The sequence below is a fragment of the Hemicordylus capensis genome, chromosome 14 (genome assembly GCF_027244095.1).
Source record: "Hemicordylus capensis ecotype Gifberg chromosome 14, rHemCap1.1.pri, whole genome shotgun sequence".
NCBI lineage: Eukaryota > Metazoa > Chordata > Lepidosauria > Squamata > Cordylidae > Hemicordylus > Hemicordylus capensis.
The window spans coordinates 16,209,049-16,277,816 of record NC_069670.1 but is presented as its reverse complement, the minus strand read 5'-3'; the positions used below and the strand labels follow the sequence as shown (position 1 = coordinate 16,277,816).

Below are 68,768 nucleotides of genomic sequence, written 5' to 3'. Positions count from 1 at the left end.
ACACTCCCCCCTGCCAGGAGTCAATACACTGCTGACTGACGGGTTGCCCATGTAGGGCTCAACCCATAATGCCCTGCAGCACCTAAAAGGCTGGCAGGAGTTGTGACTCGGGAGCACCCGCGGCAAACAACTCATCCGCCTTTAAGCCAGCGCCCAGGGCTTGGCTACAACGGGCCAGTGTGGCTGTAGGCCTCTGGCTTCTCCACATGCAGTAGACTCAACCGTGACACAGATACTGGCCAGGAGGCCCCTGCAGCCTCCCTTTCCCATCCCAGACGCTCACCTTGATCCACGGGTGGACGAGGCACCTGGCAGCACTCATTCGGCTCCTGAAACACAGAAAAACATTTCTCCAACTCCGAAGCCCTGATCATGCTTCGGATCGTGCAGACCAAGCCAACATCAGCACAAGGTCAGGGACAGCCCAGCTGCTCCAGACCCTCAAGATCCCACCCCCAAAGCCCGGGTGGGACATTACCCAGGCTCCTTCACCAGAAGCTGCCGGATGAAGTCCTTGGCCAGGTCCGAGGTCTGGCTGAAATACTTCTCCTCAAACTCATAGGTCCCAGAGACGACGTTGGAGAGGGTCTCTGCATCTGTCTCCCCCTGGAATGGGGACATGCCACTCAGCCTGGGTGGGGCGGCAGGGGAAAGAAGGGGGCATGTTCAGTGACACTGAGTCCATTAGCCAGACCCACAAATTCTGGCCAACAGTACCACCTCAGGGGACACATTCTTGTAGTGACCTTACCCCCTGGAAATGGAAAATAGGCGATAGAATTTCCAGCTTTCTACATGTTCTCTCTCTCGATCTCACACTCACACACACACACACACCCTTATCCCCACGGCTATCTGTATGAAGACATGCTTTTTATGTATTTGGTCTGAGAGAAAACGAGACTAATCGAATCTGTAACAGTGTCTATTCCTTTATCTACTTAAATAAACCCATTACTAATCCTTGATTGGGCCATCTTATAAAACCTTGGAACATTTGCGGATTGTTTTAGCACCGAAGTTTCCCTTTTATTTATTCATTTAAGCAAATTTCCACACCGCCCGAAACCTTTGGCTCTGGGCGGTTTACGATAAACACACAATGAAAACAGAAATTTTTAATGTGGAAATGTATTGTTATTATTATTTCTTGTTTACACAGTCAGACAGGTGTTATTGACTGGTTTGTTTTATCCAGACATCGAGTCCTTCCCAAGGACCTGGGATGGCTGAATTTTGTTATCAATTTTGTTGTTGTTATTATAGATATTGCCGCAAAATATAGGCTGTTCCCAGTATTATTATTATTATTATTATTATTTATTTGATTCCTATAACGCCAAATAAAAATGGCTCAGGACTGTTTACACAGAGAAATAACAAATAAATAATTGTGTTTCAATTGTGTCTTTATTGTCAACCAGCCAGAAACATAAGTTTTGGGTGGTATAGAAATTTGTTAAACAGTTTAAAACTTAAAACAAGAGTTAAAAATATTAGAACAGTAAATCCTAATTAAAAGCCTGGGTGAACAGATGGGTCTTGATTGACTCCTTAAAAGTTGTCAGAGATGGGGAGGCTCTTATTTCGACAACTGGAATGATGTGAAGTCGTCTGTATGTACGGTCTCTTTTTTTTGGTGACTGGCCACAGACCATGATAAAGATTTGGATTTGAATCCTTGTTATCTCTCTGGTCCTGAACGTGAAGACAAGCATGGTCATAATAAGAGATTGTGGAATGCACTCCCTGCTGAGATACGATCCTCCCCATCTCTGGCAATTAAAAAAAAAAACACCTGAAAACCCATCTTTTTGCCCAAGCTTTCTCAGCTTCCTAAATTTTTTTAGGTTTTAATCTCTGGTTTCTTATTTTTAAATTGTTCGATTGTTTGAAGTTTATTGCATATGTTTTTAACATGTTTTATGTTATTGTTAACCGCCCAGAGACGGAAGTTTGGGGCGGTGTACAAATCCAATAAATAAATAAATAAATAAATAAATAAATAAATAAATAAATAAAGGAAAGCGGGGGTGAGGGGGGGAAGAGGTGGAACGCAGAAGCTCTGATTACTCACAAGATGTACGTAATCACCCCGATGCTCCTGGAAAAGAGAGAGAGAGAGAGAGAGAGAGAGAGAGAGAAAGAGAGAAGACACAAGTTGAGAAATTGTCTGGATGGGTCAGCAGCCACGCATGGCCCTTTGGGTCTAATCAGACGTGGGCACAAACATGGTTTTATAGAACGTGCGATTCCAATCAGAAGCACCTTTAAAACAACCACCACCACCAGCTGCTGCAGGGAGCCCCAATCTGAAGGAGAATTTCAGGGAGGCCAGCCCTTTCCCTGCTGTAAAGTCTCCGTGAAGTTGCTTCTGGCCACTGCTTAGTACCAAGAGAGGAGCTGCAACTGGGAGAGGCTGGAGCCCGCTGCATCGTGCCCAGGGAAGGCGGACGCGGGGCAGGGGCGGCATTTCCATGCGGCGAAGGGAGGCCGCTGCCTCAGGCGGCAGATGGCTGAGGGCTGAGCAGGGTCTCTGGTGCAGATCTTTGGATGGAACTCACCCGGGCCAGCTTTGCGAGGCGGGCCTCTCCTCACGCCTTGCAAAGCTTGCCAGAGGCATGAAGGTCGAGGCGGCGGCGGCTGGCAACCTGCCCCCCCCCGCTCCCCAACGCCACTTTCTCAGCCCTCAGAATATCTTTATATTTGACTGACAACCCCTCCAGTTGCAACTTGGGTCCTCAGGTGCCGTTACGTAGGGAGCTGCTGCCGACCGAGTCAGACCGTCGGTCTGTTTCGCTCAGTACTGTCTACTCTGACTGGCAGAGGCCCTCCAGAACTTCAGGCAAGGGTTTTCCTCGGCCGTAGGTGCGGATGCCGGGGATTGAACCTGGGACTTGTGCATGCTACGCAGATGCTCCACCGCCAAGCTACGGCCCCTCCCCCAAATGGGGGTGGGCCCTTGTGGCTGAGGATGATGGCAATTGTAGTCCAACAACACCCAACCTCTCTTCTGTGGGGCATTTCTTTGCTGCAGTGTTCCGAGGGGCAGAATCTAGCAAGAGACTGCCAGGCTGGTCTGTGACCACTTCCTAAGGAGGGGGGCCCTTGCTCTCACCCTCTCCAAGAGCTGAGTCAAACGCGCAGAGGATGTTGACATACGGACACCCACAACCGTTGCCTCTTACCACATGTCCGTCGCCGAGTTCAGAGCCTCGTAGTTGATCACTTCGGGAGCTGGGGAAGATGAAACGGGGGAGGGAGGAACAAAGAAGAGCCTCACTTGGCATCGTCGCAGGAGCACAAGGGCGGCTCTCCGACTTCAATGCGGTACGATACGAGAGGATACACTAAACCCGAGAACGTGAGACGCCTCCTTGGCTTCCCGGCTCAAGAGAGCCGCGGTCTTGGTATTGTCTAATCTCTTCCCCGATGTACTTATTGTCAAAGTATATGGCCTGCTTTTTAATAAAATCAATAATAATAATAATAATGATAATAATAATAATACAAATGTTGTTAGCTGCCCCATAACATATTGTTCTCTGGGCAGCTCACAACAACGACACAACAACCGTCAACACACCCCACTAAAACACATAACACAAAACAATTCTTGATGAAACGATTACCGAGATGGCCGATAACAAATGAACACAATACAAGAAAGGCAACTCCCAGGTACAAAATGGCTTCTAGGAACGTAGAAAGCTCTCTCCTAAGGGGAAGGTCTCTGAGCGCTCACATGGAGTCTCCCATCCAAATGCAAACCAGGGTGGGCCCTGCTTAGCAAAGAGGGCCATTCATGCTTGCTACCACTGGTGGGGCAGCCAAGAGGACCTCGTTGGGGAAACATTAAAGCAAAGCCTCCTGCCTCCTCTCTGTGGTTGCTGCCGGGCGTCCACAGCAAGCGGGGGGGGGGGGGAAAGAAATGCCCCCACGCGTCCACAGCAAGCCTGGGGGGGGGGAAAGAAATGCCCCCACGCCCCGCTCAAAAAGCTTGCTTCCAGGCACAAGATCGGTCGATATTCCTTGGCAACAAATCAAAGTCTTTGGTTGGAGAAGATGCACAGAGCAGAATCATCAGCCCTCTAAAGCCACTTATCGAACTCACGGCCAAGCTGAAAAAGAACAGCGGGCTTCCCACCTCCGCGACACTGCACAAGCTCGGATCGTTACTTCCGACCCGGCTGGAGTGGTCGGTCTGAGCTCGGGGGATGGACCCTTGTGGCGGTTTCTGACAAGGCCGACACCCCTAGAGACGGAGAAGATGAGGGTCGTATTGCAAGATGTGCAGGTTTCCAGCTGTTCTCCTGCCTTCCTTGCCCTGACCGCTGGGCCCGCAACCTTGGAGAAGCCGCTGCCAGTCTGTGAAGACAATACTGAGCTAGACAGACCAAGGGTCTGACTCAGTATATGGCAGCTTCCTCTGTTCCAGATCGGCAGTGGTGTTTTTAAAAGCGTTTAAAAGTTGGAAAAACAGAAAAATCGATTCAATTTTTAATCGGTGTTCTCCGAGGAATGGAAATGAAAACGGGCAGGGATGTCCTCCAAAGCAGACTCCATGGAGAGAAGACAATGATTTGTTCACGGTTACCCTGATCCTTTCCTCTGTGCAAAGACGACTGCAGTCTTACCCTAAACATTTGGGGGTGGGGAAAAAAAAAGAAGGGGCAAGAACAGAAAGCTGGGAGTGCCACCGTGCTATCACCTATTTTCCATTTCTAGCAGGGTAAGCCAGAGGTTGCCGGTTCAAATCCCCGCTGGTATGTTTCCCAGACTACGGGAAACAGCTATATCGGGAAACAGCTATATCGGGAAACAGCTATATCGGGTAGCAGCAATATAGGAAGGTGCTGAGAGACATCATCTCATACTGCGCGGGAGGAGGCAATGGTCAACCCTTCCTGTATTCCACCCAAGACAACCACAGGGCTCTGTGGTTGCCACGAGTCGCCACCGTGACCCGACGGCACACTTAGGAGGGTCGGCGTTGCCCAAATCATTAGGAGCACCTGCCCCCTGAGCATCCATCCCCATTTGGTCCCGATGGCCAAAATTCGTGGGCCTTGCTCACGGCCTACAGGGAGTTTTCAAAACCCTGGGCAAGCACCCGCCCCCCCCACCAATTGCGATTCCCCCTGCAGTCCAAAGTGGTAGCATCCAAGAAGGCTGTGTCATCATGGCTTTCGCTCGGAACAGGCAGCTCAGTCCTCCTGCAGCCAAGTCAGTGTGGTTAGAGCTTTTGCGGAGGCAAAGAGGAGGGCGGGGCTACCTTGGCGAGGAATTGCCTCCCCTCCCGCCCCCGCCACCCGGGGTGAGCGGGATCTACCACCGCACTTAGTGAAACTTGAGCCTGGTTTCCCAGCTGCCCTTGGTCCACTTTGGGGAACTCTGCTCCGGCAAAACGAACGCAGGTCCACAGAACCGTTCCTGAATTCTGACCTTCCAAAAATGTTTCCGTGTGGAATCTGGGAAATGTGAGGCCTCCGGTTTGCTCTGCATTGACTAGTTGTATAGCTACCGTTGGGCCAAGAGAGACAATTGTCCCTGGGCTGCTGGGGTCTAGGGCCTGCCACGGCGCCCCCTCCCCTCTCAGGCAGGAGACCTGGTCTTGCAGTAGCAAGCGTGAATGGTCCCCTTTGCTAAGCAGGATCTGCCCTGCTTTGCATTCAAATGGGAGACTACTTGTGTGAGCCTTGTAAGATATTCCCCTTAGGGGATGATGGGGCCACTCGGGGAAGAACATCTGAGGTTCCAAGTTCCCTCCCTGGCAGCATCTCTAAGATAGGGCTGAGAGAGAGACTCCTGCCTGCAGCCTTGGAGAAGCCGCTGCCAGTCTGGGTAGACAACACTGAGATAGAGGGACCAAAGGTCTGACTCAGTGTACGGCAGCTTCCGATGCTCCCCCTCCCTCCGGGCATCGCCGGCTCCTAGCCGGTGAGCAAATCAGGACCTTCCCAGTGGTGGCCACACCCTCTGAGCTGATGTCAACACAGGGGGCGTGGCCACTGCCAGGAAGCGAGTATGTGTGGAGCATTGGTCCTTCCCAGCCGGTGAGCAAAATGGTGCACCATCTGGGAGGGGGCACGGGGCCGTGAGTGGCCTACGACTGGTGCTGGCCAGGCCCCCTGGCTCTGACATCAATGCACAGAGCGTGGCCGGCCCGTGTGGGCAGCTGTGGGAGGGGCTGGCGGCAAGCCCCCTATGCCCCCCGGCGCTTACCAATGTACTGTGGAGTCCCACACAGGCTCTTGAAGGTCACGCCTTCCTCCAGCTTCTGTGCCAGGCCAAAGTCAATGATCTTGATCCTGGGGTTGGGGACATCCTTCTGAAACAGCATGATGTTCTCTGGCTGCGGAAGAAAGCAAGGACCCAAGTAGTATCCACTCGTGTGCAGGCTACGCCCGACAAAGACTTCTGTGTGCCTCAGAAGCTTGCATCCAGCCTTTCACAGAGTAGCTCCCGGCTAGGAATGCAGAAAGCTCTCCAAAGGGCAATTCCAAAGCCAACAGAATTATTAATTATTATTATTTCTTGTTTACACAGCCAGACTGGTGTTATGAACTGGTTGGTTTTGTCCAGACACCAAGTCCTTCCCAAGGACCTAGGATGGCTGAATTTTATTATCAATACTGTTGTTGTTATTATAGATATCTTATTTTACATTTATATTCCGCTCTTCCTCCGAGGAGCTAAGAGAAACAAGGTTATTATCCTCACAACAACTCTGTGAGGTAGGTGAGGCTGAGAGATATGTGACTGGTCCAGAGTCACCCAGTGAGCTTCATGGTTGAATGGGGATTCGAACTCGGGTCTTCCTGGTCCTAACTCTAACCACTAGGCTACTCTGGCTCCCCATTAGACATTACCCCCTTTTCAATGAAGGTAGCCATAAGCAAATTTCAGTTTGAGTTTACATATACCCACTAGCAAGAGAATATCTCCAGTTTTAAAACCATATTTTTAGAAAATCCTTAAATCTTACAGACTAGCAGGTGAGGGCTGTTTTTGACTGGGCAAAAACCATTTTGCATAGAATATGCTTGCAGGAAAGTTCAAGAAATTAAATATACGCAATAGAATCTTTTAAATTAACGTGCCTGGAAAAAGGGAAATAAAAGAATAGTTATACATTTGAAGGATTTCAAGTAGAAACATTATTCCTTTTATTGAGTAATTACCCCATACAGTAAATTTGAATCTTAGAAAGATCTTCTGCATCTCTTTGGCATGATGCAATTTTTGAATTATTGATCTGATTATGGAGTGTGAAAAATCTGTTGAGAATAATTAAAATACTATTATATTCATAATTTCTTCTTTAAAAATTAAACCAAAATAAACAAAATAAACAAAAATAATTATTTAAACCTTTCACCCAGCATATTCTGGCATAAACGCTAGGGCATTCAACGAATTTAAGTGGCAGGGTTGTTTATGCAAAATTTGTTATCTGTTAGGTAAAAATCCAATTTTGTTTGTGGCTTTGTCCGTGCACATTAAACTTTTCAAAGTATATAGTGTCTGAAATGCTAAAATAGGTCAGTAACGGAATCAGAATCGTTGGACACTTTTTCCTGATTCCGTTACTGATGTGTTTCGCATGTGTCATACACTATGTAGGACATTTAAGGATTTATTTATTTTTAAATGGCCCTATAGTCGAAGATATTTTCTTGCCAGTGAGTCTATAGAAGATCAACTTGAAGATCTACTGATGCTGTTGAACCCAGGGAGTTCTGCATGCAAATCAGATGCTCTTCCACGGAATCTCTGGCAGGCTGGCACACACAATGGGAAGGTCAAGCCAAGGCTTCCAGAGAGGTGGGTCCCCAGGACGGGTACCTTCAGGTCGAAATGTGCAATGTGGCAGGAATGCATGTAGGCCACGCCTTGGAGGATCTGCTTCAGGAACTCAATGGCTTCCTCCTCCGACAGGATCTCCTTCTCCGCAATGAAGTCAAAGAGCTCGCCCCCCTGGATGCTGCGGAGGAGCAGAGAGAGGAGGATTAATTATGCGTCGCTCTCAACCCTGCCTTCCTCCTCCGCCTTTCGGAGTACATGCACTCTGTACAAACAGATTCCTGGCTAACAAGACAAATTGCTCCGTTTCTGCCCCTCCCAAGATTATATTTCACGGGCAACACCCACCGTTTCCCCAGCCTGTGCCACGGGGCTCATGTGCCCTACTGGGATACACACAGACCCCACTGTTCTCTTCTGAAGCGGTTCCAAAGGATGAACTACACAGAGCCCGGTTGCATCTGATAGAGCAGGGCTGACCAACTCAAATCCCACCCCACCCCCACCAGTGGGCCTGAACCAGTCGTGACTTGGGGTGTGGGGGCCAAGGGAAATGGTCAGCAAGTTAAATGATGATGTTGAAATTCATGTTTAAATATAAATGAAAGCCATTATTAGTTACTTATTTAAAATATTAATGAAAGCAATCATTAGTTACCTGCAACAGGAGAAGAGAAGAGGGGAGGGGAGAGGAGAGGAGAGGAGATGAGAGAAAGGAGAGGGGAGGGGAGGAAAGGGGAGGGGAGGAAAGGAGAGAGGCTGAGGGAGGGGAGAGGAGAGGAGGAGAGGGGAGAGAAGAGGAGGACAGGGGAGAGGAGAGGCTGAGTGGAGGGGGGAGAGGAGAGGCTGAGTGGAGGAGGGAGAGGCGAGGCTGATGGGAGGGGAGAGGAGGAGAGGAGAGAGGAGGAGAGACCTTTTCTCCTCCCAGCACTTTCAAAGCTTGCAAAGATTAATTCTGAAAGGGGGCTGACCCCCACCCGGGCCATGAAGCAAGGCAGCATTTTGCACCTCACCCCAGGCACCACAAAGCTCTGGGCCACCTCTGGGGCCAGCATAATAGTCTCCGTGGGCTAGATCTGGGCCCCAGGCCTTATGTGGTTCAGGCTGCTTTCCAGATCACATGCGACCACAGTCATCTGGAAGGCGCCCAGGCCTGTCATAGACCAACAGATGGATCATGATCGGAGTGTTTGGGGACTTCCTTGGAGGCTGGAAGAGTCATCCACAAATTCTCACCCATTAGTCCAAGGGTTGTCAAACACGAGCCCCCAGATATTGTTGGATGACAACACCCATCACCCCCTGCCACAACAGCAGGGGGCAATGGGAGTCGCAGTCCGACCTTTGGGAACCCAAGTTTGAGAACACCTTGAAGAGAACTCCAAGCTAGCTTTCCTGCGAGAAGACTCTGGTCCTACCGGCTTCCGGCCGACTACAACTCCCACCATCCCCAGCCACAGCGGCGAGGGATGATGGGTGTTGTAGTCCAGCAACCGCCGTGCAGTCTGGCAACGGACCGGCACGGCTCCTCTGGAAGCGGATCGCCATTTGTGCCCCACAGCTACGGCCCCGCCTCCCCACCCCCGCCACTCACAGCTCCAGAATCAGGACCATCTCAGCCTTGCTGGCGAAGACGTCGTACAGCCGCATGATGCTGGGGTGCTCCAGCTGCTGCAAGATGCAGACCTCCCGCTCCACCTGCTCCCGGTCCAGGCCCAGGCGGCTGCCTTTCTGCCGGCGCATCTTCACGGACTTGGCAGCGTAGAAGGTGCCCGTGGTCCGCTCCTGGCAGCGCCTCACCACCCCGAAGTGCCCGCTGCGCGGAAAAAGGAGCCAGAAAGGGAGTTGCCAGGCGGAACTGCGGGAGCCTCGGGCCGCCCCCCCCCATGCCGAAGACCGGCTCCGCCCCACATCCCCAGCCAGCTCCCGTCTCCTCACCTGCCGATCTTCTCCTGCAGCTCATAAAGCTCCTCCACGCTGCAGTGCCGGAACGGGGCGGCCACAGCGGTCCTGGGGGCTGGGCCATCCGTGCTCACAAAGACCTCGTCGTCGTCGTCGTCCAGGCTGCCGGGGGTCTCCTGCCAAGGACGGCAGGGATGAACTTTTACCATGGAGGATCGTTTAGGATGACCCTTTTCCAAAGCGACCTGCTGTCATCGGCACACAGGCAGCTGCCATATACTGAGTCAGACCCTCGGTCCATCTAGCTCAGGATTGTCTACCCAGACCGGCAGCGGCTTCTCCAAGGTGGCAGGCAGGAGTCTCTCTCTCAGCCCGATCTTGGAGATGCTGCTAGGGAGGGAACTTGGAACCTAGATCAGGGTTTCTCAACGTGTGGGTCCCCAGATGTTATTGGACTTCAACTCCCATAATCCCCAGCCCCAGTGGTCTTTGGTTGGGAATTATGGGAGTTGAAGTCCAATTACATCTGGGGACCCACACATTGAGAATCCCTGACCTAGATGCTCTTCCCAGAGCAGCCCCATTCCTTCAGGGGAATCTCTCACAGTGCTCACGCATGTAGTCTCCCATTCAAATGCAAACCAGGGCAGGCCCTGCTTAGCAAAGGGGACAGGTCATGTTTGCTACAGGACCTGCTCTCCTCCCCGCTGAGGAAGTGCTCGAAAACAGCCAGGGGAAGCCCCTTTCGCCTTGCAACCTCCCTCCACGCCCGCTTCTGCAAATGCAGCCCTTCTTGAGAAGCTGGAAAGGGAAAGCTCTCAGGCCTGAAAGAGAGGAAGGATATCGAGGCAGGCAAGAACCTGGGGCGGGGGGTGGGGGGCAGCCCCAGCTGCAGATGAGTCATGGGGCAGGGGGTGGACCCTCAGCTTCCTTTCTCACCTTGGAGTCTCCGTTCGGGCTCCCCGTCTTGCCGCTGGCGAGGACCTCAAGCTCCCCATCTTTGGCCATCGGCTACAAAAAAAGAGAAGAAAAGGCATTATTTCCATGTCAGATGGGCCCTGGAGAAAGAGGGCCTCAATGGCCATTGATACACTGCCTTTCCATCCTTCAAAATGGGCATTGGGCAGGGCTGCAGAAACCCACCAGTCTACTAGTCTGTGATGAGTGAAACAGGGTGCCTGGTGAGCAAAACAGGTCCTGCTGAGCAATGCACCAACATCACGTGACGAGTAAAATATTGTGTCCGGCTGATCAACTGAGCCAACATTTCTTTTGACTAAATGCAGACATAATAACCTGTATTAAACCTTAAATTCAGAGTCATCTTCTATTCGGGTAAATACGGTAAGCCTCTCTCCGTCACCCACCCAGACCTTCCAGAGAGTCGCACCTTTCCCCTCTGAACCAAGCACTGACACATCTTGACCCCCAGGCTGAAGGGAAGACCAGGGGGAGGGCTGCACCAACCCCCCCCATCCCAGCTTTGTCAAGCCAAAATATAAGCCTGCTCCAGTTTTATATGCAATAACCCATCATTTAGCAACAGAGAGGGCATGCCTTTTGGGGTAGGGCGGGGGTGTTTTCCTGCTCCCCGCTGGCCACAAGGAAGGCTGGTGCAGCCTTTTCATTTGGGATCTCTGCCAACAGCTCAGACGATCCCCAACCAAATCAAATAAGAATAAGACTAATATTTATATACTGCTGCTTTTCAACAAAAGTTCCCCAAACAGTTTACATAGCTATAAATAAATAAGATGGTTTCCTGTCCCTAGAGGGCTCACAATCTAAAAAAGGACACCTAAGATAGACACCAGCCCTAGCCACTGGAGGGATGCTGTGCTGGGGACGGATAGGGCCAGTGGCTCCCCAACCCCTGCTCAATAAAGAGAATCACCACTTCAAAAAGGTGCCTCTCTGCTCAGTTAAAGTTAGAGGTAAAGTGTACCGTCAAATTGATTTCAACTCCAGGCACCCAAAGAGCCTTGTGGTTGTCTTGGTAGAATACAGGAGGGGTTGACTATTGCCTCCTCCCTCACAGTATGAGATGATGTCTTTCAGCATCTTCCTAGATCGCTGCTGCCCAATAGAGGTGTTCCCCATAGTCTGGGAAACATACCAGCAGGGATTCGAACTGGAAACCTTCTGCTTATTAGTCAAGCATTTCCTTGCTGCGTCTTAGCAGGGGACAAACCAAACCAAACCAAACCAAATCAAATCAAATCAAACCAAACCAAACCTTTATTACGGACTATGGCCAGTATACATCACAACAAACCACAACTATGTTGTGAGTCACCCAGAGAACAATTTGTTATGTGGCAACTAATAAATAAAGATTATATTAATTATTTAATAACCACCACCACCACAGAAATCACCATCAGCCAATTACAAAAAGCTGATGGTGAACAGCCTATATTCTGCGACAATATCTATAACAACAGCAACAACATTGACAATAAAATTCTGGCATCCCAGGTCCTTGGGAAGGACTCGACGTCTGGATAAAACAAACCAGTCAATAACACCGGTCTGACTGCCTAAACAAGAAATAATAATAAATTATACAAACAGACAAACAGACAAAATTATACAAACGGACAAACCAGTCAATAACACCTGTCTGACTCTAAAATAATAATAATAAAAAATAATGTTTGTCCGACTACAAACAGACAAACATCTGCCACACAATACACCAGATATAACTGTAGTCGAGAAGAAAGAAAAACAAGTCAAAATAATTGACATAGCAATACCAGGGGATAGCAGAATAGAAGAAAAAGAAATAGAAAAAAATCACCAAATACAAAGATCTACAAATTGAAATTGAAAGGCTGTGGCAGAAAAAGACCAGAGTAATCCCAGTGGTAATTGGCGCCCTGGGTGCAGTTCCAAAAGACCTTGAAGAGCACCTCAACACCATAGGGGCCACAGAAATCACCATCAGCCAATTACAAAAAGCAGCTTTACTGGGAACAGCCTATATTCTGTGACGATATCTATAACAACAGCAACAACATTGACAATAAAATTCTGGCATCCCAGGTCCTTGGGAAGGACCCGATGTCTGGATAAAACAAACCAGTCAATAACACCTGTCTGACTGTGTAAAATAATAATAATAATAATAATAATAATAATAATAAAAACATACAGAACAAGCTGTCTATATCCGTCCAAATCAGGACAGACACTTATCCACCTTAGAGACAAAATCATTCCTGGATGATTTTTAAATTTGCCTACTCATTTATTGCCATGAACTGACGTGAAGAGGAGCCTTTTTAATTTCACGGCGAGTTTTCCACACACGGCTGCCCGGAATTGAGCAACACTAAACACGATATAGACACATTCTTTATCAGAGAGTAGACAGGACGCCTAAACATTTCCTTGGACCTACCCGGGAATTAAGATTCCTGCGCTGCTTCCCCAACACAACCACCAGAGGAGAGGTCCAAGGGGGAACTCCGAAGATCTCTGCTTCCCAAGATCTCCTTGAGAGAAAAGTGAGATCAGCCCCCCTTGCCCCGGAGGCTTAGGAATTTTATTTACTGCATTTACCTGAATCCAAAACTAGTCCAAAATCTAGGACGAATCCAAATCCCCCCACCAAAAAGCCCTGCAAGTTCTTTGACGTTAGAAATTGGGAGTGCCGTGGGTCCTCGTACATTCAGATCTCTGTGCCTTTGGGGTAAATACAGGTAAATAAATCAAGGTGTCGATCGTTGAAATGCCCACGCCCCAAAGGCTTGGCCACAACCTCAGCCGGGGCACTGGATTCCGGAAACATAATAGCCTCCCAGGCCATTTCTGGTCATGCAGGGCTTTGCAGCGTCTACCCTAGCTGTTTGGGGACTACAACTCCCATCATCCCCAGCCATGGTGGGGGCACGATAGTCAGGGACGGTGCGACTTGTAGTCCAGCATCTGCAGGAGGGGGCAAGGAGGTTACGCAGCCCGGGGCTCCCAAGAAAACGATCAGACCTCACCGATCCCACCCAGCCACCTCTCCCGTCTCCATCTCTTCTCGGCCAGGTAGGAAACTCACCTGCGGCCACTCTGAGCCCGCCTCAAAGCATCCCCTTCACGGCCACTTCCTCCTGACACAGCCAAGGGCCGCCTAGCCCCGTCCAGGTAGACAGGAAACCCTGCCAGGAAGAGGGGAGGGGAGAAGAGGGCCACCCAGCACACCTGGGAAGTTGGGCCAGGTGGACCACACCTGCCTGGAAAGGTGAACAGGAGGAAGGAGGCCACCGCAAGGGAGCTGCTCTCCAGAGTAGGCCGTCCAAGACAGGAGAGCCAGCCCGCCGCCTGCTCTGCGGGAGGAAATTGTATACAACAGGAAGGCTCGAGGGGAACCAGAAGCGAGAGCGAGCGAGCAGGGGAGGAGAATCGGAGAATCGGCAGATCTTCCTGTTTCCAGCTGTTCTGTTTTCAAGAGCAGAAGCCGCCGGCCACAAGGGTGTGTGTGTGTGGGGGGGTGGGGGGGCAGCAGTGGCTCTGCCTGGAGGAGAGCTGGCCTTGGGGTAGCCCCGCGCCCCGGGTTGTCCTCTTTGCTAAGCAGGGCCTGCCTTGGTTTGCATTTGTTGGGGAGACTGCCGCGGGTGAGGATATTCCCCGGCGGGGAGGAGCTCGGTGGGAGGGAGCATCTGGATGCTTGGCGTACAGAAGGTCCGACTCGAGGTCCCCCTCCCTGGCATCTCCAGTCGGGGCTGAGAGAGGTTCCCGGCTGGAGGGAAACGGCTGCCGGCCCGTGTCGACCGCCTGGAATCTTGGAGAGCTGCTGCCAGTCAGTGTCAGGCAGCTTCTGACACTCCTGGCCCACCCTAAAGTGGGATCGGAGGAGAGGGGTGACTAACGTCCGGGTTCTTGAGACACTTTGAGACGTTCGCACCATTGCGGTTGCCAGGCGAGTGGAGCAAAACGGCAATATTCTAGTTTGACCCATTTGCTCAGTCGTTGGTTTGGTTTCTTAAATCGTGCCCAGAGACAGAATAACATGGCAACGTAGGAAGAGGCCTTCTACCGAGTCAGACCAACGGTCCACGAGACTCAGTATTGTCTGCACTGACTTATTTCCTGCTTCTCTGGATGACGCCTGCAATGAAACACTCTCTCTTCCTACTTCCAGTTCCTCAACGCCCCCCCACAACATAACAACTTCCACCTTCCACAGAGGTCTCCTGAAATCAGAACCACGCAGATCAGCAGCGGCAAACCGACTACTATAAATATTTTATATACTGCTCGTCAACCAAGGTGCTGAGGCAGACACCAGCAACAGCCACTGGAGGGATGCTGTGCTGGGGTCGGATAAGGCCAGTTGCTCTCCCCCTGCCGAATGTAAGAGCATCGCCACTTCAAAAGATGGCCTCTTTGCTTAGTCAGCAGGGGGCTGCCTATTCAGGGAATCAAGCACCCTGGCCACGTTTCCGTGTCCTGCTCCCACTGTTCCTGGAAACATCATGCCCTCCTCTGCTTTAATAAAAAGACCTAGGAGAAGGCCTGCTGTGGCAGACCCAGGGGGCTCAGTATCCTATTTCCATCCAGATGCCCAAATGCAGGCCTGATCAACATAAGGCCTGGGGGCTGGATTGGGCCCTCGAGCCAGATCTGGCTTGCAGGGACTATTTTGCTGGCCCCGGGGGGTGGCCCAATGTTTGGGGGCGAGGTGCAAAAGGCTGCCTTGCAGGCCACAAACATGAGTCCCTCCTGAAGGCCACTGTGACAGAGAGACTTCCAACAACTTCTGGGGACCCACGCTGGAGGACCCCAGTTGCAGGGGAGAGGGATGCCACGTGGGGAGAACTCCCTCGCTGGACTTCCGTCTGTCCCATGAAACCGACTGCTAAGAAACTGAGGGCCGGCAAAAGGACGTACGTTTCCACACAACGCGTAATCAACCTGTGGAACTCTCTGCCACAAGATGTGGTGGCTGCCGATAGCCTGGGCGGCTTTCAGAGGGGTTTAGACAAATTCTTGCCTGCGGGCTTCGCAGAGGCATCTGGTGGGCCTTCTTGGGGCTGATCCAGCTGGGCTCTTCTTATGTCTGCTGCCTGAGCATTGCAGGCTGACTGCCCCCTTGGAAATGGAATCTGAACTCAGATATCTCTGGCATCCCCTTGACCAGAACTGGCTCCTTCCAGCTCTGAAGGTGGTCTGGGTGAATCTGGAAGGGGGCCCAGCGCCTGTCCCTCCCCAGGGTGATTTCAGTGAGGGACACGCCAGAAGGACAGAAGAAACAACCATTACTAAGGCAACCGAAAGGAAGAGAGAGACAGGTGGAGCCCAGGAGATAAAAAGAACAATGGCAGGAAAATGGCAGGAGAAGAGAGATAGTGTTCCTCCTGGAATCGGTGCTTTATAGGAACATAGGAAGCTGCCACCTACTGAGTCAGGCACTTGATCCATCCAGCTCAGGATTGTCTGCTCTGACTGGCAGCAGCTTTCCAGGATTTCAGGCAGGGGGCGAGGCTGCTGGGGATTTTCCTGTTTGTTGGTTGGAAATGCAGAGCTGAGACCGCACCCCCCCCCCCCGCAGGACAGACAGAATCCCCCAGGGCCAGCCGCTCACAGAACGGGAGGAGAGCTGGTCTTGTGCAAGCAAGCAGGAATTGTCCCCTTTGCTAAGCAGGGTTCACCCTGGTTGCATATGAATGAGAGACTAGAAGTGTGAGCACTGTAGGATATTCCCCTTTTAGGGGACGATGGGGCCGCTCTGGGAAGAGCATCGAGGTTCCAAGTTCCCTCCCTGGCAGCAACTTCAAGATTGGGCTGAGAGAGATTCCTGCCCGCAACCTTGGAGAAGCTGCTGCCAGTCTGTGAAGACAATACTGAGCCAAGGGTCTGACTCAGTATATGGCAGCTTGCTATGTTCCATAGGAGGGACCACAGAAAGGCTTGCCACATGCGATCTAGGTCCCTGGAGTACCTGGAGCATCCCATGCAGGCGTGGGGAACGCAACCCGGTTTACCCACAAGCTGAAAACCAGAGGTGCCCGGCTTCATCCAGCACAGCACTGCCCACTGGTGGCCTCACTCAACCAGCCCCTCGGCGCGCAGAACCCTTTCCAGCTGGAGCATCCATCGTTTTTTCCGTGGCCAAATTCCCCGGAGGCTCATTTATTATTTCCGAGTTGGCCCCGACAGCCCTGAGCACAATGAACAGATAGCTCTTTTAAGGCCAGAGGGAGGTGGGCAGGCAGCCTATTTTTAAAGAGATGTGAAAAATATGTTGCAATTGGCGGATTCTTGGCATCGCTGGGAGTCCGCGCAGGCCGAGGCTTTTATAAGAGAGCTCTGGCAAAAACAGCAGCCGGGTGGGGCAGGGTCCACGACTCCCAGGGAAAAAGAAGGGGCTTTGGGGCCCGAGGAGGAGGAGGAGGGGACCCCCTGAAATCTGGCTCTGCACCAGGTGCCATCTGCCCCCACAAAACGAGATGCCAGGAACGTCCCACCTCCCTGCAAGAGCGTTTCTGAAGCCTGCACGGCCCGAGAGAGATCTCACCCACCATCTGCTGGGCGCCCACCACCGCGCGAGGCGGATCCTTGGAAGACAACAACATCTGCCCGAGTTTTCCCAACCCGAGTCGGCCGTGTTTGGGGGCCCCTTACGAAGGGCTGCTCGGGCGGTTCTAGAGGCCCTCCAGACGTGCGCTAGAGTCTATGTTTATTTTATCCTTTATGATTATTTAGCCGATTTCCAAAAATGGCTTAAGATGGTTTACACAGAGAAATAATAAATAAATAAGAGGGTTCCCTCTGTCCCAAGGGCTCACCATCGAAAAAGAAACCTAAGATAGACACCAGCAACAGTCACTGGAGGGATGCTGTGCTGGGGGTAGAGAGGACCAGTTGCTCTCCCCCTGCTAAAGAGAAGAGAATCGCCATGTTAAAAGGGCCTGCCAAGTTAGCAGGGGTTAGCAGGAGTCTAGACCTTGGCGGTGGGAGAAAACGAGTGAAGGGGGCCAGGGGGGACCCCCACGGCTCATCCCTGCCCCCAATCCCACCATTAGCTTCCCCTGAAGAGCAGATTGGCGATTCGGCCACATTGGGGCCCCACGAGAGCACTCGGTCCAATTTGCAGCCTGTCCACAGAGGCACCAACCTGACGCTGATCACAGGCTCAGCGGCTTCTTTCCCTGCCTGGATGCCAAGGTGGTGGTCGCAGCACTGTCGTGCTCTGGTGCCTGGCCTCTGAGCATGCGATGATGGCTCTTGTAGATGGTCTCGTCTTCTCTCTCTCTCTCTCTCTCCCCACCTCCTCCAATGTGCTGGCTGGCTGGCAACCCAAAGCCAGAGATGAATTCTTAGGAGTGTACATCCACCCAAAAGGAGAGAGGAGTAGGAAGATAGGAGTAGGAGTAGGAAGCTGCCAGAGCCAAGCCAGCGGTCCAGCTAACGCTGGATTGCCTGCACTGACTGGCAGCAGGCAGGAGTCTCTCCTAGCCCTACCTGGCGAGGCTCCCTTCCCTCCTACTGCTCTCCCACGTTGCTGGTGCCAGCTCCCACCAAGGGGGGGATGATCTCTCACAGTGCTCACATGAAGCCCCCCTCCAAATGCAAACCAAGCTGAGCCCTGCTTAGCAAAGGGGACCCATGCTACCTGCTACCACCAGTCCAGCAATCCTCCCCGCACCTCTACTCACGGCGGACCCGCATTGCCCAGTCCTTTGCTTGCAGTAAATGAGAACAACAGCCCTGCAAGGACGACCAGCCTGGTTGCTCCCCATCGCACAGGGGTGAAGTCAGGGCCAAGGCGGGGAAGGGAGAAGGGTGGGGACTTCCTGGTCTCTGGCCCCCCGCCCCCCAACAGAGAGAGGGGGTTCCCCCCGCCCCCTATTCCCGTCCCAGAGACTTACATGCCACCCGCCTGGGCTTCAGGGGCTGCGCCTCCTCCTCCTCTTCCTCCTCCCGAGTTTGCTGCTCTTTCTCCTCCTCGGCTCCGCTCAGCCTCTCGCCGATCCTTTCCAGACCCACCTCCGAGGGACAGCCGGGAGGAGCCGCGCCAGGAATGATCGCCCCAAACTGCGACAGCAGCCAACCAGCCCACCGGGCGAGCGCTCTCTCGCTGGTCTCCTCTCCCTGCTCGCCTGGCGCGGGCTGGAGGCGGCCCGTTTCCTGCCCCCGGAGAGCCCCCGTGCTCTGCCTGCCTGCCGGCCAGCCGCCCGCTCCCGAAGAGCCAGCGGGACGCCCCCCCACTTGCGCCAAAGCCGCGGACTTTCCGCGCGAAGGAGCTGGCGGGAGAGAGGCGCGCATGCTCGCCTTACGCCCGGCGAGTGTCTGGCCAGGGCGGCTCAGGAGGAGGAGGAGGATGAGCCCCCCCCGCCCCGCGTGCCAAATCTGGAACAGAGCGAGCTGCTTTATGATACCGAGTCAGACCCTTGGTCCGTGGAACTCAGTGTCGTCTACCCAGACTGGCAGCGGCTTCTCTGAGGCTGCAGGAGGGCACCTGGGACCTACAGCGTGTAAACACACACAGATGCCCTTCCCAGATCAGTTTCAACCCCCCCCCACCACGAAGGGGGAGATCTCCCCGTGCTCGCACATGGAGTCTCCCTTCCAAATGCAAACCAGGGTGGGTCCTGCTAAGCAAGGGGGGAACCAGTTCGCGCTTGCGGCCACAAGGCCAGCTCCGCCCTCCCTTCAGTATGCTAAGATGGGAGGCATCGCTCCCCGCCCCCCCCAAGAAGCCCAACTATAGCTGTGAGCCATGGCGACTTAGGGAAACCTCCATGTTCAGAGGCAGCATACCCTCGGGATGGCGAGGAGTGGCGCTGGGCTGCAATTCCCATAATTTCCTATTATTATTAACATTTATATCCTGCTATTCCTCCAAGGAGCCCAGAGCGGTGTTCTACATACTTGGGTTTCTCCTCACAACAACCCTGTGAAGTAGGTTAGGCTGAGGTAGAAGCGACTGGGCAAAAGTCACCCAGCAAGTCTCATGGCTGAATGGGGACTGGAACTCGGGTCTCCCTGGTCCTAGTCCAGCAGTCAAACCACTACACCATGCTGGCTCATTGTGGTCTTGACAGCTGGAAGGCCACGTTTGTGTAGCTCTGGAGACAGCCCACCTTTGGCAAGTGAAGGAAACCTTCTAGTCTGGGGAACCCACCCCCCAGGTCCCACCCGGAAACCTTCTTGTCTGGGGAACCCACCCCCACAGGCCCCCCATCTTCAGGTAATGGAAGGAGAGGCATCTAGGCAACACCTTTTGTAAGTGGTTCCCGGCTGCGCCTGGTGCATGCCTGACCTTCTGGTATTGACTACAACTCCCACAATTCCCCCAGGCCAGTGTAGCTGAGGATTGTGGGAGTTGTAGTCAGCAGCTGGGAATGCCTATTACAGGGCATTCAAGCTGTGAGTCTGTGTCGACTCCTGGTGACCACAGAGCCATGGGGTTTTCTGTGGTAGAATACAGGAGGGGGTTACGAGTATGAGAGGATGCCTTTCAGCATCTTCCTATATTGCTGCTGCTGCCCGATAGAGGCGTTTCCCATAATCTGGGAAACATACCAAGGAGGATTCGAACCAGCAACCTCTGGCTCCCTAGACAAGTTACTTCCCCGCTGCACCATTAGTCTGGACCAAATCGGCACGGCTTGGTCCAGTTGTTGTGGGACTATAACCCTCATTGTTGAGCCACAGTGGACCACAGCTAGGGATGATGGGAACTGTAGTCCACCACCTGCAGGAGGCGGACCCTGAAGAGCTGGTTTTCTCCAACCCCGTCTGACTGTCCTCTCTGCAATGGAGGCCGGGCCCCTCTGCACAGCTTTCAGGCTGCAGACTCCTTCCAGCCTCGGGGTGCAGGCAGCATCCCAACAGGGAATTCCAGATGTTGTTGACTACAACTCCCAGCATCCTCAGCCGTGATGGGAGTTGTAGTCAACGACTTCTGGGATTCCCTGGTGGGAGGGAAAACTGGGGCCAGGTTAGGCAGAGAGATTCTGAGACAGCCCAGGGCGGCCCTGAAACCCGCCTCCACTTCAACTTCCTGAGGGAAGAAGAGGTTTCAGTCCACAGTTCTCTCAGCAAAACATCCGAGGCAGATGAAAAACAGGCAGGGCGGGAGCAGATGAAAAACATCTGCCCGCTCAGGAAGGGCCGAGGTGCTCCACAGAAGACAGCAGCCTTCCCGCTGACAGGGACTCCCAGATGTTGTGGACTACAACTCCCAGAATCCCCAGCCACAATGCCTTGCTTGGGGATTCTGGGAGTTGTAGTAGTCCACAACCGTTGGGAATCAGTTAGACCAGTGTTTCTCAAACTTTTTGGAGTCAAGGACCACTAAATTCTTCGTGCAGTTTCAAGGACCGCTACATTCTTCATGCGCAGTTTCCCGGACCAGCAGTTAGTAAAGGGGTTTCAAGTCTGTCTGTCTGTCTATCAGACTTCTATACTGCCCAAAACTTGCATCTCTGGGCAGTTTAGAATGAAAATAATATAAGCATTAAAATAATTAAATTTGGAATCTTTTGCAAACATGGAATATTAGGGGTTCTTAACCTTGGGTCCCTCAGTTAAACTCCCATAACCCCCAGCAACAATGGCATTTGGCCATTATGGCTGGGGATTATGGGAGTAGAAGTCCACCAACGTCTGGGTACCCAAGGTTGAGAACCCCTGAATCTAAAAGCCTGGGTGAACAAATTTGTCTCCAGTATGTCTGGAGTGGAGGTGCTTGTGATTACTCAGTGGAGAGGGGATGTTGGGCCATTAGAAAAATTCAAAAGCTACATGGGGCCAATGAAAACAACATACAAGCAAGCCCCACTGATGCAAGAGGGAAACAGCGTTCCCTCTCAAGGCGCCTTGACCACAACAGGCAGCTGGGTTTCAATCAACCAACCTTTGGCTGCAAACAATGAGCATGCAAGAACCAGCAGCCCTTCAAGTGGCGCCCACTGCCATACTTTTTCCTCCATGCCCCCGCACCGCATACAGTTTGAAGCTGTAAAGATAGGGAATAAGATAGCTGTAGGAAGATCTCAGCAGCACGTGGAGGCAAGGCACAAGAAGGGTCCCATGCCTCCGTGATACTCTTCCTCTTCCGTGCCATGTGCAAAATTGAGGAAGTGAGTGCCTTGATTTCAGTTGTGGGGGGGGGTTGACTCCCAGTCAGGGACCGGCACTCAACCCTTCGGGGACCGGCAGCGGTCCAGGGACCGGTGGTTGAGAAACACTGAGTTAGACCACCCCCAGCTTCCCTTCCCGACCACCTGAGCTGTTGCCGGACTACAAAAGCCACCAGCCCCAGCCAGCAGATGATGGGAGCTGTAGTCCGGCAAGGGCTGAGAACCCAAAGTCGAGAACCCCTGCACTGGGGGGGTGCACATTTTATTCAAGAGGAACGGGACTCTTGTTGTTGGGCCTAGCAATGATGCGAGTTCAACAACAGCCGGAGGGCCAAGTCGGCCCACTCCTACCCTAGAGCAGAGGAAGAGGGCTGTGGTTTAGGCTGCTGCTGTCGCTGCCACCCCATGGCCAGATCAGCTTTGCCCTGAAGGAGGGTTACCAAAAATAAGAGAGTCGAACTGTGTGCTTGCAAGGCCCCCCCTCCCTTTCAGCTCCCACCTTGTGGCTCTTCCTTTGATTGCTTCCAGAAACACATTTATTTTTAAGCTGGCAGGCCCCGCGCCTGCAGCTCCGATGCCTTATCAGAGAGCCAGGAAGACAAGACGCTCCCCAGAACATCCTTTTCCAGCTGCCCAGGGCTGGTCAACGACCGTAATAAAGATTATTATTAAGAGCTGCCCAGGGGGGAGGCAGCTTGCTGGCGAGAGCAGAAGCAACGCTAGCCCTCCTCCACCTCTCACAGGCACCCTCTCTTAACACCCCTGCCAGGTTTTGCTGGCTGAGCCATTGCTCAAGCTGTTCTTCGCCCCTCCGCCGGAAAAAAAACACAAGCCATTTCCACTGCCCTGGAATCCAAGGGGGGTGGGTGGGATGCCCGATTAACAGGGACCCAAATGCACCAGGAAACTCACGCGCACCAGAGTTGGCTTGCTTCCATTGGGCACCCATCAGCGGCAATGTTTCAGGAAGCTGCCACATGCTGAGTCAGACCCTTGGTCCACCTAGCTCAGTATTGTCTTCACAGACTGGCAGCGGCTTCTCCAAGTCTGTAGGCAGGAGTCTCTCTCAGCCCTATTTTGGAGGTGCTGCCAGGGAGGGGACTTGGGACCTAGATGCTCTTCCCAGAGCGGCCCCATCCCCTACGGGGATTATCTCCCAGTGCTCACACATCAGTTTTACTTAATGCAGATCTCTTTCTGAAAGGAATAGCATCTTCCTCCTTTCCCCAGGCTAGGGAGAGGATGGCCCCCTGGGTTTTGTACAGGAGTCCTCTGCTTCCTGAGCAAGAGGATACCAGAATCCGTCTGCTCCCCCCCCCCCCAGAAGACAGGTAGTGGGGCTTTTTTTGCAGGGGGAGAGAGAGACCCTGGTGGTGGGCTACAGCTCACCATTAATTGGCAAAGTTAATTTAAAAGTTTTATTCCTTTATAAAAAATCTCTTTCCAGACAATTTCGGAAGATGCGAATAAATTACTGAATGAGAGTTTTATTTTGGAATACTCAAAAAAACAAAAGGGGGTGGGGAGAGAAGCTTTCCTAAGTACTAAAACGTCCAGGGAAATAAACTAGAAATTGGGGTGTTTTTTTTTGTTTTGTTTCAAAACACCCTAAATAGAGATGACACTCACCCAGGAACTTTGGACCTGGGATGGCATCCTCCGAACAGGAAAAAGCGGCGGCGGTGTGAACGGTGTCGACAACAAAGAAGAACACGACAATTCGGGGTGAGAATATGAGAGTAGGGGGCCAGCAGGAGGACTGCTTTGAATAGAGCCTGCAGCAAAACCAGAGGGGGCAAAGCCCAGAGAGAGCGAGGGTCTCCAGCCTCGGCCTCCCAGTCGAATCCCCCCACCTGGCGTTTGGCGGACGAGGAGAACTGAGAAAGAGACACCTTCCTTGTCTGGTCAACGCTCACGTCTGGGCTGGGAAACGGCAAGTGAATCGGCCACCGGCGAGCTAACTTGTGCCTGGGGGGCAGAGTTAAGGGGACGCAGGCCTGAGCTCTGCTTTCTGTAGGCTGCCCTGTCCAGGGTCTAGCCTCCGGATTCCTCCCAAGGATGGATAAGCCATGTTGCATCGTTCTGGCTTGGGGGTGGGCGGGGGCGCACATGTTAACGTCCAGTTGCATTTTGTACGGAAATCCGGAACACTGTCGCTTAGGAGTAGAGGCCATGGCTGCTGCTGCCGGGACTGGAAAGGTGGAGCGGGGAGCTGCTGTCGGCCAGCCCACAAATTCGAGAACTTCCCTTGGGGCTTTGTGGCGGGGCACAGAATCAAATGGCCGGGGGAGGCAGCAACAGGGCCCCACTGGCCCCTGACCCACCTCCACCCAGTGAGGAGCCCTTTGGCCAGAATGCAGCCACACACACACACACACACACACACACACACACACACACACACACACCCCCGCCCCCAGACTAGGCCGCCTCCAAGCTGAGCTCGGGCTGGCCCCAGACATCCTCCTCCTCCTCCGTGTTCCGACGGCCAATGGGAAGAAAGTGAAGAGAGAGGCGGGAGGCAGGGCCGGGCAGGCAGGCGGGAGGAAAGTCCCCCGTCCCAAGCAGATCCCGTCATTCGGCACCCTCCGGCTGGACAGGCATGTCCTTCCGAATATTGCTCAGAGAAGCAGCGGCAGCGTGGACGAGAGAAACGGAGGGCCCCAGGCTTCCTCCTGGCAGGCAGCGGGGCGCCATCTCCTCCCGCCCCTGTGCAAGACGACCGGGCGGTTCACCTTGGGGGCCGGAGGGGCTTCCTAGACCAGCTGGCCGCTAAAAGCCGTACTTGGCCTGGGTCTGGCGCCGGCTGAGCTTGTTTTCGGCCCACGTGTTCTTCAGCTCCAGCTCTCGCTCTTTTGCCTGCCAGAAAGAGAGCGAGCGAGCAATGCATTGACTTCCCAGAGAAACCCCGTCCAGCCCGACAACCGCCCGAGACACTGCTCAGCCATCCCATCAGGGTTCGGAGGTGAAGCTAGAAACCTCTTGGGCTCCCCCTGGTGGCTCTGGGGAGTTCCCCGGCTGCTGCCACCAGAGGGCAGCAACGCAGAGCACCAACCCGGCAGCTCCTTTGTGACTGCCAGAGTCCAGCCCTCTCCTCAAGCCTGTGCCAGAGGGTCACAGGCCCGGGACGTGATCCGCACCAGCAGGAGGGGGGCATACCTGCTGCGCGACCCACGGGGGTGGTGGTGGTGTCAGCATGCGAGACGGCAGGTTTGTGGGGTGGGGGACGGGCCCGGGAGGGAGACCTTCTGGGTGTCACGGTGAAACGCGGCACAAGGGGAAGAACTGCCCCTCGCCGGGGGCGGGGGGGGAGCCCTCACCTGGTGAATCAGGTATGTGATCTGGTGTTTCCTCCGCTGCTGGCCTGTGGGCTGCTCGCCTTTTTTCTAGGGTGGAGAAAGAGAGTAAAAAAGTTATGGTCCCCGAGAAGAGGCCCCCGTCTGGAGGGGACGAGGAAGCAGCCCCCTGACCCCACAGACCCCTCCACCCCACCCCACCGCCGCCCCTTGGCAGGACTCAGCTCTCTGCTGCTGGTCCCCCCAGTGCCCGAGGACGGGCCGCTGAAGCCAGGGGAGGAGGGGAGCAGCCGACCCCAGCCTGGCCCCCCGGCCCCTCACCTTGCTGAAGGACTTCATGTTCTGCTCCTCCGTCAAGGACTTGGTCAGCCACTGCTGGGCTCCGCTCAGCTGGTCGTCCCCCTTGATCTCCACAAAGTTGATCTCCTCCCGCCCGCGGTTCCGCTTGCCTTGCAGGCGCTTGAACTGGACAAGGAGAGGGGGGGGGACACAAACGTAAGGAGGGCGGCCTTCTACCGCGTCAGGCCCTGGGCCCATCTAGCGTGTTACGGTCCACCCAGACTGGCAGCGGCTGCTCCAAGGAGAGTCTCTCTCAGCTCTAGCTGGAGGGGCCAGGGAGGGGACTTGGGACCTTCTGCCCAGAGCGGCCCCCTCCCCTCAGCGGGGAATCTCTGAACAGTGCTCACACGTGTCGAGGAGCCTCCCATCCAAATGTAAGCCAGGGCAGACCCTGCTTAGCAAAGGGGAGCCTTCCCACGTGCGAGCACAAGACCAGCTCTCCTCCCCAGGCTGGTGGGTGCCCTTCAGACCCTCCCGCCCGACCAGCGTCCCAGATTCGGCTGCGGATGGGGTTTCTGGAGCCCACTGGGACCACCAACGAGTCCAGGGATGAAATGCAGCCAGAAGAGCAGAGCTAGGGAGCTGTCCCGGAACGACCTCCATCCCAAGGCAGAGAGGCCCAAATGCAGACCCCAGAGACCATTTTCTCCAGCAATCTTTGCACGCCAGCCATTTCTTTCCCCCTTGTGGCTAGGGATGTGCCCGAACCGGTTCGGAGGCCCTTTTACAGACCGGTTCGAAAGTCCGGCAGTTTGGCCTGTTCGAAGGTGGGTAGGGATCGCTTGAAGGACCAGGGATGGTGCTCTTACTTCCCCTGCCGGCGCTTTAAGACACTCTTGCGAGTTTTAAAGCACAGCGCTGGCAGGGGAGATGGGGGGGGTTAAGAGCACTCGCGCCAGTCCTTAAAGCTACCCCACCCCAGCCAACTTCGAACTGGCAGTTGCCGGTCCCACGCACATCCCTACTTGTGGCTGTGGCGAAATTCTGACAAGGTGCTCTGTGGGGAGTTCCTGAGCAGCAGAGGGCCAGAAGTGTCCGAAAGCCTCTCTGGCTATTTCCCCCTTCTCCGAGTGGCCGTCCCCAAACTGTGAAGACATTCCTGGGCTCTGCTGCTTTTTGCAGGCAGAAGCGCTTGGGCAGGAGAAGGCATTTCATTAGACCCGAGAGAGAGAGAAAGGTGCAGCATTGAGGGCCTCAGCCTGGCATCGGACTCGGGGCCGAAGCACCTCTCTGGGTCCTGGTTGTTGCAAGATAAAGCTTGATGAGCCCACCGAGAGATCCACCCTACCCTCCCACCCACACCAGTGGTCCGTCTGATTGTTTTTATCTCTGGGAGGAACGAGTTTTGTTCTGGGCGGCAGAATCAAGGCAGTGTGTGCATTCAGAGCGGGGCCTTCCCGAACGGGATCTAAAATGAACTGAGCAGACATCCGAAAACTCGTGAACGTGCGCATGCCTTAGAGGGGACAGTGACCTGCACACTCTCTTTGTCTCTCTCCGCAAGGGGGTGCCTGGCCCTCACCCACCAGCCACGCTCCGTGGCCCACCACACAGCCTGCCCCAGATGCCGAGGCCAGCCGGCCTCGGCGACACTCCCAGGGCGTGGAGCCGCTCACCGCTTCATCGTCCATGAAGGAGGAGGCGTCGCTGCTCATCTCCGGGGGCGGCCCCAAGGTGGGGTCTGTTTCCTGGTAGTAGCTGCCGCTGTAGTATTCCTGTCGCCAAGAGGGGAAAAGGGGGTCTCTCAGGAGCAGAAGGGAAGCCTGCCCCACGGCCAGCTGCTTTTTGGTCCCTCCACCGCAACTCCACCCAAGTCGCCCATATACCCAAACTCCCTCCTCGCCCTGCCCCACAATGCCTTTGGCTTCTCAGACTCCCGCCTCTCTCTCGCCACCCTTCCCAATCCCGGCCTCTTGGGATCTCCTTAAGGTCTTCTCCAGGCTGGGGCGCCGGATGTCGGGGGACTACAGCTCCCATCAGCCCCTTTGGCCAAAGGGCATGATGGGAGCCGTAGTCCACTAACATCTGGCGAGCCCACCGACGGCGGAATGGCCCTCAAGATACCGGCTGCGCGCTGGCTTTCTCACCGGGTAGTACGCCCCGGTGCCGCCGGCATCGCTGTAGCCAGGATACTGATTATATGGCTGGCCGCCATACTCCTCCCCGGGCTTCGGTGCCCAGCCGTGCGAAGCGGCACTGGAACCCGGCGCCGTCTTGAACTCCAGAGGGGCGTTGGCGGCCGCGTCCTGGCCCTCCGGCTCTGTCCCGGGCGGCAGGTCGTCCGGCACCACCACCACGCTGGGGTACACGTAGGCCTCGGGGCTGATGGCGGGCGGCTCGCTCCGTTCCGACAAGGAGAAGTAGTTCTCGGGGGCCACCTCCTCGTCGCTGTCGTTCTCCTCCTGGGTGATCTGCTTGGTCACCTGCAGGGCGGCGCTCTTGGCGGCAGCCTTGATGGCCGACGGGGAGGGGGTGGTGGTCGGGGCGCCCGAGGGAGCCTGGAGCGGCAGGCGGGGCTTGGAGGCGGGCACCGGGGCCTTGGCGGGCTTGGCCTCCGCCGAGTTCTCGGCCGCTTTCCTGGAGAACGCGTACGGCAGGAGGAGCCGGTTAGTCTCTTTCACGGTCAGGTTTTTGGGCTGGGGAAGCAGGGCGGACAGGCCGGCTCCTTCGCTGGGCCCCTGAGGAGGAGGAGGAGACAGAGAAGGAGAAGGTGAGGACGGTCCCTTTTCGGCCGGCCCTCTCGGATCCCAGAGCCAGCGGGGCTGCAAGCTTGTGCCAGAGGAAACCCAAGAGGGAGCTGGAAGTGCCGAGGGGCTGCAAGACCAGGACACTCCTGCAGCCCAGCAATCCAAGGGGGGAAACGAGGACCCCAAGGACCAGGGTGGGGGCTCCTCAGGCAGAGCCCACCCCCACCCTCCATCCCTCAACCCAGCCACTTTTTAAAAAGCTGAGCTCAACCATGTCTGACCAAAGGAATGGCCCTCCTCTTTCAGACCCAGCTGTTCTCCGAGCCCAAGGCAGACAAGTCCTCACCTGGATGTGGGGCTGCTTCTTGGTCGGCTCATCTTCCTCCGAATCGGACTGAGAGAGAGAGAAAGAGACAAAGAGGGAACTGAGCACAAAAAAGGAGAACAGAAGGCAATGCCTTTGGTGGGCAACTGACATTTTGTTTACATTTTAATCTCTGGTTTGTTTTTAAATTGTTAAATTGTTTTAAGTTTTTTTTGTATATATTTGCAACTTGTTTTATGCTATTGTTAATCGCCCAGAGGTGAAAGTTTGGGGCAGTGTACAAATTTGGTTTATAGATAGATAGATAGATAGATAAAATAAACTTTGAACCCAGAAGCCAGTCTCTTTTTGGGGTGAGGAATGAGTGTGACCACCGAGGTCCAACCCTGTGACCACCGAGGCCACACACCCAAGACCAAAGTCAGGTCAACACTGCAGCCCCCCCCCCCCCCCCCGTTGGTCTTGTGGTAAGCATGGCTGGCCCTCTGAGCTAAGCAGGGTCTGCCCCGGTTGCATATGAAAGGGAGACTTGATGTGTGAGCACTGGAAGATCTTCCCTTCAGGGGATGGAGCCGCTCTGGGAAGAGCAGAAGGTTTCAAGTTCCCTCCCTGGCAGCATCTCCAAGAGAGGGCTGAGAGAGACTCCTGCCTGCAACCTCGGAGAAGCCGCTGCCAGTCTGTGTAGACAATACTGAGCTAGATGGACTAATGGCCTGACTCAGTATATGGCAGCTTCTTATGAAACTCTTTGCTAGCCCATGAATTGTGTGGCTTAGATATGAGAAAACCGTCTTCTGCCTCCCACATTCCCTCCTGCTGTAACTCAGTGATAAGGACTTGCCATCAACATGTCTCCTTCAGCCCCTGTGCACTGTGCCCAACCAGAGCACCCGGCCTTCCAGACATGGCCCCAAACTGGGAGTCGTCTTCATCACCTCCCTGCCTGCCACAGCCCACACTCCAGGACTCCCTTGCCGCTTCCTGCAATCCTGGAACCTCAGGGGCCTGAGAGCTAAGAAGCCGAGAGCCCCGGATTCCCAAATTTCACCCTCCGGTGGAGCCAGATCCTCCCGTTTCATTTCTAAAAGAGGTAGGGAAACCTAGGTTCTCAGAAAAGAAGCGGATCAATCTGCTTTTTCCGGCTAAAGGGAGCAGAGGCCCGGATGGGCCCAGAAGAACCTTTCAAAAATGATTACCGCAGCTGGACATGCATCTGCCCACTTTGACTCTACCAAAACCGACCTCTTTGCTTCTGCAAAGACACAAGGCTGCAGCGACTCCTTCTACGTGGGCCACCTTTTTAAAATGGTAATTCCCTTGGATTGAGCAGGGGGAGAGCAACTGGCCCCGTCCAGCCCCAACACAGCATCCTCCCAGCGGCTGCTGTCAGCTGTGTGTTTCTTTACACCGCAAGGCCTTTTTGGGACAAGGAGTCCTCTGGCTCTTCTTTCTTTGAGAAAATCTGTGCTGAAGGCCAGTAAATAAATACCATCAACAAGAGCAGGAACTGGCTTTCACGAGTGAATGATTTCCACCAAGTCTGGCAGCTGGAACCTCAGAGGCACCGTTATAGAGGGACGAGCTCAAGATGGAGACACCGGAAGAGCTGCCTTATACCGAGTCAGATCACTGGTCCATGTCGTTCAGTATTGCCTACACTGACTGGCAGCGGCTCTCCAAGATTCCAGGCAGGAGTCTCTCCCAGCCCGACCTGGAGATGCTGCCAGGGAGTGAATCTGGAACTTTCTGCACACAGAGCAGACATTCTGCCACTGAGCTATGGCCCAGTCCCCGAAGGCAGGGCTGCACAACTCTGGCCCGCCAGCTATTTTCAGACTACAAAACCCATCACCCCCCACCAGAGTGCGGTTCACATGTAGTCTCCCATCCAAATGCAAACCAGAGCAGCCCCCGCTTAGCAAAGGGGGGGCAATTCATGCTCGCTTCCACAAGAATAGCTCTCCCCTCCATGAGATAAGTCGATCATGTGCTCTGGCACCAGCGATGCTCCCTGCCCCCAAGTCGCCCGGGGGGAAAGGGTTAGGGATAATGTGTAGATCAAGCCGCTGACACTTGGCCGGATTAGTCAGCGGAAGGCAACCGTGGTGAGCAAAGGCAATGCTTAATCGGCTGAACTGTTGATGAGCCAGTGATGCACCCAGGTTTGCTGGTAAGGCTCAGATCCCACGGTTCTGGGGAAACGTCTCCTTGGCCAAGGGGGCTATTTCTCGGACGTGGAACCTAAGAAGGCCAGGAGCCAGTTCGACACACCGCAGACAAAAGCTGCCGAAATACCCTGGAGGCTGACTGCCAATCGGACACAGGAGGACACCAAACTGTGTGCCGCCCTCAGGCCGAGAATGGGATCTGATGCTGCAGGGCTGGTTTGCTTCCTGATGGGAAGCGTGTGAGCGTTTACTCAGGGCCCTTAAGGCCACGGCCAGACCGCCCCCGGACCTTGCTTGCCGAGTTCAGTGGGACTGCCGCCTGAGTCAAGGATTGCAACCAGCTTCTAGCCTGCTGCATGTTTGCCGACCGTACTTCACTCCCACGGAAGGCGGCACGGGGTGCACAACCAATTCCACCCCCAGCACCTTGCGGGTTTACTCAAAAAAAGCTCAACGTGATCGATGCCCAGACAGACAGACAGACACACACGTGTTGCAACCAACTCTATGTGTGTTTACTCACATAGAAGCCATGCTTGACTTCATTACTACTACTACTACTACTACATACACACACAACACTTTCCAACAGAACTTATCCAAACGGTTTACATAGAAAAAGTAAATAAATAAGACACTTCCCTGTCCCCAAAGGGCTCACATTCTAAAAAGAAACGTAAGGTAGACACTAGCAACAGTCACTGGAGGGATGCTGTGCTGGGGATGGATAGGGCCAGTTGCTCTCCCCCTGCTAAATAGAAGAGAACTGCCATTTTAAAAGGCGTCTCTTTGCTCAGTTAGCAGGGGTCTAAGATGCATATTCCCAAGCATGTGTGGGCCCTTATTCCATGGGATTTATCCCCAAATAAACTCAGGCACAAGCAGTGTTCCCTCTAACAGGGATTCCCAGATGCTGTTCATTACAACTCCCAGCATTCCCAGCTGCAATGGTCTTTGGCTGGGGATTATGGGAGTTGTAGTCAATAACATCTGGGAATCCCTGTTAGAGGGAACACTACATACAAGGTTGTGCCAGGGACCACAACATCCCACCTCAAAACCACTTTTCCTGCAAAATGTCGGGCACAGCCCTTCAGGCATAAGGCCTCACCTTATAGTTAAACCCTCAGACTAGTTACGCAGAAGTCAGTCCCTCTAAGTTAAGTGAGCCTTCTTTCCAATTAAGTGCATAGAGGATTGCAGCTCATGTGTACAGAAAACCACTGCATTCCTTGGCCCATTGTGGCTGGGGTGGTGGAAAGGAGGAGGAAAGGTACCACCAAGTTCAGGAGGATGCCAGTGTGACTAACAAGTAGAGTCAGGGAAGCTATAAAAGGGAAGACAACAAGAAAAATGGAAGTCCTGCCCAAATGAAGAGAACCGAAAGGAAAATAAACTGACAAAAGAGATGGAATAATAAAAACTTATTTAAATATACCAGAAGCAGAAAAGCCAAGGAGACGGTTGGACCCTTTGATGATAAGGGCATGAAAGGGGCTATTAAGGAGGAGAAGGAGACTGCAGAGAAGCCGAGTTCTTTGCATCTCTACCTTCACCTCTACCTTCACGGCCGAGGATACAGCACATATACTCGCTATGGAACTGAGCTCCTCAGGCTTGGAAACAGAAAAACTGGGCCAATTTGAAGTGACAAGGGAAGACGTTCTAGATTGTCTTGGGAAACTAAAAATTAACCAATTGCCAGGGCCAGATGGCGCCCACCTAGGAGTTCTGAAGGGACTCAAACGTGAAACTGCAGGTGCCCTTTTCTGTCTGTAGAGCCCTACCTGGAGATGCTGCCAAGGGGTAGAACCTGGGACCTTCTGCATGCAGAGCGGATGCCCGGCCGCTCCTCTAGGGCCCCAGCCCTACAGGAAGCTGCCTTGTACCAAGTTCGACCGCTGGTGACTCTAGCTCAGCTTTGTCTAGGCTGCACAACTCAGATGCCCTTGTGGGCCGGAACCATCCACAACTTGGCATGCAGGGGCCGAGGTCAGTTTTTAGCACATTATTACATTCAAAGCAAAAATATTATTAGTTACTTGTGGATCTACTCCGCCTGTCGACAGGCCCATAGTTTTAACCAAGGATAGCGGCCAGAAATTGGGTCCTGCCCCTGCTCAGTCAGTGCGGCCTCTGGAGTGCATGCCAGCCCTGATTCAATGCCAAGTCCTCTCCTCTCCCGAAATTGTCATTGCTTTCAGGCTGCAAGCCTAGGCATGCTTACAGGGGAGTGAGCCTCACTGGGTACACCATGGAACATGTTTCTGAGAAAACATGTAGAGGCTGGCGTTATAAGGCAGCTTCCAGCTCCTGTGTTGCTGTGGGATACTTGCGGGCCAGTAAAAGAGTCCCTGGGGGCCAAATCTGGCCCCCAGGCCTTATGTTGTGCAGACCTGCCTCTACTCTGACTGGCAGCAGCTCTCCCAGCCCTACCTGGAGATGCTGCCAGGGGCTGCACCTGGGTCCTTCTGCGAGCCAAGCAGATGCTCTACCCCCAGGCCTGCTCGATTTAGCCACCCCACCACCACCGCACAAGCTGTTTTTGGACTACAACTCCCATGATCCCCAACCACAGCAGCCAGGAGCCAGGGATTATGGGAGTTGTAGGCCAACAACTGCAGAAGGGCCGAAGCTGAGCAGGGCTGGGGCCTCCCTGGGCCCAGAGAGTTATTTCAGCAGAAGGAAAAAGTGGCGGGGGGGTGAGGGGGTGGGAAGAGAGAGCGAGCGAAAAGGAACAAGGCCAGGTCCCTGCCCCGCAGGCGCATACAATACGAAACCCGAGAGGGGAAAGAGAGTGTGTGTGTGTGAAATGGAGGAGGAGCGCCTCAGGCCAGGCGAGGGGGCCCCGCTTAGGACCACACGAGACGCCTCCCCTCCCACCCCGGCCCTCCCTAGATACTCACGTCCCCCGGGCGGAGTCGAGGGGCCGCGATGCGGACGGGCTGCGTCCTCTTCCTGGGCTGGGGCTCCTCCGAGGGGGCGGCGAGGCCCGCTCCCAGGCCGGGCTTGGAGCGCGGCAGCGGCAGGGAGAGGAGGAGCCCGAGGCCCCCGCGCCCGCCTTGGGGCTCCCCGCCGCCTCCGCCTCCCCCTTTCTCCTCTTCCTCCTCCTCCTCGGTGTCGCTCTCGCTCTCCTCTTCCTCCGTCTCCTCCTCGCTGCTGGCGTAGGCCACTAAGGACATGGCCCCGGCTGGCGGCGGCAACTCCCAGACAAGGCCGAGGCTCCCCCGCCGTACTAGGCCGCGCTGGCTGAGCGCGGAGCCCGCTAGGCCGCAGCGGTCGCCATGGCAACGCAGCCCGCCGCCGGAAGGGAAGGCCCGGGTGGGGCGGGCTCGAGCTTCCGCCCTCCCCGCTGGCCCAGCGCCTCCGCCGCCCGTCCGCCAAGCCTTCGCGCAGCCTCGACCTCCGGCTGCGGGTAATGGCCGCTCTGGAAGCGGCAGGAGATTTCGCTCGTCTCCTCGCCTTCCTCGGCGCAAGAGCAGGAGGAGGGAACTACGACTCCCAGAGGGCGCCGCGGCGGAGGGTGCCTTGGACGCGCGGGTATCCCGCCGCGCGGGGCTTGCCGGGAAGCCGAGTCTTCTCCCGACCACCTCCGACCTCCAGGGAGGAAATGTCACCATTCCCATCATCCCACCCGAGCGCCGCGGCCTACGTGCTGCCCTGCTGCTGGTGCACGCAGAGGTAGAAACAAAAGGAGTCCAGAGCGATGCATCTCGTGCCTTGGATGGGGAAATCGAGTATAGATCTTGTCTGAGTTTATAAGAGCTTAGGCCTGCTGCCAATTCCACTGCTAAATCTGCAGCAGGCAAGTGGTGGGACAGACCACCTGTCTGCAGCTCCAGCCACCCCCCTCAATACACACACACACACACACACACACACACACACACACACACACACACATTTCTAGGCTGTAGCAATGATCAGTCTAGAAAAATTGCCCCCACAGATCCTCCCCAGCACCCAGGATCCTTGTTTGCATGTAGATACCTTGTGCTTCTCCATGTTACAAAACTCTCCCCATCATAATTACAGCGCTGCTGGATCAGGCCAGCTGGTCTTGGGGTAACAAGCATGATGGGTCCCCTTAGCTGAGCAGGGTTCGCCCTGGTTGCATATGAATGGGGGACTTGATGTGTGAGCACTGTAAGAGATTCCCCCCTTAGGGGATGGAGCCGCTCTGGGAAGAGCATCTAGGCTCCAAGTTCCCTCCCTGGCAGCATCTCCAAGATAGGACAAGATTTTTTTTAATTGAACCAACAAACTACCAAAGCATACAGTACGTTGCCAAAGCACAATTATATACAAAGTGGTTGTTTGTACATGACATATCTACAAAGATTTACACACAAGAATTTGGAAACACACAAGTTATGAAGTATATGCAGGTAGTACTGTAACTCGGGGGTGGGGGATTACAAGAGAGTCTCCTGCCTGCAACCTTGGAGAAGCTGCTGCCAGTCTGTGTAGACAATCCTGAGCTAGATGGACCAATGGTCTGACTCAGTATATGGCAGCTTCCCAAGTTCCTATATATATCTTGTAGCACCGAGGACGATGTCTTACATCAAAACGTCTGCTATTTTGTTACATCTGTGGTTTAGATTTTTTATGTTTTAAACTTTTGAATGTTTTTAAACTTTAAACTTTTATTGCGCATTAAACAGTCATTCAAAAAGCTTTGTAGTGTGGAAATGCATATTTCATTGTCCCTATACCATCTGTATCTTTTAGTATTTCAGTGGGGTTTTTTTGTTTCTGGTCAGTGATCAAAATACAGATCCGTTCATTCATTCCAATTATGCATTATGTTTGATGTAGTTTCATGTATTATTGACAGCAAGTCAGGGATTATAATAAAAGAAAGGCATGCATGCATTCATCCATCTCCTCCTCTGTAAACCATACTCACAGCCGAGCTAGGAAGAACATGAACATCTCCCTGGGCTGGGAAGAAGCACAGAAAGCTGGCTGCTGTTCTTAAATCCTTCCCTTATGCCTATGAGTTGCTTGCAGCTCCACCTTGAAGAAGTAGAGGAGGCGGGAATCCTGCATGCCAGTCTAGCTTCTCCTACCTCTATGGCGCCTCGTTTAGGGAAACAAGAGCGGCGGGAAAAAGTCTTAAAATGGCCGCGCTGGGCGGGCGGGGCCAAGAGGAGGGAGGCGGGGCTTAAGGGGCCTGCTCCATGTGCGAGGGGGCCGGTTGCTGCTGGACACAGAGAGGTCCCTGCAGGGCCCGAGAAGGACATCAGGCAGCCCCCAGAAAGGGCAGTTTAGTGCGCCTGGTTGCAAAGCGGAGCATGCAGGCTGAAAAAACCCCGATAGGCAGTTTTCTGTGCCAGGATGAGGACGGAGGGGGCTGGGAAGCAGCTCCCGCCATGCCTCTGCTGAGCACCCACCGCCCTTCTGCTGCAAGGCCGCACAACTTCGGTCCTCCTGCAGATGTTGGACTACCACTCCCATGGCCCTTTATTATGGGCCACTGTGGCTGCAAGGCCCAACAAGGCATGCCTAGGAGCAGGGGTGCAGAATGCCCTCTGCACCCCCAGAGATGGGGCAGGAGCCGGCCCTCCTGAACGGCTCCTTCACTCCCCCTACAAACACACCTCGCTCTCTGCCCCCCCTGGAAGGGCTCGCGTTCTGCGCCCAGGAGCAAGCTCACTTAGGTCCGTGGGGCATGAAGCGAGGAGGCCCGATTCCCAGGGGGCAGCCCCACTGATCTTGGGTGTGTGTGTCCAATCCTGCTCCAGGGGGCCGGAGGCCCTTGGGAGAAGCCGCTCGCCCTTTCTTCCCCCATGGAGGGGCTCACACGCAGTCGCACACTGCTGGCTGGGCATGTGGGGCCTGCCTGCCTAGGAATCGTGCCCTCCTAGGGGGCAGCCCCACTGACTGAGCTGGGGGGGGGAAGAATAGGAGGAGCAGGAGCCCAACCCTGGGGGCTGAAGGCCCCATGGGGGGGGCTCAAGTCTCAGAAAGTGTGAGCCCCTCCTCCATGGGGGTGGGCAGGAAGAGCGAAAGCCCTGCAGGGCTGCGGGCTGTGCCCTCCTGGGGGAGGGCAGCCCCCCCAAGACCTCGGGGGAGAAGAGAAGCAGAGCGGAGAGGGTAGGTAGGTTGGGGTCCCCGCTCCCTCTCTGCCAGCCCCCGGAGTAGCCGCTGCTGCTCCCCGCTGGGCACGTGGCGGGGGTGGGTGGGCAGCAACAAGAGGCTGCCTGCCGGAGCCCGGCTTTCTTCGCAGGGTGGTGGTGGTGGTGGTGGGGGCTCATCCTCCTCTCCTCCTCCTCTTCCCCCCCTCCTGCGGGGAGGCGGTGTCCAGCCCGAGCGTGGCGGCATCGGCTCAGCCGGGCGCCGCCGGCCTCTGCCTCCGCCCCCGGGGCCAGGGGGTGGGGAGGGAGGCAGGCAGGCAGGGAGAGGCGGCGTCTCAGCCTCAGCGCGCCCGCCCGCCCGCCAGTGCCCGCCCTCCTCCTCCTCCTCCTCCTTCCCTCCCTCGCGGCGGCTCCTCCAGTGCTGTGCAGCTGCAAGGCCAGCCCGCCACCCGCGCGCCCCCGGCCCGCCCCGCCGCTGCTGCTGCTGCTGCTGCTCCTGCTGCGCCTTCTTCCCGCCTTGCTGCGCCCGGCGGCGGCGGCGCCACAACTGTTGCTCCGAGGAGGAGGAGGAGGAGGAGGCGGAGGCGGAGGGCAGAGGAGGCGGGCCGCGGCGGCACCAGCAGCAGCAGCGACGGCCACGACGACGCCGCCGAGCCGGAGGAAGGGCCGCCAGCGCCGGAGCCCCGCCGCCGCCGCCGCCCTCGGGGCCCTGCCGCCCGCCATGTCGCGCTCCAACCGGCAGCGCGAGTACCAGTGCGGCGACCTGGTCTTCGCCAAGATGAAGGGCTACCCGCACTGGCCCGCCCGGGTAAGCAGCAGGCAGGAGGAGGAGGAAGAGGAGGCCGGGCTGGCCCGCCAGAGGCCTCCGGGAAGCCGCCCGGGTGGGAGGAAGGGAGGCCGGTGGGGGGGGGGCTGCGCTCTCTCTCCCCTCCCCCCCAGGTGGCTGCGGGGGGCGCGCTGGGCGGGGAGGGGCGCTGCTGGCCTTCAAGGGGGGGCGCAGCTACCCTCGGGCAAGAACAAGAAGCGGAGGAGGGGGAGGAATAAGCGTAGCAAGAAACACAACCACCATCACCACCGGGGCCTTCTCCCTCCCCCAGTGCAAGCCCTGGAGATCAGGCCTCGGGGGGTTCGGGAAGCCTGGCCTTGGTGAGAACTATAAAGAATAATAAGAACAGGGCCCTCCCCATAATAGTAATAATAGCAATAATAATAATAGGGTCCTCCCCAGTTGGAGCCCTGGAGATCAGGGCTTTTTTGTGTGTGTGTGTGTGGTGGGGGGAAGGATTGTCTTGGTGAGAGCCACCACTATCGTCATCATCATCATCAACAACAACAACAAGAGTAGTCGTCCATAGTAATAATAATAGAGGCCTTCTCCCCAGTTGGAGCCCTGGGGGACCAGGCCGTGGGGGTTTTTTTGGTGGGGAAAGAAAGCCTTGGTGAGACCCACAAGTATAAGCCGTGATGATAATAGTAATGGTAGTAGTAGTAACAACAACAACAACAACAATAATAATAGGGGCCTTCTTCCCAGTTAAAGCCCTGAGGTCCAGGCCATAGGTGTTTTGTGAAGGATTTCCTTCGTGAGACCCACCGCCATGAAGAACAACAGTAATAATAGTAATAATAAGATCCACCTCACCAGTTCAAGCCCTGGGGATCAGGCCTTGGGGTTCTTGTAAAGGAGTGCCTTTGTGAAACCCACAACTCACAAATAACAAAAACAACAATAGTAATAAATAATAATAGGATCCTCTTCCCGAGTTCAAGCCCTGGCGATCAGACCTTGGGGGTTTCATGGGAAAGTCCCGCCCCCCTTTAACCCTGGTGAGTCCAGGCCTGTGGAGGATGCCTCCTTCCTGTCCAGAAGCACAGGTCGGGCCTGCCTCTAGCAGGACCTTCTCTGTGGTGGCCCCTTTGTGCAATACTTTCCCTCAAGTGATTCTGCCGGCATGTGCCCCTTTTGGTGTGGTGGGAGCGGGCTGGAGCATTTTTGCGGGGAGTGGCCCAGCAGTTCAGCTCTACAGGTGCTGGGAAATAGGCCTTGCTCTGCCTGAGATTCTGGGGAACCTGCCAGTCAGTGTAGACCATTCTGAGCTGCGTGGAACAAGGGGCCGACTCGGTCGGTGGCAGTTTGGAGTGCCTCATTGGCCTGGTGGCATGTATCTAATCTGATCCCGTTTTTGTGTTTATGTGTGTGTTTTATACCTTAGGGTATTGTCTTTTATGTAACCCATCAACACCATCATGTGTGTATTATTTTGAATAGAAGGAGGCAAAGTTATAAGTACAATTAGAGAAAAATACTGAATGACCACGCTCTTCCAATGCATGTATACCTGTGTGTGTGTATGTGCGTGCACGTGCGCACAAATCTGTCCATTTCAGCAGAGCTTTGTAAAATTTCACCCAACATATCCCAGCCCCCCCACCCCCCAGATGCATTTTTCCTTTCCAGAACTGGGGCATCAACTTGTGGTGTTTGACTTCTGATGAATGGCAGTTTCTTACTTTCTGTTTTTTTTTTTAAAAAAGAGCCTGCCTTATCAACTGGCTTCTAAAAAGCACTTTAAACTTGGCGAGCGCAGGAGAACTCATTACAGAGTGGTGGTAGTGTGTGCGCATATGCGCACTGAAGATGGGAAGGAAGCAGCTGATAATGAGGCGAATTTGGTATATATTTATGTGATTTTTGTCTGGTTTTCTAGGAAGTCAGCAGAACGCCCTGCATACGTGCCGGAGATGTCCAAAATGCATTGAGAACTTGCTCTGTGGGGTAGCTCAGTATGTGTGTGTGTTTATGTATTTGTTAGCTGCGTGTAATTTCAATCGCGTCATCAGTTTCAAGCCACTGGATCGTCTCCTTAGACCGGCTGTAATTGGCCTGTTGTTGTACTGAGTAATTGAGCGGCAGCAATACAGTAAGTGGATGGGGCCCTTCCCCGATCTTGAAATGCCACCCCCAGATGTGAAAAACTGGAGGGGGCCCTTGAGAAATGGTGCTGTGCAGGTTTAGAAAGCCGGGTGGATGGGATTTATTCTGGCCTCAGTGTGACCTAGGCCAAATCGTAGCTGAGGATGATGGGAGTTGTAGTTCTACAGCATCTGGAGCAGGGGTTCTCAAACTAGGATCCCAAGATATTGTTGGACTACAACTCCCATCATTCCCATCCCAATAGCCTTTGGTCACTGGAGTTGGGAATGATGGGAGTTGTGGTTCAACAGCATCTGGGGAACCAAGTTTGAGAACCCCTGATTTGGACTATCGCCACTTTGGAACCCCTGGCCTCCCATTTTCCCTGTCACCCCAGCCTCATTTGGAAAAAAGCAGATGCTTTCTAATGGCACCTGTCTGCGGTGTGGTTTTAAAGGAAGGGTTGGGGATCTCTTATTCCGTTTGAGCCTATGAAGTTGCCATACAAAGTCAGGCCCTTGGTTGGCCTAGCTACCAGGATTACCTGCTCTGGCTGGCAGCAGCTCTTCAGGGTTAAGAACCTCTGGATCAGGCCCAAGAAGGCCCATCTAGTCCAGCATCCAGTTTCACACAGTGGCCCACTAGATACTTCTGAGGAGCCCACAGGCAGGAGCTGAGGGCCTGCCCTCTCTCCTGCTGTGGCTCCCCTGCAACTGGGATTCAGAGGCGTCCTCCCTCTGAGGCTGGAGGTGGCCCACAGCCACCAGTCTAGTAGCCATTGATAGCCCTGTCCTCCATGAGTTTGCCCAAGCCTCTATTAAAGCCATTCAAGCTAGTGGCCATCACCGCATCCCGTGGCAGAGAATTCCATAGACTGATTACACACTGTGTGAAAAAGCCCTTCCTTTTGTTAGTCCTAAAATTCCTGGCCTTCCGTTTCATGGGAAACCGAAGGCCTGGTTCTAGATTGGCCTGTCTAGAACCAGGTTCATGGTTCTAGATGGGCCAGTGGTCTTTCCCCTTCCTTCCTGGGGGTGCTGCCAGGGATTTGAACTGGAATAAACTGCATGCAGCCCAGGCGAGCCATTAGAATAATATTACTGGCCTCCCTTACAGGGGTGTTGGAAGCGTTATCCCAAGCAAGTATGTTGAACTCCTTGAAGCGCTTCAGACGAGCCCTTTGAAGAAGAACTTGCTTTTTAAACTGGTAACACAGGCCTTGACCCCCAGCTTATTTTGGACTACAGCTCCCATAATCCCCGGCCACAGTGGCCAATAACCAGGGGTTGTGGGAGTTGGAGGCCAACATCTGCAGGAGGGCCCAAGTTGAGAAGCCCTGGGTTAGAGTCAACAGGCTTCTCTTTATCCCCTTTACAAATAATGGACTTCTTATTTTATTTCTATTCGTTGCCTCCAAGGAGCCCAGAGTATGTGGTTATGTTTCTCCTCAAAACAACCCTGTGAGGTAGGCTAGGCGGACAGATAAGTGACTGTTCTAAGTCACAGAACAGAATCGGGGCTGCCTAGGACAAAGAAATTTTTTATTAATAACTCTATCTTTCAGTATCAAAGAGCCAGCGTGGTGTAGTGGTTAGAGTGCTGGACTAGAACCGGGGAGACCTGAGTTCAAATCCCCCTTCAGCCATGAGACTTGCTGGGTGACTCTGGGCTAGTCACTTCTCTCTCAGCCTAGCCTACCTCACAGGGTTGTTGTGAGGAGAAACCGAAGTATGTAGTTCACCGCTCTGGGCTCCTTGGAGGAAGAGCGGGATATAAAATGTAAAAAATAAAAAATAAAAAAATAACAATATCCTAGTCTAGGTGCTGTGGGGTGAATTTCTGGGTGCCCTGCTGCCCGGCATTTGCCGAGGCACCTCTAACGTTGCCTTGTTTATAGGGCTATGTATAATGTGGAGGGCTAGGAAAACTGGCGTTTACTTGAGGCCTAGAAGCCTGGGGTTTTCTTTTTAATGGGGGATCCAGCAATCCGGGTTAGGAATGTCTTCCAATGTGGATTAAAGGAAGTCTGTTGCCTGATGGAATCTGCATTAAAAAAACCAGGTCCTCCAGAAAGGTTTTAACAGCTTAAACCATAAGGTATTTTAACACTCTAAGAAAAGATGGCATCACGCAGTGGGAGAGCTGGTCTTGTGCCAGCAAGCGTGAATGGTCCCCTTTGCTAAGCAGGGTTCCCCCTGGCTTGCATTTGAATGGGGTTCTGCAAGAGATTCCCTGCTCTGGGGATGAGCATCTGGGAAGGGGATGGAGCCGCTCTGGGAAGAGCATCTAGGTCCCAAGTTCCTTCCCTGGCAGCATCTCCAAGGATAGGGCTGAGAGAGACTCCTGCCTGCAACCCCAGAGAAGCTGCTGCCAGTCTGTGTAAGCAATACTGAGCTAGGTGGACCGAGGGTCTGACTCAGTAGAAGGCAGCTTCCGCTGTAGGACTGCACAGCCTGGGCCCTCCAGCTGTTCTCGGACTACAACTCCCATCATCTCCAGCGCCAGTGGCCAGCTGTCAGCCTTGGTAGCACGTAAGAGTCCAAACAATATTCCTAACAGGCAAAGATGAAAATAACGTGTGCCTTCGTTGCTGTAGATGGCGTCCAAGAAAAGACATTTCGGGGGGAGAGAGAGAGATGGACGGGAGAATACTCTTTTTAAAAAGTTGTACCCGCTGTTTGTGGTTTTAAGAACTACTGGCATGAAAGAATGGCTTCCATGTATTTCTTAATTGAAATAATTCTTCGTTTCGTAAACTCCTTAATTGGGAGCACCTTTTTAAACTCATGGTTTCTCAACCGTGGGTCCCCAGGCGATCAGCCTTCCCGCTAACAGGGATTCGCAGATGTCGTGGACTACAAGTCCCATAATCCCCAGCCAAAGGCCATTGCAGCTGGGCATGCTGGGAGTTGTAGTCGACAAGTCTGGAAATCTCTGTTAGAGGGAACACTGCAGGCGATGGTTATACGACAACCCCCTGCCCCCTCGGCCACAGTGGCTGTTGGCAGGGGACGATGGGAGTTGTAGTCCAGCCTGAGCCCCACTTTAGTCCAGCCAGCCATTTCAGCCCAAGCAGCTGCGTCATGCAAGGAGCCTATACCTGTGTTCATGCCGAGGTGCATTGCAGGCAGTCCCCAGCTTGCAAACGGCTTGTGTTCCAGTATAGGTTTGTTTTGTCGGTTGGGCGTTCAGAACCCAGAACGCGTGGGGTTGCCAAGAGGGCTGGCTTGTGTGTGCAGGTGGATGTGGGGCTTGCCTGGCATTATGGAACTTGGTAAGCTTGTCTGTAATTAAAGGCACGGTCGGGACGGGAGAAGCAACAAGGCTCCAGGCCAGCCTCTTGAGGGGGCCGGGATCAGGAGAAAAGTGGGGTCCACACTGTCAAGGCCCTGCTCCTAACCGGGTCTTTGAAACTGACCGCAGTGCTAGTCAGGCTGAGGTGGCAGCCGGGTGCCTCTCCAGTGATATAGTGATGGAGCATTTTCTTGATTTGCACTTCTATCCCTGCGTTCCTCCAGGGAGCTCATATGAACGTGTATGTGGCTTTCCCCTTGCCTTTTGTCCTCACAACAACCCTGTGAGGTTGCTCTGGCTGAGAGAGAGAGCAACTGGCCCAAGGTTTCCCGGATAATAGAGATTCCCAGATGTTATTGACTAGTAACTACAACTCCCATCATCCCCAGCCGCAGTGGCCTTTGGCTGGGGATGGTGGGCGCCATAGTCAATAACGTCTGGGAATCGCTGTTGCAGGGAACACTGGGGGATGATGGGAGTTGTAGTCGGCAGCGTCTGGGAATCGCTGTTGCAGGGAATATTGCCCAGTGGGCTTCATGGCAGCGTGTGGGAAGTGGGTCTCCTCACTCCAGTCTGACCGTCTAACTACCACACGGTACCTGTTCAAGAAGGATAAAGTAACTCTGGTATACTGCCCTGAGCCATTTTTGGAAGGGTGGTATAGAAATCGAATTATTATTATTAATATTAATAATAATACTGAGGACTTGTGGAAATCTGATGAACACAGCTCAGGACTTCTGGGCTCAGGTGAGCTTTTAGTTGGGGACTTTCTCTCTTAGTTTGGCATGGCGCCATAGGGCAGGGCCGACAGATGTTGGTGGACTACAACTTCCATCACCCCCGCCACAGTGGATGATGGGATTTGTAGTCCAGCATCATCTGGGAAACTAGGCTTGGAGGATGGCAGCTGGGCCTGGGGTACGAGGGTGCACTTTGCAGTGGTGTAGCTTCGATCTTGCAAACGGCCCCTTTCCTAGTCTCCCGTGGAAGCTGGACTCTCTTCCAGATAATGGGGTGGGAAAGTTTTTAACACTTCCTCTACTTCTGTTTTGGGGACAGCTTGCTAACGCCGGCCTGTGCGGGCAAGCGGGCTAGTCGCCTTTTGGGCTGGCTAGTAACTTCTTTGCAAGGCAGCCCCGTTCACGAGGGAAGCCCTCGTAAGCAGCAGCACCAACCTCTCGGATCGTGCCGGAAATGGGGAAAATGCCCTCGCACCCTGGTACACTTAATTGGTGGCGATGAACATGGCCTCGGAAGCGTTCCCTGCTCACTGTGTCTCAGGGGTTTAGGCGCTTGGTCCTTGGCCGTCCGATTACGCTCGCTCAGCCGCGGGAGAAGACTTTGGACCCTCCGGCACGCAACGGCCAGGGCCGAGAGAGCCTTTCCTGAGGAGCTGTGGATGATCCCATCAGCCGAGGACACTTCCCATTTTTAATTTCCGGAAAAAAGCCTTGTGCAAGCGAGTTGCAAGAGAGAGCGGATCGTAAAAAGGGCGAATGGGGTTCTGGCCGATCCTTACTGCAGGCTCCTAAATTCAGCGAGGCAGCAGCGTGGAGCGCACTCTCTCTCTTTCCAAGGAAGAGGTTGGACTTCTTCGGCAGGCTCTTACACGTCCCCTTTGGATCATGGCGGGCGTCTGCGAATCCGCTTGCCAGCTCGCCCGCCATCCGCACCGCACAGATCTCCCCACCGGCGGTCTCGTTTCTATTGCCGTTTCTGAAAAGGTCTCCAATGGCTGGGATCCTTTCTGAGTAGGAAGTGAAGGACTCACTTGCCGTCTCCATACCCCAGCGCGACTGACTGAATACCGGCTTCTCTCCGAAGCCCTCCGCCGGTGTGCCATAAAAGGATCGGAGGGATTGGTGGCAGCCACGAAATAACGGCTGGCTGGTGAGCGAAGCCTAAATTTCTGGATCCAGGAGTCAAGTCCTTAAGCTTAGGAGCCAAACCATGGACGTAGGAAGCTGCTGTATACCGAGTCAAACCGTTGGTCCATCGAGCACAGTATTGGCTTACACAGACTGGCAGCGGCGCTTGACAGAATGTCTGGACTGAGTTACGGGAAGGGTAAATGGGCTTCTCCTTCCCTTAGCAAGCAGCATCCTTAGCGCAGAACCAGGGCTGCCGGGGACAAATTGAGATTTGATTGCACAACTCTGCCTCTGAATAGCCTATTCCAGGTGCTACAGTGAAACTCTTAGATACCATGGCTCCCGGGCGCCTGGGATTTGTCAAGCCCTGGCCTTGGGACTTGAGAGGCTTCAGTCTTTTCAGTTCCCTGGGCCCCACGTATCAGCATTTAAAAAACAACTATTTATTAAAAGGAGATTTATAGCTTATTGAAGGTCACTTATTTTTGATTGATTAAGTGCCATCAAGTTGGTGTCGATTCTTAGCGACCAAACAGATTCTCTCCAGGATGATCTGCCTTCAACTTGGCCTTGAAGGTCTCTCAGTGGTGCATTCGTTGCTGTCGTCATCGAGTCCATCCACCTTGCTGCTGGTCGTCCTCTTCTTCTCGTTCCTTCAGCTTTCCCCAGCATTATAGACTTCTTGATGGAGCTGGGTCTTCACCACATAATGTGTCCGAAGTATGATCGTTTGAGCCTGGTCATTTGTGCCTGGAGTGAAAATTCTGGATTGATTTGTTTTATGATCCATTGCCTTGATTTCCTGGCTGTCCATGGTCTCCTCAAAAATCTTCTCCAGCACCCAAATTCAAAAGCGTCAATGCTTTTTCTATCTTGCTTCTTCAAAGTCCAGCTTTCGCATCCATAAAGTGTCATGGGGAAAACCATTGTCCGGACAATTCTGATCTTTGTAGGTGGAGACACATCACGGCATCTCAATACCTTTTTATCACGGCATCTGAATATCTTATTTCTACCCAATTGTAAAAGTAGCTCTCCCTGAGCAAGCCAATGGGTGAGTGGATCCATTCCGTCTTACGGGCACGTTCCCACGTTTTCCTCTCTTTGGACTTTGTGTTTTTGCTTTGCCCGGCCGATGCTGCATATCCGCAGAGCTGCACAACCTGGGCCGAACCGCTGTTGTTAGACCGTAGCTCTCCCTCCAGCCGCCGTGGATGATGGGAGTTGTAGTCTGGCCGCAGCGGGAGTCCCAGAACCCTGCAGCCCTGCATGAGAGAGAAACGGCTTCCCCTCCGTTGTGCCCGTAAACCAGAAACCCGCCCCCGCCATGTTGCGCTGCTGCGCACAACGCAGAGCACCGCAGACTGTGTGCACGGGTTGACGAGACGGTGAGGTGTCCTGGCTGTGGCTTCATGCTGGGTTGGCCTGATCTGCTGTGACCGGGTTCACGAGGCCCTCCGTGAAGGCGGCGGTGGAGTGGGCGGTGGCAAAATGGATCGATGCGTCCGTGCGGGCCTGGCACTGGTGGGGGAGGCGGCGTCCTCGCCCCTGTCCCTCCCTGGGCTGGTGTGTGCGACCCGACGTGGAGGCGAATCGGCTCTGTGCGATGCTGGCCCGATCCGTTGAAGTCCGAGGCTGGCTTTCCCCGTGTGGGTTGCCCTGGTGGCTTCACCTGGTACCTACAGGACATTCCAAGGACTACATTAAATGGTTCCTGGGAGGCGGAGAGCTGTTGTAAGCATGGAAGGAGCCCGATGCGTCTGTGGAAGGTTCCAGAAAACTAGGTCAAGGACTGTAATCGAGGAACTGAATATACAAATTTAGGCTTGGCTCACTAGCCAGCCTAGTCATGTGTGGTCGCCACCAATCCCACCCTCCGCCCCTTGGAGATCCTGCTCTGGCACACGGGCAGCGGAAATACAAATACGGTGAATATTTATATTCCGCTTTTCGACCAAAGTTTGCAAAGCAGTTTCCAAAATAAACAAATGGAGATAAACAAAGTGAGCAAAACAAAGAAATGAAATGGCTCCCTGTCCCCCAAGGGCTCACAATCTAAAACCGAAACCTAAGATAGACCCCAGCGACAGCCACGGGAGGGCTGCTGTGCTGGGGACGGATAGGGCCAGCTGCTCCCCCTGCTCAGTATGGAGAATCGCCACTTTTAAAAAGTGCCTCTTGGCTCAGTTAGCAGGAGAGGAGAGAGGGGGGTGTGTCTCCCGGGAGGTGGGGATGGCATGAAAGGATTCCTGCTCTTCTTCGGGTCTGGGGCGGTATATAGATGCACTAAATAAATAAAATAGTTTGGTCTGCCTTTTCTGCGGCCTCGGAGGACAGTGGGGGTGTGTGCGTTGGGGGGGGATCGGGCCGGAGTTGCCACCTCTTGGCTGAGTGTCGCAGGAATCTCTCACGCGGCCGCCTCCACCTTTGTTCCTGAGGCCGGACTTCCTAGTTATAGGGTGTGGGGAAGGGAGAGGAGGCGGAACCCTTGTGGTTTCAGCAAGGCATAAAGGGCCTGGGTCTCGCTTACACGGAGGCCCCTTTGTGTTGGGGGCTCCCAAGATGGGTGCCGCTCCCGAGCCGAGGGAGACCAGATGGCCCCTTCTCTCCTCTGGGAGGTCTCCTGTTTCAGCACTTCAAAGCCCCCTTTAGAGCCGGCGGTCTGCGTAGGGGCCTCCCCCCTCCCGCCGTGGGTTGCCACCTGGCCTCTCCACTTTTCGGTTGGGTTTGAAGGCGCTCTCTGCCTGGCCGTTTGGCTTTTGTTTGCTTTCCCTGGCGGTCGCCCTGTGGTTTGGGGGCTGAAAGTGGCCGCCCCGGATGATCCGGCGTTTGGGAGCCCCCTTGCTCCCACCCCCCCTGCCCCATTCATTCATTCGCCTTGGGAGCTTTGGAGTCCAGGAAAAAGCTGGCCGAGGCTTATGAAATGACGTTTGCTGGCGAGCACGAGCGGTTTGTCTCCCTCTCGTCCTCGTAGCATTTGGGGTCCCCCCACGAAAGCGGGTGGGCGGTAGGTTCAGGGGACCTCTTCACCCGAAGCAGAATTAAATGCATGGAATTTGCTGCCACTAGATGGGCAGGCCACTAGTGTAGACAGTGTGGGGTGGAATCGGGCACACTCACAGGGGAGAAGCCGTATCGGCGGCTCTTGGGCCCGATGGAGCCTCCATTGTCAGGGGCAGTCTGATTGCGAGGGCCGATTGCTGGCTCCTTCTTCCCCCGGTGTGCGTATCGGACTGTCGGCTCTTGGAAGCGAGGCGGTCTGACCCAGCAAGGTTTGTCCGATCGTAGCCGTGATATAGGAAGGAAGCCTCCATGTTCAGAGGCAGGCTACCTTGGAGTACCAGGTGCAACGGGCAAGCGGCAGGGACGGGCTGCTCCCTTTGAGTCCTTCCTGGAGGCATCTCCCCCCCCCCGTGGGAAGCAGGCTGCTCTGGTCCGATCCACTGGATCTCGAATCGAATAAATAATAATGACGATGATGATGACGATGATGTCCTTCCCTCTCCCTACCCCCTTCCCCAGTCTTTAGAGCAAGGAAGGCCAAGCAGAGGCGCGCTCTGTCTGCTGCTGGATTACACCTCCCACCATCCCCGGCTGCAGTTGCAGCAGGGGGTGATGGGAGTTGTAGTCCAGCGGCGGCTTCATCCAGCCTGCTCTCAGTGACGTGAATCTCCAAGTGGAAGCCAAATATAGTCAGGACCTCAAGGAGCCTACAATCTGAGCGGAAGATCACTCTCCCTGTGATCTTTAGAACAGGGCTGCCCAACTCCGGCCCTCCTGACGGTGGCGGATGGGAATTGTAGTCCAACCACAGCTGGAGAACCCAAGTGGGGGCAGCCCTGTGATAGGATGGTCCTCTCTTCTGGTTCCCGTTGAGCCAGTTTGGAACCCGGCTAGGTGGGCAGCAGGGCTAACAGTGCCTGCCCTGCCCTTGTGTGATGGCGAAGAGAGCCCCCGTTACTGGCCTGGAGAGGTGGTGCCAGCCCAGCGAGGACAGGAGGATGGAAGTTCCCCTGCTAACTGAGCAAAGAGGCCCCTTTTAAAAATGGCAATCCTCTTGTTTTTAGCAGGGGGAGAGCCACTGGCCCTCTCCGGCCCTAGCGCATCAACCCTCCAGTGGCTGTTGCTGGTGTCTGTCTGGTTTCTTTTTAGATTGGGAGCCCTTTGGGGACATCTTTCTTTGTTTTTCTTTTCTCTATGTAATCCGCTTTGCAAACTTTGGTTGAAGAGCGGGATAGAAAATATCCGTAGCCGTGGTAGTCTCCAGCCAAAGGATTTCGACAACGCGGGCTCCTTCCCGGGCGCCCCACCTGTTCAAAGTCTGCCTGCTCTCCCAGCATGTTAGCAGGAAGACGGGGCTGTTAATCACATCCACAGTCCTGGGGGGGGAGGATCGTGGGCGCCTTGATCCGTTGCGAAGCACGACGCCAGCCAGCTCTGGCAGAGGATTGCAGAGTGGTCCAGCTTGTGAAATGCGCCGGGCACACGGACGCGCCGTTCCTTTCTCCTCGCCGCCACAGAATCCAAGCTGCCGCCAACGGCCTTCTTGTGACTCACCACGCCACACAGGCCCCAGCTGGGACAGGTGCAGTTGGCAGATAAGCTGCCCGCCCGGATCGTAGGGAGCCAAGTTGGTTTCTTGAGGAGTCCCGAGAATCTCGCAGAGTCACTCAAGCCTTGGAGTCCGCCAGAACTCATCAGGCTGAGGAAGAGCCCTGTTGCACTCGGAAGCTTGCCCGTGACTGTGTTGTGGCATTCCAGTGGGCCCCAATAAAGGGGTTACCTGGCTGTGGGTCCAGGGTTTGGAGCATTTCTGGTCCTTGCAATTGCAAGAAGCCGATATTCCATATTTGCCCGAATAGAAGGCGACTCTGAGTTTAAGATGGTTACTTAAAAGGTAGTTAAATACAGGTTGCACAAAGGACCCGTACCGTATTTACCCAAATAGAAGATGCCTCTGAATTCAAGACGACCCCCTTAAAATATAAATATGTGTTATATACCTATATTTACCCCAAAGGTAGAGGATTTTGAATGTAAGAAAAGCAAACCAACCTCAACATCGAAGAACTTGGGGGACGGGAGCTAGACTTGGATTCAGATAAATACGGTAATTCAAGATGACTCCCCTATCTTTAACAGGAAAGAACTGGGGAAAACCCTACGACGGATGAGAAGCTGCCGAAAAGTGCAGTCCTGTGGTATCCTGTATTCATCGGAGGCCTTTATGAGGAAGGGGAGAGGCAGGGAGAGGGGAAGGGGATGCACACCAGGATCAATTGGTGGTCGCAAGCATGAATTTCCCCCTTTGCTAAGCAGGGACTGCCCTGGTTTGCATTTGAAAGGGAGACTCCCTGTGTGAGCACTGCAAGACACTGGGCCCGCCTTGGCCAGAGTGCCTGCGTTCTTGCTTGCCGAAGGCTCCGCATCCCCTCCCTGGCAGCATCTCCGAGATCGGGCGGAGAAAGACTCCTTGGAGAAAGCCGCCGCCGGCCTGTGTCGGGGCAGTTCGGAGCTCGGCGGGCCGAGGGCCTGACTCGGTCAACGGCAGCCCCCTCTGTGTGGCGAAATGCCCCTGCCTGCCGCCCCAGGGAGGGCGCGTTCGGGGGGCTTCAGCCGGCCTTGCCTGGAGGAGTCCAGGCCGCAGAGAGGGATGACTGCCGCCGGCCGGTGCCTGGCATGCGTGTGCTAATGTGGCGACCCGGCGGGTGCCAGGCAGGGGCGGGGCGGGGAGGCCGCGGGCCTTGTTTTCCTTGGCTGCTTGGCTGGCGCATTCTTGCCCTCTGCTCCCAGCTCTCCCCTCCCCTCCTGGCCAAGAGAGGGAGGGGTCTTTGCCGGCCCAGAGCCCCAAGAACAGAGAATCCCAGGCTTTGCGGGTGGCCACTCGCATCGTCCTTCACCCACGGCGGGGGCCGATGGGAGTTGGAGTTGGCCTCCGGGGATCCCTGTTCCTGGCAATGTTGGCCGTGAGGCCTGAGCTGGGAGTTGCAGCTGGGCAGGAGGCGGGTGGTTGTTCAACGCCGCCCCGGAGGGCTAGCGTGTCGGGCTAGGGCTGGGGAGGCCCGGGTTCGAATCCCCGCCTGGCCTCGAAGGAAGCACACCAGGGTGCCTCCGGGCCGGTCCCTCCCTCCTCTGGCCCGCCCACCTCGCAGGGTGGTTGTGAGGAGACACATAGCCGCGGGAGGCGAGACGGGCGGGACACAAATGTGGAGTGGAAATAAAATCTCTCTCTTTTTAAGCCTAAGGAAGGGGATTGCTCAGCCCTGCTGGGCCCTTCTCCCTGCCAGAGGGGACCGCTTTCTCTGTGCCTGTGTGCTTTCCCCGGGTGTCGGCTAGCAGGGTGTCCCGGCGCAGACGCCCTCCCACACCGCACGGCCCGTCTGCCTTGCCTCGGCTGGCATCCTCGGGCAGCGTTCGCCAGCTGCCGCCTCCTTCCTTCCTCCCTCCCTCTGCTAGGAAACCCGAGCCCAGCGTGAGCGGGAGGGAGGCCTGGGCCCCGCCTGCAGCAGCGATGATGACTAAGCAAAAGAAAAACCGTTGGCAGAGCCTCCCTCCCTCCCTCCTCCTGGGAGAAGCCCGCCTTCTCCCCAGCAGGACAATGCGGGTGCCTGGATCCGGTTTCCCCACAAGCGGCTGCCTGAGTCTCTGCCCCGCCTCCTACCCCCAAGAGTTGGGAAGCAGGCCCCTCCCACCTTGGCTAAGCAGGGCCTCTCTTGGTTTGCGTTTGGATGGGATCACTTGCGAGGTATTCCCCTGTGGGGGTGGGAAAGAGCCCCCGCCCGCTTGCATGCAGACGGCTCCCAAGTCCCCTCCCTGGCAGCATCTCCAAGACAGGGCCGAGAGAGACTCCTGCCTGCAACCTCGGAGAAGCCGCTGCCAGTCTGGGTAGACGAGCCTGAGCTGGATGGACCGACGGTCTGACTCAGCATATGGCAGCCTCCTAGGTTCCAGGCTTTGCCTCACCGAGAGCAACGCGCAAGCAGACGCCTCTCGCCCGGCTCCTGGCGCTTATGCCGAGGCTAGTCCAGGAGCGGGCAAGCGTAGCCCTCCAGCGGTTGCTGAACTACAACTCCCATCACCCCCCCGCCACAATAAATGGTGGTGTAGTTCAGCACCTGGAGTTGTAGTTCAGACGTGGAGGGCCAAGTTTGGACCTGGACTAGCCACTCGCTGTGTAGAGAGTCCCTCCCAGGCGTCTGGGGTTCAGAGGTAGACTGCTTTTGGACATGGAAGGACTACTGTTGCACATCACCTGCTCCCACCTTTCTTCTTTTAAGCCCATCGGGCCAGCAATGCAGCCTGTGGCACTAACCAAACCGAGAGGCCCAATGTGGTGTGTTGTTGATTGCAGGTTGTGTGTGTGACGTTTCTTTTGCCGCCCCTAAAAGTTGTCGTGCCAGAAAGGCCAGGCGGGCGTCTCTAAAACAGGCAGGCGAGTTGGCTAGTCGGGAAGCCCACGGACATGATTTTATTTTCCTGGGCATCTGGAAAGTAGATCTCACTCTCCAGTTGTGTTTGCTGGTTGAAGATCTTTATTTTTATTTTTTAAAAATCTGATTTTAATTGTTTTGGGGCGGTTTGTTGTTGAAACGTCAACACGCTGCGTCCGTTCGGTTGGCAGCCTTACTTGAAAAGCGGCATTGATGAACACAGTTCCAATAAAATGAATAAAATTTGCAAAGGCTTGGGTCTGTCCGCGACCTCCGGATCGCGGCCCCCTGCCAGGGGCAGTCTGGGGAAAGGTGAGCTCTTGGGGCTTCGCAAAAAACAGCCCCCTTCTGGTCCTGGCACTTTCTTCTCCATGAGAGTTCCTTTGTTCCTTCTGTCATGGGGGGTATTGTGTTACACATCCCTCCCCCAACACCAAACCTTTATTCTCCACCCCACAAACTGGCAGCACCTGTCCCTCCGTGAGCCCGGAAACCCTTCAGGGAAGCTGATCTAGGGCGTGATTTCGGTTTGCCTTTCTATTTCACATTCACATTTTATATCCCGCTCTGCTTTCCCCTTAAAAAAAAATTTAAACTGTCTAAGGCAAGGTTTCTCAAAAACCGGGCCCCCTAGATGTGGTTGGACTACAACTCCTATCATCCCCAGTGACTTTGGGGCTGGGGGGGCTGGGAGTTGTAGTCCAGTGGCATTTGGGGACCCCAGTTTGAGGTGCCCTGGGTTGAGGGGCACACAGGGGTGGGCAACCCTGGCTTGCCAGCTATTGTTGGACTACAACGCCCATCACCCCCAGCGACAATAAATGGTTATAGTTCAACAAGAGTGTTGTTTACGCCTGGGGAAGTGTGCATAGTAGAATTCTCGTGCCTTAAAAATATTTCAAGACCATTTTCCCCCCGGTGAAAATAAATCTTTTAAGTTTTGAATCTGAATATAGCACTTAAGCTTTGTTAAGTATTCGTTTATTATGGAATCCCATCGGGAAAATTCCAGACCGATAGGAATTGCCACTCCTCACTGTTGCTCCCTGGCAACTGGTATTCCGAGATAGACTGCCTTTGGACTTGGAGGCTCCACAGAGCCATCACGCCTGATAACTGTTGGTAGAGCCACCCTCCTGCTCTGCTTCTCCATGAATGCAGCTAACCCCAAGGAGAGCCTTGCTGCATTCAGACCCATTGATCTGGCATATCACATTCCATAGTAGCCGATCGGAAACCCCAAACGAGGCACGTGAAGGCCTTCCCAACTCTCTGCCCCACTAACAGCTGGCATTCACATTTGGCCTCTTTTAGGCTTTTAGCCTCTTTAGTGTTCAGCTGGCATTCAGATTTTTTCCTTTGGCATTCAGATTTAGGGCATTCAGCTCGCATTAGATTTAGCCACGATGGCAGACGCTCTCTTCTTCCTCCTCCTTCCATCAATTTGTCTAATCCTCTTTTCAAGGCTGTTGACCTCAGCCACATCCTGTCTCAGTGAGTTCCATAGGTTTCATTATGCACTACATAAGGGACTTTTCCCTCGTGCAGGAGAAGGCACTTCCCTCTGGCCTGCCACTGGGTTGGGACGCAGTTGCATCATGGGAGGGAGTTGGTGACTGTGTGTCTGGGGAACACTTCCCCCTCCTTCTGTACTGCCTTTCCCTCATTCATTGTGGGTGAATCTGACCAATTTGGGGAGTGGCAAGAACTGTGTCAATTTCACCAGTGTCGTTTCCCTTAAAAATGTACTTAAGTCTTGGGTGACTATTTTTGGGGGGACGGACGGACGGGGGACCACAACTCCCATCACCCCCAGCCAGTGCGGCATGGGGTGATGGGAGCTGTAGTCCGGAGCCAAGAAGTGACCCGAGACTGGAATCGAATGTTGACCCCTGCGCATGCGTTCCCTTTGCGGAGGGAAGGGGACGGCTCCGCTCTTGGTGTCTGGCGGCCGCTGAAATCACACACACGCACAAAGGGAGCGGAACGAACGCCGTTTGCTAGTTAACGAAAGCAAGGGGGGAGCCAATCCGGCCGGAATTCGGACGTGTTGCTCTTGCCTCCCGGGCTGCTCCTCTCCCTTCGCCCTGATCTGCAGGGGCCTTCTATCTCTCTCTCTCTCCGCCTCCCCCCCCCCACAACCGCCTAGCTGCCGTCCCGCCTCTTCGCTACCCAGCTGCAAAATTTGCTGAGCTCAATATGCCCCAGCCGTCTAGACAGGAGCTTACGACCGGCCGGGCAGCCGGCTGTGGTTCCCGTTTGGATGGTCTGTAGGCAGGAAGCCGGGGTCTCCTGCCCCCAGGGCTGGGGTGTGTGTGTGTGTGTCGTTCTGCTGCCTTGGTCCAGCCCCCCCCCCCCCAATTTAGGAGCCAGACAATGGACACTTGGCAAACTTTACTGGACTTCGTGATGGGCATGGTGGAGAGGGAGGGAAAGAAAATGGGCTTCCTTTTATCCCCTTTACAAGTAACTAGGACTAGGAAGAGAAACAAATAAAGGGACAAATAAAGTTTTTATTAACTAGCTCTACCTCTGAATATCCTAGTCATAGGAGTCGAGCCAGCGTGGTGTAGTGGTTAGAGCGCTGGGCTAGGACCAGGGAGACCCGAGTTCAAATCCCCATTCAGCCATGAGACACGCTGGGTGACTCTGGGCCAGTCGCTTTTCTCTCAGCCTCACCTACTTCACAGGGTTGTTGTGAGGAGAAACTTAAGTATGTTGCACATCGCTCTGGGCTCCTTGGAGGAAGAGCAGGATATAATATATATATTTTTAAAGCTGCCTTAAACTGAGTCAGACCATTGGTCCGTCTAGCTCAGGATTGTCGACACAGGCTGGCAGCAGCTTCGCCAAGGTTCCAGGCAGGAGTCTCTCCCAGGCCTTCCTGGAGATGCTGCCACGGACTGCACCTGGGACCTTCTGCAGGCATGCAAATGCTCTTCCCAGAGTGGCCTCGTCCCCTAAGGGGGCTATCTTGCAGCGCCCCCATGTAGTCTCCCATCCAAATGCAAACCACAATCGAGCCTGCTTAGCCAAGGGGCCATTCCGGCTTGCTTTCACAGAACCAGCTCTCCTTCCCAACTGTGGCCAGGGTTCGATTTCTTGGTGCCATGGCTCCCTGGCAGCTGGGATTCTGAAGCCCCAGGCCCTGGGCTAGAGTGATTGGCCAGAGATCAGCCTGGAGGTTTTCTGTGGCCAGTGGAAACCCGGCATCTCATCTGGCCACGCTCCCCTGAAGGTGGCGCTAGGCAGAGACAGGGCCGTTGGGGTGGGTGGGGCTGAAGTCAAAGAGACTTGACCCTTCCCGAAGGTTTGATTTGTAAAGCAAGTTTTGGGCATTTCTAAGTCATTGAAAACGATTCCGGCTTCTCAGTGTTGGTGCTGGCCCCTCGATCCCAAAAGGAAGCACGGAGGCCTATCAAAACGAGGTCCTACGGAAGGAAAGAGTAACGGAGTTTTGGGCCCGGCAAAGCCATGCTTAAAACACTCTCCCTCTCTCCCTGCAGATCGACGAGATGCCAGAATCCGCCGTGAAATCGGCCTCTAATAAATACCAAGTCTTTTTCTTCGGGACTCATGAAACGTGAGTAGGGCAGAATCTCGAGCGGAGGCTGGCCTGTTCTTGGGGTTCTTGGTGGGGTGGTGGTCTTCTCCTAGGGGGCCTGGCCTGGGTACTATGAGCCTTTCGCCCTTTAGAATTTGCGCACACGTGCGAGGAAGACGTGTGTCAGTTTCCTTAAGGGGAAAAGCTGCAGATTCTGCAAGCATGTGAAAAGCTGCAGATTCTGCAAGCGTGTAAGTCTTACACAAGTCAGAGAAGGAGGGTGTCGAAATCCCTCGCTTTGGGATCCTTCCTTGAAAAATCACCTTCCTGATTACTGGGAAGTGATACTTAAATATGCAGCTGCCTCATACTGAGTCAGACCATTGGTCCGTCCAGCTCTGGATTACCAGCACTGGCTGGCAGCGGGCCGAGAGTACCTGCTGTGCTTTGTGACGCGCACCTGCTTCTCTCCCCACCCCCCGCTTTTGATTCCACGCAGGGCGTTCCTGGGCTCCAAGGACCTCTTTCCGTACGAAGAGTGCAAGGTCAAGTTCGGGAAGGCCAATAAGCGGAAAGGCTTCAGCGAGGGGCTCTGGGAAATTGAGAACAACCCGACCGTGAAGGCGTCCGGATATCAGGTGCCAGGCCTCTGGGGTGCTGTCCTTTGGCGGACAATCTTGGCTCCCGATCTCCTCTTTCCGGGGAGGAGATGGCGGAAGAGAAAGCCGACTTCTAGCTCTGGGCACTGCTTTTCTCTGGGCCCCCTGCTGAGGTTTTTCAGGAGCCGGCCTTACCTGGGAGATCGGCCTGTGCAGGACGAGGTCTTTCCCTGCTAATTGAGCAAAGGGGCACCTTTTAAAAGTGGCGGTTCTCTTGTGTTTAGCAGGGGGAGAGTAACTGGCCCTATCCGTCCCCAGCACAGCATCCCTCCAGTGGCTGTTGCGGGCGTCGATACGTTTCTTTTTAAAGATTCCGAGCCCCCTGTGGGGACAGGGAGCTATCTTACTGGTTTATGTATGTCTGTGTAAACCGTGTGGGGAACTTTGGTTGAAAAGCGGTGTATAGATATCCGCCCTCTCGTATGTTCGTGTTCATGCAGCCAAAGGGCACCCAAGCATTGCTGGCGGCGGGTGGGTCCGGATTTGGCAGTGCACCTGCCTCCCAGCCAATCCGTGAGGCCGGAGTCATCAGGGCGTCCAGGGAGGGGGCGGGGCCGTCCCCGGCGTCGCCGCTTGGCAGGAGCAACAGCCGCCTCCCCCTGCCCCAGTGGGGGAACGGAGGCTGCATCTGAAGTGCCCCACGCGCCTGCGCCTTGCGGTGGCCCGGGGCCCTCCTGGCCCTTGGCCCTCTGTGCTCACGGGCGCGCCTTGCCTCCCCACAGCCCACCCCGAAGAAGGGCTCCACCGAGGACGCCGAGGCCGAGCGGGAGCCGGGGGGCGAAGGGGACAAGAAAGGCAGCCCGGAAGGCAGCAGCGACGAGGAGGGCAACCTAGTGATTGACGAGCAGTCCAAGGAGAAGAACGAGAAGGCTGGGAACAAGAGGAAAGCGGAGGCCGCCCTGGAGGTAGGGAGCGAGGGCAGCCTCTTTTGCAGGGGTGTCTTGCATCACACTCCTTCTTTCTTCTCTTCTCTTCTCTTCTTCTCTTACTCTCCTCTCCTCTCCTTTCTTCTCTTTTTTCTTCTTCTCTTTTCTCTTCTTTTCTCTTCTTCTCTCTCCTCTCTCCTCTCTTCTTCTCTCTCCTCTCCTCTCCTCTTCTTCTCTCTCCTCTCTCCTCTCTTCTTCGCCTGCCCATCCCACTCTACTCCCACAACAATACAAGTGAAGCGCAGCCCTGCTCTTGGCCTTGCGTCGTCAGGGGTGAAAAGGCTTCATACCTAAGCAGGCAGCCGCTCAGAGCCAGCCTGTTCAGCCCCCCGCCCCTCCAGATTTTGAGTGCAAGAACAGAAGAGAGCAGCCCTGCTGGATCAGGGCCTCCCAGTCCAGCATCCTGTTTCGCACAGTGGCCCACCAGACGCCTCCGGGAAGCCCACAGGCAAGAGGTGAAGGGGGCCTGCCCTCTCTCTGGCTGTGGCTCCCCTGCAACTGGGATTGAGGCTTCTCGCCTCTGAGCCTGGTATCATGTAGTCGTCAAGGTAGAGAACAGTCCCGCTCTTGGCCTCGCCGTTGTAAGGGTATCTCTTCCTTTTGGTCGATCCTAACTTGCCTGGCAATCAGCTTCATGAGATGGCCCCTGGTTTCTGTTTATTATTTATTAAGTCCGTTTATAGCCTCCTCTTCCTCTGATGAGCCCAGAGGAACCCAGTGCACAGGGTTATCTTTATCCTCGCAACTACCCTGTGAGGTAGGTTAGGCCGAGGGATACACGACTCGCCCAGAGTCACCCGGTGGGTTTCATGGCTGAATGGGGATTCGACCGCAGGTCTTCCCGGTCCTAGTCCAACGCTCTAACCACTGCGCTATGCTGGCGTGGCGTCGTTCTGGGAGTAAGGGAGACCGGCTTCTCCCTCTCTCCAGTGGATCCTTCTCTCTCTACGTAGAACAGAAATTTGGGAGCAAAGAAAGCTGAGAGGGAACGGTGGTTGGGGATTACATATTGGCTTGGCATCCCCTTCCCGTCTAGGACCCCTCCCCCAAACGCGCCAAGGAATCGGAGGATCAGGCTGTGGGAGAGAAAACGGGCAGCGGAGACACCCCCAAGGAGGCCGAGAAGCAGAAGGCCAGCCTGGCCGAAGTGGACAAGAAGAACAGTAGCGGCCCCCTTGGCGTGCCGGGAGCTGAGGGCGAGGGGAAGGAGAAGACCACCACGGAGGAAGAGGAGGAGGAGGAAGAGGACGAGGACGATGAGGATGACGACGAGGAGGAGATCAGAGATCACAAGGAGAGGTATAATGGGTGAGAGGCGGGGGTGGTTGGTGATGTGGGGCACCCCGAGGGATAGTGGGGTCCTCATAGCACTGCAGGTGGGGCACCGCCGCTTTCCCATCCCAAACACATTTTGGAAAGCTCGGCCTTGGCCTAAGGCTGCAGCGCATCATGCCGAATTTCTGCCTGAACCCCTGGAAAGCTGCTGCCGCCGGTCAGAATCCACCATCCAGAGCCGGAGGGACCAGTGCTCTGACTCGGCAGAAGGCCTGGCTGTTTCGAAGTGTTGTGTCGGTCATAGACGCGTTTCATAGATTTGTAAAGGAATTTGATGGCCCAAGATCTTATTTAAAGAAAGGGTGGGCCTTCCCCTTCTTGCTGAGTCCAGCCAATCCTCACGCTTGGCTAGCCTCCCAGGGAGCCGGGTGCCCCCTGTTCCTCCGTGAGTGCCCCCAAGAGGCAGCTGTTGGCTGAGCGAATATTCTGCAGCCGTATCGTATATGGATAAGCAGAATCTGATACCAAGGAATATATACGAAGCATAGGAAGCGGCCCGATACAGAGTCGGAGCACTGGTCCATCTTTGCTCAGTGTTGTCTACACTGACTGGCAGCAGCTCTCCACGGTTTCAGGCAGGCGTCCTTCCCAGCCCTACCTGGAGATGCTGCCAGGGACTGAACCAGGGACCTTCTGCACGCAAGCATGCAGACGCTCCTCCGGTGAGTTCCCGGCGACTTCTTTCACAAGCACTGATTTCCCCCTTTCTCCTCCTCCTCGCAGCCTGTAGCTGACCGACCCGATCTGCTCTTCTGAACCGATCCCGACCCGCTGGGTTCCCTGGGTGCTAAGAACCAGATTTCGTCCCCATCGGCTTACCGCCTCCGCGACTCGTGGGAAGAGAGTCCCGATCCACATTTCTACAGAAGCAAAAGGAAATCGCCCCACCCGGCCGACCTGCGTTTCCCCTGGCCCAGCCGTTTTGCTGGGGCCGCGCTTTGAGTTAGTAATTTCTAGGGGGTTGGGGGTGCTGATCAGCCACTTTGAAATAAAAGCAGCTGAATGCCTTTTTAAAAAAACCCACTCCCGTTTCCCGTCTCTTCCTTGGTTTCCCCCCAAACCTGCCCTTGGTTTCCATCCTGAAAGGCCTCCCTTGGAGACGTTTGGCCTTACCACTGCCTTGCGGTTCCCAGGGTCACACCAGTGGCTTTATTTATATTCACATCCTGCTTTTTCTTCAAGGAGTCCAGAGCCGCATACATGACGGTTGATCCTCACAACAGCCCTGGGAGGTAGGTTAGGCTGAGAGAGAAGTGACCGGCCCAGAGTCCCCTGCTGAGTTGCGGGCCTGAAGGGTGCTTTGAACTTGAGGTCGTACGTTTGGCAGCACAATTTCCAGGCGCTCTGCACGTGCTCAGGGCACAACACCTTGCGCTGAGAAATCTGTCTTAACTGCCATTATCAGATTCATTTCTACTGATGGCTTGATCTGGAAGATGGCCAAGAGACCACACACGACAGGAATCTCTCTTAAAAGCTTTATTATAAAACACATCAGAATCTTAAAAAAGCAATACATGGTGTAAAAAGGCAATACATCGTCCTTTGGGGGAGGCAGCCACGCCTAACTCTGTTTCCGACATGCTTAGAATCCTTGCTCTGCCATTAATTGCAGCCATGGATCTATAATATAAAATGCAGTGTCTCTTTCAATCGGTTTCAAAGCTGCTAGGCGGTTCATTGCCTGTAAAATACATGAAGCGATATCGGTTTACTTCCAAAGCTGCTATGCTGCTAAAACCCCACAAGAGGGCACCGTGTTGCCGTAATATAGCCGGCTAGCAATAATTTTTTAAGGGTCTGGCATTGAGCGCTCAAGGGAGAGACAGACAGGGCGTGGGATGGGATTGGGCCGAAGGGAGATGACAAATGGGAAAAAAATCTGGAGAAGGAAAAGGGGTGTGTGAAGCGGCAGATTATTTATTTATTTTTACATTTTATATCCTGCTCTTCCGTGGATCATCCGCTTGGGTGGCTGCCGTCTTGACCCAGACGCCTTGAGTATGTAGACATAGGAACAAAGGAAGCTGCCATATACTGAGTCAGACCATAGGTCCATCTCGTTCAGTATTGTCTACACAGACTGGCAGCGGCTTCTCCAAGGTTGCAGGCAGGAATCTCTCAGCTACTTGGAGCCTAGATGCTCTTCCCAGAGCAGCTCCATCCCCGAAAGGGAATCTCTTACAGCACTCACACTTCTAGTCTCCCTTTTGTATGCAACCAGGCATGACCCTGCTTAGCTTAGGGGGGCAAGTCATGCTTGCTACCACAAGACCAGCTCTCTTGAATAGACCTTCCAACTATTGGGGCTGAGACTAGTCTGCTTAGCCGACAGGGCTGGCCGAACCTCGGAGCAGACTCTGAGATCCTGGTCAGCTTCGGGACTTCCAAGACAACTCCGTCCGTGTGCCTTCTCTTGGCTTCGCGAGCCCAGCCAAATGTGTCCCTCTTGAATTTCCTCATTCCTCTCCAACCGCAAGGGTTACGTCTCCGCAAAACCGCGCACTTGGCAAATTCGTGCTTGGCGAGGCAGGAATGACCTGCGATCGCAAAAACGCCTCAAAATAAAGGGAAAGAAATGCTTGAAAATCGCGGACAGCCACCAGAAATCCCTTAATATCGCCAAGAGGAATGAGCAGATTGAACCTCTGGGAATATTTTTGAACCCCCCCCCACCCCCAAGCATCACTCAAATGCACTTTAAATCACCCAAGAGTCACCTGGAGTAGTCGTAAGTTTGTTACGGTCCTTAAGGCCAGCTGAACATTTAAAATAATGCATTTATAATTTACAAAAAATTCAAGTTGCTAAGACGAGGGGTGGATTGTTTATCGATTGTCCCCCTTGATCAAACCATCTTCTTTGGGTTGCAGAAATCTTAACAAACCTAAATTCACAGCTGCCGTACAGAGAGGGGAAGCTTGGATGCATTCCAAGGCTAAAGGGCAAAATCCGAAGAGAGCTCAGGCGTTCAGTGTGTAAGCCATCTCCCAGACTCCCATGGAATTCTTGCCCCTTGACCAAAGTCCTGTTCACTGGCCCTGGGCCGTGAGGATTGATCTTTGAGGCCTAACACTTCCCGGTCCTAATCCAGTGCTCTAATCTGCTGCCATTTGCTACTTGTGGGTATCTGGTTAATTCTGTGCGGGGTGAAAAATCGCTCCCTTTTGCCAGTCCTGAACTCCCAAATGGGACCCATCTTGGTCGGACCCAGCTGACCATCTTCCTCAAGTTCCTGGGAGTGGGGGAGAATGATCCCTTATACAACCATGTGCCTGGCACATTTCAAGCCAGGGGTGGGCCACCTTGGCTCTCCAGCTCGTGATGCACTACAACTCCCATCATTCCCTGCCACGATAAATTGCTTTCTGCCCCCCTTTTCGATCTCATTCTGGGCTTGCAGGTCTGCTTTCGTGACATTTTCCGTTTTGAAAATACAAACGGGAGGAAGAAGGGTGTGTGTGTGTGTGTGTGTGTGAGAGAAAGCCCACGATAACATCTAAGTTAAAAAAAAACGGAAGGGAAAAAGCACTTGCTGTAAGGAAATATTCCAAGGGGAGAATTTTAATGGTGGAAACGGAACCAAGCACAAACTGATTTTGAAATGGAACTGCTTGTGCTCTGGGGGCCAGCAGGGGTCGCTGTAGAGCCTGTTGTGCTGAGAGTCAAGAAGTTGGTTTGAGGGACCTCAAAAGCAGGGTGAACGTGATGATTGATGGATGGATGATGGATGGATGGATTTGATTGATTGATTGATTGATTGATTGATAACACTTTCCCCTAACCGCAGCCTTGAGATAGGGGGCCGAAAAGCTTTCCCCATTCATGCTTTTACTACATTTAGAACAGAAGCCTAGCTAAACATACCCTGATTTGGTCTTGGGAGAATATCTACAGAACGGCGTGGACCCATTTCCCTTGCAGGAAGCGTCAGGAGGCGGGCCTCATTCAGGGCCCGGCATCCATTTTATCTGGTTCCACGTTGAACATGTGCACGCATATGCGTGCATGAGCGCCCCCCTTTCAACATGACGGTTCTCAAAATGGTTTGACAACTCGCAGCCATGACCAATTAACCACGCCCTGTAAAAACTCGATCCACTCAGAGTAAATCACAAAGCAGAACTCTACATTGGGACATAGCAAGCTGCTGTATACTGAGTCAGACCATTGGTCCCTCTGGCTCAGTATCGTCTACACAGACTGGCAGCAGTTTCTCCCCGGGAGGTGTCTTTCTCAGCCACGACTCTGAGATGACAGGGAGTGAACCTGCGACCTTCTGCATGCAAGCAGGCAATTGCCCTTTCCAGAGTGGCCCCATCCCCTAAGGCAGGGTTTCTCAATGTGTGGGTCCCCAGATGTTATTGGACTTCAACTCCCATAATTCCCAACCAAAGGCCACTGGGGCTGGGGATTATGGGAGTTGAAGTCCAATAACATCTGGGGACCCACACATTGAGAAACCCTGCCTTAGGCAAATACCAGACAGTGCTCACACATGTAGTCTCCCATTCAAAGGCAAACCGGGATGAACCCTGCATAGTAAAGGGAACAATTCATGCTTGCGGCCACGAGACCAGCTCTCCTCTCTTAAATCTTTCAATCCAGAAATGCAAGAATCCATTTCATTTGTGCCAGCTGGCGGAATACCAGCAAATTATGCCAAAATTTATTATTATTTAATAAATAATCATAGAAAGATTCCTCCCACAAGGATTCATTACAGCAGCAAAAAATAAGGGAGCAATAAAGAGAAGGCATTCGCTAGAATGCACACAGGTAAATTGCGCACCCTGTGAAGGAGGAGGTCTCCAGCGCCCAAGTGACAAGCATTTGGGAACATAAAAGGCTGCCGTCTACTGAAGAAGCAGCGTTCTGAAGAAGCAAGACAGAAAAAGCATGGACACTTTTGAACTTGGGTGCTGGAGAAGACTTTTGAGGAGACCCTGGACAGCCAGGAAAACACACCAATGGATCATAGAACAAATCAATCCAGAATTTTCACTCGAGGCACAAACGACCAGGCTCAAACGATCATATTTGGACACATTAGGCAAAGAACCAGCTCCTTCAGGGGATAGAGCCGCTTTGGGAAGAGCAGAAGGTTCCAAGTCCCCTCCCTGGCAGCATCTCCAAGATAGGGCTTAGAGAGATTCCTGCCTGCATCCTTGGAGAAGCTGCTGCCAGTCTGTGAAGACAATCCTGAGCTAGATAGACCAAGGGTCTGACTCAGTATATGGCAGCTTCTTCTGTTCCTATGCGATAGGAAAAAGCCAGGTATTTTTCCTGCTATAGCACAAGAGTGCCCTCCAGTGGCCATTGTTTTGAATTGCAGCAGGAGCCTGGCAAATATAGAGCCTGCCTGTTATGTGTCTGGCGACATCTTGCTAAAGCTTTGCAAAGCTTTCCTCTTCATTCCTTATTTTTTTAGATGGCACATCCTAGCTTGAAGCCCAACCGGGTAAGCCAAACTGAAAGCGGAGGCAATTTGCCACCAGGCCTCTGTGATACAGCGATCTCCTGCTGGATCTGTCGGAGGAAAATCACGCTCTAGATTTCACGAGGTTACCTTTTATTCTAGCTGATTAAAATGCATCAGGAATATAAATAATTTAATTCACGAGAGTGTTAAAATAATAAAACAAACAAACGAAACAGAGGACCAGACTATGAATTCGAAGGCACCAAGGGACCATTAAAGTTGGAAACTTGAAATGGTTTGGAAGGTGAGCTCTTCAAACGTAATACACATGAAGTGGATTCTTCATTGATCACCCCCCACTTTTAAAATGATAGCAATAAACAACAACAACAAATATTTATATGCCACTTTTCAACAAAAGTTTCCAAAGTGGTTTACATAGAGAAATAATAAATAAAATGGCTCCCTGTTCCCCAAAGGCTCACCATCTAAAGTGAAACAGATAAACAGCAACAGTCACTGGAAGTACTAATAAAGCTTTAGTTTCTGTCATCCAGTGGCTGTTGCTAACTCGGCAGAAGGCAGCTTCCTATGGGAAGGCATACAGGGGAGGGGATGTCGCTTCTTCCCTGCTGGATTGTCACTCTGGGTCAAACTTCAGTTTCAAATGCTTACCTGGGAGGATGATGAACCCACTTTTAAAGAAACAGGAAAAGCCACCAGGGATTATTTCAATGTAGGTTCCAGGCTCGGGCGAATGTACATAGGAACATAGGAGACTGCCATATACTGAGTCAGACCACTGGTCTATCTAGCTCAGTATCATCTTCACAGACTGGCAGCGGCTTCTCCAAGGTTGCAGGCAGGAGTCTCTCTCAGCTTTATCGTGGAGATGCTGCCAGGGAGGGAACTTGGAGCCTAGATGCTCTTCCCAGAGCAGCCCCATCCCCTGAGGGGAATCTCTTCCAGTGCTCACACATCAAGTCTCCCATTCAGATGCAACCAGGGCAGACCCTGCTTAGCTAAGGGGACAAGTCATGCTTGCTACCACAAGGCCAGCTCTCCTCTCCCGTGATGTAGATCTCCCCCGTGTCAGATAGTGAGGTCTCAAGACGTGATCTGTCTCGCATATGGGTTGTTGGAAATGGGTATAATCTTAGCAATGCCAGGGACATAAGTCTGATCCTCACTGAAAGAAGAATCTGACTTGATTTTTAACTAATTTTAAAATGAATTTTAAAATGGCTTCGTATTGTAATTCGTATTTGCTCTTCTCCCTTTTTGCCTGTTACGATTGAAACTGTGATTTTTTTTTTAAACTATATGTTTTAATCCTGTGTTGTGAGCCACCCAGAGAACAATTTGCCATGAGCCGGCTGACTTCTTCTTCTTGTTGTTATAAATAAATCATCATTAAGAAATAGAAGCCCAACAAAATCCAGAAACATTGCGATGCAGACAGAGTAGCTTTAATGGAGAGGAAAAATGCACACGGGTTTTTGCTTGACAAGTGGTTTGAGAGAAGGCAACTTATCGGAGGCCAAGAAGAAGGGAAAGGGCCTCTGCTAAAGAAAGAGATGGTGAGGAATTAGCCAATCTGTACGTCAGAGGTGTTGAGCAATCATAGTATCGGAAGGCCCTGAGGTGGCTCAGGAGTTCTGACGTCGAGGCCCAGGATCCTCCATCGTGAATCCATAATGTTGGGTTTCAGGGGCTATTTTCTCCCGTTTCTGTGAAGATCTCGTTTGGAAGGAGTATTAAAGCACCCCAGAACTGGTAGCCCCCACCCTGAAATGGAGCCCCATTGAGTTGGGGAAGCTCCGACCACCACACCTAAAGGTGGGGGGAGATTATAATTGACCTGAATTTTGCGACATAAAGTGGTCTTGGCTCGACATGCACAACACGATCCATACCGAGCTTGTCCGACGATTTCACTACACGTAGGGTGATCCTGAAATGACATTTTTATTATTATTATTATTATTATTATTATTATTATTATTATTATTATTATTATTATTTATCATCATCATCATCATGATCATCATCATGATCATCATCATCATCATTATTAATAATAATAACATGTTATATCCCGTTCTTCCTTCAACGAGCCCAGAGCGACATACTACACACTTAAGTTTCTCCTCACAACAACCCTGTGAAGTAGGTGAGGCTGAGAGAGAAATGACTGACCCAGAGTCACCCAGCAAGTCTCATGGCTGAAGGGGGATTTGAACTCGGGTCTCCCCGGTCCTAGTCCAGCATTTGAAATTACAATGGTAAATGCCACAGTTCACTAGGATCCTTTTTTAAAAGAAGCCCATATGGAAATCTGAAGTGTCCTGCCTTCCGATTCGGTCTTATAATGGGTTGCTTAGTCTTCCTTTCCCACTATGCAGAGATTTTATGATTTATACATACAAGGGGAAATGTATGAGGATGAATTGGATTACTACTCTGGCAGCCATCTCTCTTTGCCAGCCCAGGTTGCTGTGAGACCAGCACCACTGAGCAAACGGAGCTGGGTTGCTTCCAGGGCGGCCACTGCTTCAGTTAAATCCACTGTTACGAATATGGGCAAACCATTAATTAGAGGGTTTCCATCCGGCCCGATTTCGACACCGGGCCCAATTGTGATTCTTGGTGATTCTAAACCGTAAGGCATCTTATAAAGATGGAGGTGGATCTGAAATGACATTGAATAGAAGAGCATTATTAGGGAACCGGGCAAGGCCTTCATTCACACGAGGAACAGGTGTGGGATACCAACGGCAGAGGTGCTGAGCAATCCTAAGCCCCATGGAGACGTCACAAGATATTGGGCTGGCTCCCAGATGCCTGCAGATATGCCCGTGTTCTGGTGTGAATGGGTGTACATGCATTCAGCGCACCTGAGGACAGGTGCAAGGTGCAGGCAGGAAGTGCCCGACATCCATGTGTGACTTCCTGTCTTTGTTAGGTCCAAAGGGGGTGGGCAGTACTGGCCCCCATCAACCCAATGTACGACTCTCTGACTAATAGTTTCGTGGCCCACATAAAGCTTTGGCTAAAGTGGAATATTCTGCTTGGAGCATTTGACTTCACATTCTCTCACTGGGGTGTTTTAAATATCAGAAATTCAGTCGTTCATATTGAAGGCGTACTATAATTGAAGAAGCTAAAATAAGACAGGTAACCTCCGGAAATACAGAACCCGATGCTCCTCCACTGGTCTCATCCTTGGATTGTAGCAGGGATTGGAGGTTCACCCGAGGAGGTGACAAGGGCCATTGAAACAAATCCCTGAGCGTCATTTCCAAGGTTCCTCCAAGCCGGATGAAACTCTGAAATGACTTTTCAGGGAAGCCTGCCAGACAGCAACTGATGAGAGGGGAAGGTGGGGCAGAGAGGCTCAGCAATCCGAAATCCGATTTAGACACCACATCGCAGAGTACGTGCGTGCAGCTGCTGGACGCCTTCCAGGTTTCATGCTGTTCAGTAGTAAAATGCTTTGGCTTGGCACGATCATTTTGATAATGAAAATAGCTTGCGCAAGCCTCCTACGATGGGAACATGCTGCTATTTTTTTGCGACACACATGCAGCGTTGTCGGATGAAAAAGCAAGGGCAAAACCCAAAAGCAGGCATCGGAAATGTGAACGGCACCTTGCGGACAGCGCAGGGACTTGCAATGTCAAAACACAGCCAGTACGGAAGCACACTTAACGGACACGTCGTGGCACCGTTGTGGCGTGTAATCTGGAAAGCACCCCTGGTACACTTTTGAAAAGCAACTTTTAAAGTGGGGCTGATTTTTTCTCAGGGGGAGAGCAACCGGCCCTATCCAGCCCCAGCACAGGATCCCCCCACAACGGTCATTTTAGACGGTAAGCCACTCTGGAGGAGGAAACCTCTTTTCTATGTAAACCACCTTGAGCACATTTCTGCTGAAAAGCGGTATCTATCTACGTATTGTGAGCAGCTGTTCACAGCAACCTATTTCTGTGCGAATGCCTGCATGTATGAAATGGGAGCAGAACTGGATGGGGGCTAGCAAGCATGAATGGTCCCCTTTGCTAAGCAGGGCCCACCCTGGCTTGCATTTGAATGGGAGACTACATGTGTGAACACTTACCCTTCCTTTAAGGGAAACGGCGCCCTCTGGAGGACCGGCACCCTCTTGGAAGGCATGCACAGAGTGATGGGAAATAGAGACTTCCCTCGGACCTTCTCCATAGAGCTCCTGAGAGAGGGCGTCATCACTCTCCAGGGCCCTCTCAGCTCTGAGAAAATGGCAGAAGGGTGCAGAAATGGCTCTCACCTTGAAGGGTCTTTTGCCCAAGCGGCCCCTGCTTGGAAAATAGTGAAGATCACAGCCCCGGGAGGAATATCTGACAGCAGATAGTGTTTGCATCTAGTCACTCCTCCAAATGCAAAGCAGGGTGAACTCTGCTTAGCAAACGGGACAATTCACGCTTGCTACAACACGGCAGGCCCTCCTCCACGTCTGACCACCTTCTCCCCTTCAAAATATTTGGGTAGGGTGCGTAAAACACTCCACATGGTACATCTCAAAGGCATCCTCCTAATCCTGGTTCCCCTCTGCCTGTCAATGAGGAGGCAGCAACTCTTTAGAGAACATTAGTAGCAAATTGATTGCCCGTCACAGAACTCCATCCTTCCCCTCTTAAGA

General features: G+C 53.7%; 3 protein-coding genes across 8 annotated transcripts in view; 1 reads left to right on the top strand and 2 right to left on the bottom strand.

Annotated features, from left to right (window-relative positions):
• Positions 1-19,136, bottom strand: part of LOC128337708 (death-associated protein kinase 2-like) — a 23,539-nt gene extending 4,403 nt beyond the window's left edge. The window contains exons 1-11 of one of the 5 annotated variants that reach the window (XM_053278997.1): positions 18,576-19,136; positions 17,822-18,022; positions 10,648-10,719; positions 9,745-9,884; positions 9,401-9,622; positions 7,849-7,987; positions 6,226-6,355; positions 3,189-3,237; positions 2,078-2,104; positions 479-631; positions 284-329 (exon numbers count right to left, since the gene is read on the bottom strand). In XM_053278997.1, the coding sequence (XP_053134972.1) occupies positions 284-329; positions 479-631; positions 2,078-2,104; positions 3,189-3,237; positions 6,226-6,355; positions 7,849-7,987; positions 9,401-9,622; positions 9,745-9,884; positions 10,648-10,716 (975 nt within the window). In that variant the 5' untranslated portion in view covers positions 10,717-10,719; positions 17,822-18,022; positions 18,576-19,136. Of the gene's footprint in view, positions 1-283; positions 330-478; positions 632-2,077; positions 2,105-3,188; positions 3,238-6,225; positions 6,356-7,848; positions 7,988-9,400; positions 9,623-9,744; positions 9,885-10,647; positions 10,720-13,114; positions 13,209-13,762; positions 14,041-17,821; positions 18,023-18,575 lie in introns of those variants that run through there. The other 4 variants (XM_053278998.1, XM_053279000.1, XM_053278996.1 and 1 more) reach the window with 4 other exon arrangements.
• A 4,129-nt stretch (positions 19,137-23,265) lies between these two features.
• Positions 23,266-34,244, bottom strand: PRCC (proline rich mitotic checkpoint control factor). Its single transcript, XM_053277992.1, has 7 exons — positions 33,516-34,244; positions 28,463-28,510; positions 27,517-28,107; positions 27,046-27,144; positions 25,412-25,555; positions 25,115-25,180; positions 23,266-24,653 (listed from the first exon to the last, which is right to left on the bottom strand). Exons 1-7 carry the CDS (start codon positions 34,236-34,238, stop codon positions 24,567-24,569), a joined length of 1,758 nt encoding a protein of 585 aa, XP_053133967.1. The 5' UTR covers positions 34,239-34,244; the 3' UTR covers positions 23,266-24,566.
• A 2,784-nt stretch (positions 34,245-37,028) lies between these two features.
• HDGF (heparin binding growth factor) lies at positions 37,029-59,691 on the top strand. 2 transcript variants are annotated; one of them, XM_053277993.1, is made up of 6 exons: positions 37,029-37,500; positions 55,711-55,787; positions 56,248-56,386; positions 57,130-57,312; positions 58,370-58,632; positions 59,392-59,691. In XM_053277993.1, exons 1-6 carry the CDS (start codon positions 37,414-37,416, stop codon positions 59,396-59,398), a joined length of 756 nt encoding a protein of 251 aa, XP_053133968.1. In that variant the 5' UTR covers positions 37,029-37,413; the 3' UTR covers positions 59,399-59,691. The 2 variants fall into 2 exon arrangements, with proteins under 2 accessions (XP_053133968.1, XP_053133969.1); XM_053277994.1 differs by lacking the exon at positions 37,029-37,500 and adding an exon at positions 37,816-37,838.
• Positions 59,692-68,768: the final 9,077 nt, after the last annotated feature.

Coding starts and splice junctions, on each gene's coding strand:
- PRCC (XM_053277992.1), bottom strand. CDS start 34,238: ATGATGGGAATGGTGACATTTCCTCCCTGGAGGTCGGAGGTGGTCGGG. Junction 28,108..28,462: donor AGAAGCAGCCCCACATCCAG/GTGAGGACTTGT, acceptor CCTCCTCCTCAG/GGGCCCAGCGAAGGAGCCGG. Junction 25,181..25,411: donor ACATGAAGTCCTTCAGCAAG/GTGAGGGGCCGG, acceptor TCTCCACCCTAG/AAAAAAGGCGAGCAGCCCAC.
- HDGF (XM_053277993.1), top strand. CDS start 37,414: ATGTCGCGCTCCAACCGGCAGCGCGAGTACCAGTGCGGCGACCTGGTC. Junction 55,788..56,247: donor TTCTTCGGGACTCATGAAAC/GTGAGTAGGGCA, acceptor GATTCCACGCAG/GGCGTTCCTGGGCTCCAAGG. Junction 56,387..57,129: donor TGAAGGCGTCCGGATATCAG/GTGCCAGGCCTC, acceptor GCCTCCCCACAG/CCCACCCCGAAGAAGGGCTC.